This window comes from Emys orbicularis, chromosome 1 (assembly GCF_028017835.1).
Source record: "Emys orbicularis isolate rEmyOrb1 chromosome 1, rEmyOrb1.hap1, whole genome shotgun sequence".
Taxonomy (NCBI): domain Eukaryota; kingdom Metazoa; phylum Chordata; order Testudines; family Emydidae; genus Emys; species Emys orbicularis.
Genome location: NC_088683.1, coordinates 89221092 through 89284364, shown reverse-complemented (window position 1 = coordinate 89284364; position 63273 = coordinate 89221092). Strand labels below are relative to the sequence as shown.

Sequence of the window (63273 nt, the reverse complement as noted above, 5' to 3'; positions counted from 1 at the left end):
TCCTGCAGCTCAACCATACGCTGGAGCATATCAGTTTGATGCTCCAGCAGCCGGAGCATCGACTCTTGCCTTCTGTCTGCAAGCTGACGCCACCTATCATCTTCAGCCCGCAACTTGCTCTCTTCATCCCGCGATTCAGCATGCCACCTCTCCTCTCGTTCATATTGGGCTTTTCTATAATCAGTCATTGACTGCCTCCACGCATTCTGCTGTGCTCTGTCAGCGTGGGAGGACATCTGTAGTTCTGTAAACATGTCATCACGTGTTCTTCACTTTCTCCTTCTAATCTTCACTAGCCTCTGTGAAGGAGAAACATTTGCAGCTGGTGGAGGAGAAGGGAGAGGTGGTTAAAAAAGACACATTTTAGAGAACAATAGGTACACTCTTTCACGTTAAATTTTGCTGTTCACATTACACAGCACGTGCGCTTTCGTTACAAGGTCGCATTTTTCCTCTTATATTGAGGGCCTGCCAGTTTGGTGTGAGAGATCACTCACGCGGTGCCAGGCCACAGATTTCAGCTTGCAGGCAGCCATGGTAAGACACAGTCTTTTGGCTTTTTTAACCTTCTTAGCATGTGGGAATGGTTTCAAACAGTAGTGCTCTCATTTCCCATACCAAGCACCCGTTGGGTTGGCCATTTAAAATGGGTTTGCAATGTAAAAGGAGGGGCTGCGGTTTCAGGGTTAACATGCAGCACAAACCCAACTAATTCCCCTCCCCCACACCCAATTCTCTGGGATGATCACTTCACCCCTCCCCCCACCGCGTGGCTAACAGCGGGGAATATTTCTGTTCAGCAGAGCAGGAACGGGCACCTCTGAATGTCCCCTTAATAAAATTGCCCCATTTCAACCAGGTGAACGTGAATGATATCACTCTCCTGAGGATAACAAAGAGCGATCAGGAATGGATGTTGTCTGCATGCCAGCAAACACCGGGACCATACGCTGCCATGCTTTGTTATGCAATGATTCCAGACTACGTGCTACTGGCCTGGCGTGGTAAAGTGTCCTACCATGGCGGACGGGATAAGGCAGCCCTCCCCAGAAACCTTTTGCAAAGGCTTTGGGAGTACATGAAGGAGAGCTTTCTGGAGATGTCCCTGGAGGATTTCCGCTCCATCCCCATACACGTTAACAGACTTTTCCAGTAGCTGTACTGGCCGCGATTGCCAGGGCAAATTAATCATTAATCATTAAACACGCTTGCTTTTAAACCATGTGTAATATTTACAAAGGTACACTCACCAGAGGTCCCCTGTGTGCCCTCAGGGTCTTCGGTGAGTTCGGGGGTTACTGGTTCCAGGTCCAGGGTGACAAACATATCCTGGCTGTTGGGGAAACAGGTTTCTCCGCTTCCTTGCGGCTGTGAGCTATCTCCTCCATCCTCCTCTTCCGAACCCTCTTCCCTGTGTGTTTCTCCAGTGAGGGAGTCATAGCACACGGTTGGGGTAGTGGGGCTGCACCCCCTAGAATGGCATGCAGCTCCGCGTAGAAGCGGCATGTTTGCGGCTCAGCCCCGGTCCTTCCGTTTGCTTCTCTGGCTTTGTGGTAGGCTTGCCGTAGCTCCTTAATTTTCACGCGGCACTGCTGTGCATCCCTGTTATGGCCTCTTTCCTTCATGGCCTTGGAGACCTTTTCTAATATTTTGCCATTTAGTTTACTGCTTCGGAGTTCGGCCAGCACTGATTCATCTCCCCATATGGCGAGCAGATCCCGTACCTCCCGTTCTGTCCATGCTGGAGCTCTTTTGCGATCCTGGGACTCCATCACGGTTACCTGTGCTGATGAGCTCTGTGTGGTCACCTGTGCTCTCCACGCTGAGCAAACAGGAAATGAAATTCAAACGTTCGCGGGGCTTTTCCTGTCTACCTGGCCAGTGCATCTGAGTTGAGAGTGCTGTCCAGAGCGGTCACAATGAAGCACTGTGGGATAGCTCCCGGAGGCCAATAACGTTGAATTCCATCCACACTACCCCAATTCCGACCCCCTAAAGCCGATTTTATCGCTAATCCCCTCATCGGAGGTGGAGTACAGAAACCGGTTTAAAGGGCCCTTTAAGTCGAAAGAAAGGGCTTCGTCGTGTGAACGTGTCCAGGCTTAATTCGATTTAACGCGGCTAAAGTCGACCTAAACTCGTAGTGTAGATCAGGCCTTAGACAAGTCCTAAGTTATACCTTTACTGTGTTTATGCATCTGTGAAGACTTGCTGTTGCATAGGCAAAAAGCAACCCTAGCTTTCTTCCTACCGATAAAATACAAAGTTGTAGCAGAAAGGAGAAATATGTAACATTTACTGGACTGATCAATCCTTTTGCTTATTAAGAAATAGCATAACAGGGCTTGTTTGTGATTGTTTTAAGTCATGTCATTAAATCAGGATGGTAACCAATATTAACTAATAGTGGACTCACATTATGGAATTGAAGTTTCAGCAATGTAGGTGTTATCCAACCTCCCATGGAGAATTAAAACCAGAAACAAATTGCCAAACACCAGTTTTGACCTGCCCTAAAAATTGCTCTGATTATACCTAGGTTTTTGGCCTACCTAGTGTGCAATGTTTTGAGAAATCACATGGCTTTTATCTATCTACAGGGTTTTTGTTGTTTGTAAAAATCTGCTCTCAATTTTACAAGGTGTTTCCTCCCTGAAATGACCTCTGAGGGAAGATTGAAGAAAATTGGGTTTGTTTCGTCCGGAAAAGAGAAGACTGAGAGGGGACATGATAACAGTCTTCAAGTACATAAAAGGTTGTTACATGGAGGGAGAATTGTTGTTCTTAACCTCTGAGGATAGGACAAGAAGCAATGGGCTTAAATTGCAGCAAGGGAGGCTTAGGTTGGACATTAGTAAAAACGTCCTGTCGGGGTAGTTAAGCACTGGAACAAATTGCTTAGGGAGGTTGTGGAATATCAGTCATTGGAGATTTTTAAGAATAAGTTAGACAAACACCTGTCAGGAATGGTCTTGTTATTACTTAGTCCTGCCTTGAGTGCAGGGGACTGGACTAACTGACCTATTGAGGTCCCTTCCAGTCCTGCACTTCTGTGATTCTGTACTTGTCCTAAATATGCTTTTGGAAGGAAAGTGCCCTACTAGTGAGCAACAAGTTAGCACGTAGGTGATTGTTCACTCTTCATACAAAAATTATCCCACTTTTGGATGATCAGATCGTATAGCTATCCGAGCCCTTATAGTGCATGTGGAAAGTTGCAATATATGTTACTCTTATGCCCTGAAATCTGGAAGACAAAAGTGAAAGATATTAAAGTGTTCTGCAAAACATAGATGTACAGGCATTTTTTGTGTGGATTAGATTGAAAGAAGAAACCTCACGTATTAGTATTTTTCTTAAATCATTGACTATTATTTCTGTTTTGTAGAAATAAAAAATCCATGAAGAACCTCTCCCGTTTGGTTGTCCGTCCCTATACAGATGCAGTTTACCATGCCTGCTTTTCCAAGGATGGACAGAGAATAGCTTCTTGTGGCGCTGATAAAACCTTACAGGTAAAATACATAAATGTAAGCAAAACTAAAATATGTAAGACAATCCAGACAAAATAGTACTTAGTTTTTTCTATTTTTGTTTTACTATACAGGGATGCCAAGAAACTAGAGTACTTCAGAGGGGAAATAATTCAAAAAGATATAGACAACGGTGCCTAAATTATTTTAACTGTATAACTTATATTGAGTCATCTTTTTATTCAGAAGGATACAGGATTATATGGTTCAAGGGTTTTTATCCCCTAAATGTATCTATAACCAGTGTAATATAGCGATGTCTAGACTAGATTGTTTGTTTGTTTTTCTTTAAGTACACCCCTGGATCATGTTGCCTAAGGGCACGTCTGCAATACAGCGTCTGTAGCAGCAGAGTTATGGTGCTGCAGCTGTGTCTCTGTAGTAAAGATGCTTCCACCATCAAAGGACAGGATTTTTCCATTGATGTAGTTAATCCACCTCTGCGAGAGGCAGTAGCTAGGCTGATAGAAGAATTCTTCCATCAACCTAGCCACGGCTACACAGAGGGTTAGGTCCACCTAACTATGGTGGCCAGGAGATTCAATTTTTCACAGCCCTGAGTGACTTAGAGGTGGAATTATTAATAATAGCAATTATTATTAATGTGATTATGGAATAGATAATACTTAGTCCTGCTATTAGTACAGGGGACTGGACTCTTGAGGTCCCTTCCAGTCCTATGATTCCCCCATCATACATGCTGAAGACTAAATGAAAGAACCTCCAGTGGGCAACTCCTTATCTTAGGCAGTCACTTTATTCTATGCTTGACATTTTCATTCCAGTTTTATTTGACTTTCATTTGAATACCTCTGTTTGCCAGAAGCTGGGAATGTGCAACAGGGGATAGATCACTTGATGATTACCTGTTCTGTTCATTCCCTCTGGGGCACCTGGCATTGGCCACTGTTGGACACAGGATACTGGGCTAGATGGACTTTTGGTCTGACCCAGTAGGGCCCAGAATAGTACATTCTTATGTACTATTATGCAATGAGTTTTGCTGCTCTATTGAGTGTTTCTTCATAGGTTTCTTTATAGAAGAGTCAGTCTAGTATATGCTAATTGTCAGAAATTTACATTTTAGTACCCTAAACATTTTTGTGGTACATTACCCACTCGATCAAACAGATCAAGGCAGGAAATGAGGGTGTCCTGTATGACAATACAGCATACTAACAAGTAGCCTAAGGAACTAATCTCCCACCCTGCAATTGACAAATACCTTCAAGGCTTCAGGACCAGAATGGGATTTGATCGGAGACCTCTTGGAATAGTAGAGTACTGATCACTAGGCAAATCTCCACACCCCTAAGGTTATTAGCCACCCTATATCAAATGTAGCAGTCCACAAAGTAGTTAGGCTTCAATACAAGTCTGAATATAACTTTTCAGGCTGGGAGCTGTGGGATCTAGCCAATCATTAGTGACCAACACCGTCATGCATGAATGAATGCCACACCTTAAAGTGGTGGACTCCCAAGAAAGATGCCCTATTCAATTCCTTTCATATATATTTTTTGCAATAGATTTAGGAGCCTAGTCAATTAGCTGCTTTGGAAAATTTTACCCTAAGCCACTTTTGAAAATGGCACTTGGGCACCTAATACCTCTTGGAAGTCAATAGGTCTGAGGAGCCTAAATCACATAGTTGCTTCTGAAAATTTTACTGGCATAAAGACTTTCCCTAAAAGCTTGTAATTTAAGAAGTCTAAGGGCTAGATCTACCAAGAAAAATGTAGGCACCTGCCACTTTAGGTGACACCAAGATCCTCAAAACACCCTCCCAGCTACTAACTCTGTAGGCAGCTAGAGTTCTATGGCACTAAAGTTTCTGCCAGTGAGCATGCACACAGCTACTGCAGTTTAGGTGCCCATCTCATGCATACATCCCAGCAGAATCCTCAAATTCAGTGTTTCCCCTGCCTAGGTAGTAGGCAAGCATGCCCATTCCCATACAAAACAGCCAGAGGTTGTGCCTCCCTTATAGCTCAGTGGTTAGAACAGGGGTTCTCAAACTTTTGTACTGGTGACCCCTTTCACAAAACAAGCCTCTAAGTGCGACCCCCCGCCCCTTTAAATTAAAATCATTTTTATATATTTAACACAATTATAAATGCTGGAGGTGAAGCGGGGTTTGGGGTGGAGGCTGACAGTTCGTGAACCTCCCCCCCATGTAATAACCTCACAACCCCCTAAGGGGTCCCGACCCCCAGTCTGAGAACCCCTGGGTTAGAACATGCATGCTGGTGGGATACCAGATTCAATTGTTCCACTGTCTGATATGGATAAAGGATTTGAATTTGGGTCTCCTCCCTTCCCCCTCAGGAAAGTGCCCTAATCACTGAGCTAGAGGGTATAATGGAGCAGGCCTCACTCTTTCCTGTTCCACAGTGTATTAAATAATTAGAGCATGGGGATTGGAACCTGAGTCTTCCACATCACTCTAACCACTGGCTAAAAGTTTCTTTAAAAAAATAAAAATAAAATAAAAACATGTTGGTTTAGTGTATGGGTACTGGGCAGTGTTGGTGGCCTGTACTATACAGGCCAGATTACATGCTTCAGTGGCCTTAACTCTATGACTAAGGCATTCCAAGATGTAGTAAGTGCTTAACTTCCTCAGGGATGGGGTCCAAGCCCTTTCCTACTAGCTACCTTAGGTGACTTCCCAATCAGTGTTCTGGCTTTTATGAATCTCATTCTTGGGTGCCTAAATCTCTCCTTACATTGGGCAAGGAGGTCTGTGTATTCTACTGGAGAGTAAGGCTCCTACAAGCTAGGCATTGCAGCTCAACATTGCAGCACTTTAGGCCCTTTATGGATCTAGCCAATAGCCCACTCCTGAATGTTGGACAAATAAGATAAAGGAGTAACACCTATACTGGTCAACTTCGACAGCTGATGGCTTATTTTCCCGTAAGTGCTCAGGGACCCTAACTTCTCTGCAATCCTTTGAAAGTGCACATGGTCAGCACCTTTAGAAAGGTTCCATGCTAAAGTTATCAGATAAAGGGTGACTCCTCGCTGTAGGTGAAAGTGAGTATACTTAAGAATTGTTTGCCTTCTGTAAATACTGAATACTTGAAAGGATTCATTCATAATGCCATAAATGAGTGCCATTAATCCAATAAAATGTACAGTTATGCTGTTTCACAATAAAATGTACAGTTATGCTGTTTCTGCTGTAGCTTTAGAAGGTAAATATAAATCTCTAAAGCAAGCACAGCTGAATGAAACAAAAAGACATTCACTGAAAGTACAATTCAATTGTAAACAAATTAACAGTTTGGAGACAGGTCAATACACAGTATTTCTTTTTGTAAAACTATACCGATCCGTAATAGGTTTTCTATGCCACAGCAAGTGAAGTTAGTTTAACCTCTCGGTTCAGTAAAAGCAAAATGGAGCAAAGACCATCTTGGTACATATAGGTAGAGAAAAATAGGCTCAATTAAGAATTACTGTAAACAAGACATTTTCCCAAAACAAAGAGGGAACTGGAATCTCTGTTAATGATTATTACACAGTGAAATTTTATTTTGGGAATGTTTAAAATTTTTTACTTCAGTGGCAGAGAACTTTAGAACGTTATATATTTCTACACATTTTAGATTAGAAGCAAAAGCAAAGCCCTTCATATAGAATACGTTCTAGCAATACCACAAGACAGCACATTAAAAGTAATTGATTTCAGTTCTTATGAAAATAAGCACTGAAGTACACATTACATCTTTATTTTTCCACAGTTTGACACCAAAAAATTAATGTTTTCCATTACAATTTTCTAGAGGATGAACACAAGTTTTACTATTTGATTAAAAACAGAAATTAAAAGAATTAAAGCATTTATTTTAGACAAAAAACTATTGCTTTGCTACCAAATATAAGTAAAAGTTGCCTCAAGTACATAGCAAGTAAGAGTTTCCATAAGAGCAACTATGAACTAATTATTATTACATTGTATCTAGTTACAGTAAAAAAGATACGACTATATTAATTTATATCCTAAGCTTTTTTTTTTTTAAAAAAGTACCACTTTTATAAGGTTACAATTGTAATTTTGAATAGAATATGCAATATGTTGCAGACTTAAGTGCACCAATTTTATACATTCACTTTATATTCTATTTTTATTTCAGACTTCACTGGTTGTGGAAAAATCTGTTGCCTGTAACTAAGTTACGGAATTGAGAATGTTTAGACATTTCCACTGAAAAAAGAAAATAATCAACTGAATCCAAGATGAGTAATTTTAACCTAAATTAAGTCAAAGCATAACAATGCCCTCTTCACATCAAACATGAAACTTCATGATATAGGGAGTATCCAAGATGATTATAGAAGCAACGCATTTTTACGTGAACATCTGCAAGGAGTATCATCTTAAGCCGTGGGAAAGACTTGACAAATTTTGTTTGAAGAACCTAGCCCTGCAGTAATTTTATCTGCAGTCTGAATCATGCTGGTGAAAGATTTAAGATGTAGCACAGTGCTTTAGACTTTGAGTCCTTCAATAAACAAAAAACAGATTAAAAGAATATTTTGGTAGCAAATTATATTTGATGCAAATTTTATTTTCACACAGATTACTAATAAATAAGTTCCTCTATAAAGACAGATCTGTTGCCAATTAGATCTGTAATTATTAGGTTCCTACAACAGTATTAAGCACTAAAATTAAGAGCTACAATTAAAAAACGATGTTATTCTTAAGTGGAGTTACTAAAGTTACTTAGACCTTACAGAAATGAATACAGCAGGGTTACAGTTACATTTACTAAAAAGTTACAGTATTACAGAAGAGTTTATTGCCAGACTTTCCCTACAAGCTACAATATATCAAATTCAGCTGAACAGTTACAATAAAATGCATCCAAGGATGCATTTCCCTTTGTCAGGTTAATAATATCTCCTCCCTCCTTACCCCCACATTGTGTAGTAGAGAAAAAAAGTACAACCTCTTTTCTGTACGTAGTCAAAGCATTTAAACACAGCTTCACATTTTACTACATTTTTGCCCTTCTCAGCTTCCAAGTTTGCAAAAACAATATACAGTTTCTCAAAAATGAATTTAAAGATGTCCACATTAAAAAAATAAAGACTACAAAAAGTCCCAGAGATCTAAAAAAATGTTACTCATATGGCACAAAGTTATCTCCTACTAGTCCAGAAAAAGTTACTGATGTCCATTTATACTGTCTTGTTTATTTATGCTTCGTTATTCAATTTGTCAAGTTGCAATCACAGTTGTAAGCAGTCCTTGTGACAACAGTAGGGAAGAAGAGTTCTTTTTTTCTACAATTAAAAAAAACACAGATCAAGTTGGGTGTGCCATAGGAGATGATCAATCAGCTTGGATCTTTGCCTCAGGGACACCAAGATATTTAGAAAAAGGATTTCCTTGGTTGGTTTCCATAGATTGATAAACCACAAATAAGAAGACTGACACAACAACAAACAGCAGAATCTTTATCCACATGGGAATGGAGCGTTTTTTTGTTACTGGTTTCTCTGGTTTGTCATCTGCTAAAGGAACATATTTTGAAACATATTTAGATGAAAAGCTTTCCTCCATTCTGAAGTCACTGAGCTCTATAGGTCGGCCAGCAGCTCCTTTGATTGGTCTGCGGCAGCTAGCACTGTTAATTAAAAAGAATAATTAGTCACATGATTAAGTGGCAATCTAAAGTATATAAAAGTTTTAGTTTAAACAGATTAAGGATCTGTTAAGGATCAGAATGCACATCAGATATTCTGTTTTAAAATGTTAAGGACAGATTTCTCTACTGCCCATGGGTAAGCTTTCAGGCATACAGTTCACCAGTGATGGGAAAGAGAAAGTAAAATGTGAAGAGTGTCTTTCAACCCTATATGCAGAAAGATTGATAGGATACCTAAGTCTGGCTATTTGTGTATCAAGCAGGGCTGTCAAACAATGAAAAAAAAATTAATTGCGATTAATCGCTGTTTTAATGGCATGGTTAAACAATAGAATATTATTTAAATATTTTTGGATGTTTTCTACATTTTCAAATATATTGATTTCAATTACACAGAATGCTTGCCAAGGTGGACTGGATGAGGCTCCAGGGGTTGGCAAAAAGATTTGTTAGTGATTAGTGTCCCCTCTACTTAAGGAGCAAAGAACTTTGGTAGAGATCTTAGCTCTCATCACTGTCGTCCCTCGGGGAAGGAAGAGTAAAGGGGTGGAGTTAGTCAAACCAGCAGTCCAAAAAACAAGAAAAGCTGCGTTGGGCAGGACTACTCTCCTTGCCCTACAATGGTACCACAGCAAGCAGACGATTCCATACTCATAAAGAGGAAGTCCCTGATTTTAGGGACATGGGTGCAGACATTCACGGATATCATTTCTTAACTATTAGAACGTATGTGCTTCTGAGGCATGCAAAGTCAAATTGTCTCTGTTGGGACATTTTAAATTCCAATAACAATGTCAATGCTTTCTGCAAACCAGCAGTGAATACTCAACACTTCATTTCAATGAACTACAGTAAAAGTTGTGTTATCAGGCACTTCACCAACCGTAAAGTTCTAGAAACTGGCATGTCTGATATCTCCATTAAAAGTCCAGTTGGTGGGGGGCCAGCAGGCTCCCTACCTGGCTCCTCGCAAGCGGCAACATGTCCCTGCTGCTCCTAGGTGGAGGAACGGCCATGGGGGCTTCGTGTGCTGCCCGTCCCGCCCCACGCACTGGCTCCGCAGCTCCCATTGGCCAGGAACTGCGGCCAACGAGAACTGCGGGGACAGCATCTGTGGGTAGAGGCAGTGTGCAGATCTGCCTGGCCACGCCTCCACCTAGGAGCTGCAAGGACATGTCGCTGCTTGCAGGGAGCCGCCTGAGATGAGCCCCGCCAGATTTGGCACCCGTGCCCTCTCCCGTGCCCTCTCCCTCCCCGAAACTCCCTCCCCCATCCTTGAGCCCCCTCCCACACCTAAGCTCCCTCCTGCCATTGAAAAATATAACTTAGTTAACTGGGATTTTTGACTAACCGGGACCCCCCCCCCATTCCCCCAACATGCCAGATAAAGAATGGTTGTACAGGAAAAGCTTTGTTAAGGAAAAGACATGGGCACCAATGCAGGTAGCTCAATGAAAGTCTGTTACTATGATCTCATTATCATCTTACACTTCCAGTTTGTGCAGTTGCCAGTGTTGTCTATTTATAAGAGCTCCTGGGCACAGACCACCTTTGTTATGTGTTTGTAAGATTACTACCACAATAGGGCTCTGGCCTTTAGGTGTTACTGTTGAACCTTTGGTCTGACCCAGTACGGCCTTTCTTATGTTCTAACAAGCAGAGATCAAAAACAAAGCGTTTGGATGCACAAGAATGAGAGAAAGAGTATATAAATAAGTGATGGAAATCAGGAAGCATACCAAAGACTTGGTATGTTGAACCTCAAAAGAGACTGGAGTTACTTAGTTTATAAGATAAATATGATACAAGAATGCAAAATAATGAATGGTATGGAGAAGTCAAGTCAGACATTTCTTTTTACCTTCCTACATTATACAAGAAGGAAATTTTCTATACTTTTTTTGGCGCTTTCCTTTGAAGCAGCTGGTACTGACCAATGTCAGTCCAGTGTCTGGTCTCTATATGGAGCAGTAAGCGGATTATGGCTACAGAATTCAGTGCTCTGCTGAAGCAGTACTTTTAAAAAATGTGCATATCTTTCTGCCTGGAATACAAGCTAACAGGATATTTTTAGCCTCAAAAGTTTTACCATTTTTATTATTTAAAATCCCATGGTGGAATACTGGACTTCATTTCAGAAGAAATTAAACTGGTTTAATCTGTGTCATTTTAAAAAGAAGATTCCTTATCTGAAGTAATTCTGTTTATAAAAGGCTTATTTACTTTTAGTATCTGAAGCCTAAATCACACCACATTTCAATAATGTTTGTGATACTAGAGCAAACTCTTGTTAGCCCAGGTAAATTCAGTTTTAGATCTAATGGGATAAGTTAATTTTAACAGTTATATGCAGAAAGGCGTGCCATCTAGCTCTATGGTGTGCTCCGAGGTTGAGCCACAAAGTACTGATTAATTCTTAGAGATTTCTTAGCAATACAACCTAATTAAACCCGGGGGGGGGGGGGGGGGGGGGAAGTCTTTTTCTCTCATGATTGAGTAAAACATAAGATACTTTAATTGTACCTAATTCCTGTAGGTGTTGATACTTCATATGGGAACATTTCCTTAAGAATATCTCTTTCTACTCTTCGTTCTTCTGCTAGTGTTTTCTCCACCACCTACGGGAACAAATAGAAGAATTATAAACCTTACCAAACTCAATAGCTTTTTTCCCTCTAGTATAGATATTTAGAGTGACCATAACCCTAGGTGATTTGAAAGGGAGAATTTGGTTCACCCAGTGAATTTTAAGAAGTCTTTCCTGGATTTTAATTGTTGGTTTAAGCTTTGTTACTGGCAGCTGTCTAGTGATTTTTGGTGTCCAGATGTATTCAGCGTTGTCCTCAGTTTCCTTCAAACATGAAGAATACTTTGTTGTTACTTATGCAGTACTTATACACCAATCAGACAACAATACAGATGATCAAAAGGGACTAGTCATCACCTCTATCATGGCTGTGTTGAGCAGATCACTGGATTGTGTGTGACCAATGTTAACAGTATGTTTATGAGGACGACCTGTTTCCTCTTGCTGTGGTAAGCGAAAGTGCTGCAATATAGCAAAACACTGACTGCAAAGGCTTATTGGGTTTGAGACAGTAAAGCACTTGTTTTTAATAAATTTAATGGGTATCAGCTCAGTGCTCAGTTACCAACATAACGTCAGATCATCTCTGTAAGCAAATGAGGTAGCCCATTTCACATACTACATGAAGACGTGGACACACATCTGAAAGCAGAGGCACTAGTTTTTAATTAAAGATTTCTTATCTATTTTTAAGACTGAGTTGTACTCAAAATGAGTAATGCAAAAGTGATAAATCCTATTGATTTCTAATAGGAAAATAGTAATGCTGCAGAACAGCATACAATATCAGGTCTAAAATTTTTAGCATAAAAAAGGGTTTCCAGAGATAATATAGTCAAACACTCTAGAAGCAGGGGCATTTTAGCTATTAAAAGAAGAGGCAGATCTACTCCAGTAATGTTACTGGAGTAGGCTTTTGGTTTAAAATAATCCTGCTATTTGATGCTCTAAATTAAGCCACAGACGTGATCAATTTTTCAAAATTCAAGAGCCATGTACTCTCTCTATTCAACTAACTTGACAAGGAATTGTACAAAAAACCAACATGCTACATTGATGACAGAAGCAGCACAAAAACTGCAAACATGACCCCAGAAATGCAGAATGGCTCAAAACTAAGCAGGTATTTTATTGGCCAAACTTTTAAACCTTACATTCATCAGTCAAGCCATGATATAATGCTAGTTTGATCTGAATATCCTCATGCCACCTGTTAGAGAACTACACCCTCATTCCCACTTCTGCAGGAATGAATAAATAAAATACAAGAACTCTGTCCAGAAATAATGATAATCTAAATTTTAATTCATTTACTTCAGCTGTCATCAATGGTTTCTTTGGTGTTCTTCTGGGCAAGTCTGAGAATTCACTGATTGACAGTGTAGGAGCTGCATGCTTGAAATTTCCAGGCACCCTATTGACAACCTGCTGAGATTCAAATTGTTCAGACTCAATTAACCAAAATACAAAAGAAAAACAAAAATAAGACAAAATCTGTGTTAAACATTTGGATACTAAAAGTTACCACTTGGGGAAAAAAAAAAAAAAAAAGATGATTTAAGAGAAGCTACGTTGGAAAAACATTCTAAATACATTAGCGACATAGTTTCAGTATTTTTTTCTTAAAGCTGTTTAGTGACAGAAGCTCACAAACCCTCAAGGCAGGTTTGTTGCACATATTAAATAAAATGGACCCTCCATGAAGGCTGTGGTACTGAAGTTCCCCAATCTTCCACTTTTAAGAAGATAGGAACTATCATACTGGCTCAGACCAGGCAAGCAGCAGGAGGCTTCAGGGTTTGGTGCAAGAACATATGCTCATATAAGACTGATAAAATGGAGAGGGAAGCATATCTGACAGAAAGTAAAAATACATTAAGTATTGGGGGCTATCAAGTGGAGTTAGATTTGTTTAAAGTAAAAACGCTTTCTAGTGTAAGTTAAAAGGTACATTACAGAAGGATACCACTTGTATAATTTATTAGATATATTTACTAGGGTCTCGTTGCTTGAAGCCACTATAGTTTCAGCTATGGGAGTACCCTCTGACATTACTGCATCATCTACAGGCAACTGTGCTGTAGTTTCCACCTGTTTGTTTAAAAAACAAAACAAAAACAGTGAGTGTAAAAAATAGTCTCTAGGGCCCTGACAATCTCAGGAAAAAGTAAAACGAGTCTAGATTGCAATAAGCCTCTCATCACCCTTTTCCTTGGTGTTCTTCTTGATACTCTTGTAGACTCCCTAGAAACTGCCTGAAGAGGTCCACTTTTTGACGATCCACTTGTCCAGATAGCCTCAGTAACTCCATCTTGAGAATAGTTCTATTCAAGCATCAAATACATTAGCAAGCATATAAAAGCCATGTCCCAACACTGAAGTGTCCATAACTAAAAGCCATAGAAGCATGCATATTCCAGATGTAGGTGTGTAGCACACTTGCTTTCCAAATATCTTGCCTTCTAGAATACCTGCATTAATATTGGATATCAAGTATTATACACAACACTATCCTTAAGAGGATTCCTATTTATATGGAGTTGAACAGACAATGTATTATTATTATCAGAACAAAGTGACAGCTACCATCTCCAGTAAGTGTAGAGTATAAATGGTTTACATCATCACTGGCTAAAACCTCATCTCTGTCTTGAACCTGGATAACCACTGATGAGCCGATATGCCATTTAACCCAGATATCTCATCTGCATAGATAAAAAACAAACCTCTTGTGCATCTGTGGAAACAGGTGTTACCAAAACCCTTTACTCAGATGCAGTTTTATCTCCTCTGAACACAAGATAGGGAGGTTTCCAAAGATACATACAGCAGTTTGAAATTCATCAGAAATTGTTTGCCTAAATACCATTTGTGCCTTTGAAAGTCTCCCCCATAATTGTAACAAGTTTTATATCCATAAATTAAGCTTTGCCCATTCCTTATGGCCAAGACTTGAGACATAATTAATTAGTCAAACCTAAACCAGTCCATTAGATACTAAAAACAAGTGTCATACTAGTATTAGAATAAGATTTAACTTAGGAGTTTTCCAATGGCTTTATATCCATTGGAGGAATGAGGTCATTCACCACAGTAATAATAGTATTGTGGGTTTAAGTAAGTGGGACCATCCTTTTCAGGTTAAGTCTCAAAGAGTGAGGAAAGACCCCAAATCTACAGAAGCAGCATAAAAAGCTGCAGTTTTACACTAGCAACTTGAAACACAATTAAAAATCCCAAATCCATAAAATAGCCAATATTAAACAGTTAAAAACTAGAGAGTTACCACTGTATTTAAAAAACAAACTATTTTTGAGGAAAAGAAGTTTACACTAGTAAAAAAAAGTGAGCAATAATCTGAAGCGAGTAGCAAAACAAATGTAATGTGCATGTTTTCCTTTTAATAAATTCAGGAAGTTTGGTAGTTTGTTGTTATTTATAAGATAGCTCTTCCTAACACATCAGAGAGAGAGAGAGAGAGAGAGAAAGAGAAAGAGAGAGAGAGAGAGGGGAAAAAAAGATTGCTTGTTTATTGTTGCTACAAATCCAGTAGAAGGAGTACAAGTTTTTATGTAGGTAAGACAAGTTATAGTCTCCTAAACTTTTCAATTACTAAGTGGTGAACTTTTAAATTGGATTTTGAGAAAAACATCACTTCCCACTAGATCCTAAATTTCATGGAGTAGGCTAAATCTGAGCCTAAACTGTTGGCAATATTTCTTTAAATTGTAAGAAAAAACTCTTCTCAAATTAAACAATTCTTTCCTTCCAAATCTAACCCCATCTCCTCTCCCCCCACAAATTTTGGATTATTTCCTTTCCTAAAAAGCAAGGATAATTTTGGAAGTTTACTGTACTTTACTGAAGTTCATTCATAAATCTTTGCCTGTTACAGATTTTAGATTATATTGTTTGCAGCTTTAACCACTCAAAGTACTTTCAGCTTCTATTGTAGTCATTTAGCATTTCCATTTACTAGATTTTAAAGAATATTAATGGGTCCAGGTCAGCCTAGCTAAAGAGAGGGTTATTATGGTTTAAACCAGTAAATATTCATCATTTTGAAAGATTTGTATGAAGAGTTTTACTATTCTCTTTGAGTCAACCCGGTGAATTGGATAAGATACCAGCTGAATTAGCACTGGGTCATATAGGTGCAGATTTCAGACTCAGTGGAGTACTATTTTGGCAGACCATATACATTTGAAATACTTAGTTTGAGGTCCTAGATACCTCAAGAGATCAGGCGAGAAAGTCAAATTAACGTCTGTTTGTTTAATCTAGGAGGTTGTGAAAGCAGGTTGTTTTCTGAGGGTGTTCTTTCACATATATTTCTCCTGTTGGTTTGACAAACTGCTAAGATAAAAGACTTCAGGTGACACTGCAAGGTCTATTTGATCTCTTGGGGTCCTGGGAGAGAAGGGGTTTGTTCAGAGTACAGGTATGTTTATTTTGCCAAGTGGGTCCATTCAAAGGGCACATTTTAATAAAATGGACATTAAAGCAATGACTTCACAACACTGTCTTAACTTTGTTTCCCATTATGGTTCTAAGACAGGATGCTACGGATTTCAACAAGACAGAGATGTTGGTGTGCTCTCTCTTGAAAAATATATGCACACTCCAGGATAGAGGCCTGATTTTTCAAGAGATTTGGACACGCCAACATCTCTGTCACATTGAAATCAGTGGGAGCTGCTGGAAGAGCATCAATTTTTTGGGGGGGGGGGGGGAAATCAGGCAACTTGTTTAGGAATCTAATTTGAAGTATTCATTTTAAAAGGATTCTTGGCTGATTAAGTGTTTAAATATCCTTTAAAATAATATTGTGCAGTCAACAATTTTGAATTTTTGCTTCAACTGGAAAGAGCAGAAGTGTTTCAGTATGACTCCTTGATTTTGATTCCCATCAAAGTGAACTGGAACAGTTTGACAATAAGTTACATTAGCATATGTCTATATATGCCCCAGCCCAGACAAAATTAAGTGGTACTTGGATGTCTGTTTCAAAACAGACAAAATTAGTAAGAGTTCACCATTTCTGAAACAGCCATTGGTGACAAATTCCAGAGAAAGGAAAGATTCAGAGCAGCGTGCACTAGTATCAGTGGCTGAAACACCATTTTAAAAGAAATTTTTCTATTCTGTTCCCTCATACTGCCAGCCCACCCTCATCAACATAGCACAGATCATTGCAAAGTTCTGCAAAAGCCAGTTACTCAAATAGTTGCTCCACAAGGATTCCACTACCTTTCTTCAGCAAAAAGAAATGTTAGTCAGGGCACTACACTACTACTAGCCAAAACTGGATCATCTGATGAAATACACTAATCTGGACAAAAGGATATTCACATTGATATGCTAACTTCACAAGGGTTGATTAGCTACAGGTATTTGATAAATCAAACTCCTGAAGTCCACATGATCAACTCATTTTTTAAGGAATGAATCTACACACCCTAAAACCCAAACACAAAAAGCCTTCATTAAGCAAGCTAGAGTGTATTAGCATTTCAAAGTGAGGCACTCAAAAGTTAATAAGTGCCCATATGTGTATGCATTGATAGTATTTGACCCTACAACTGAAGACTGTTTTCCCCCACATAATATGTTCTTCTCTTAGGATAAAATTGGTGGGGAGGTTAAGTCCTCACTCTAAAAGCACAGAGGCACTAAAGCCTCTCCAACAGATACCAGGATATTTTAATTAAGCAAACAATTATTTTCCCTAACTTTGTTCTGAGAGAACTTTACAGAGCTGGTTTTGCTGAAGGTTCCAAAAATGTTTCTTGGAGACATTCAACAAGGAAATTTCAATAATTTGGCAAATTTATAAGTCACTGAAAATGGTTTTATAATAGAAAGTGTTATGCAACCTTAACTACAGCAGTGCTGCCTACAATATCCTAGAAAAAAGCAAAAGCTAAGATTAGCAGCTATATTCTGCTAAAGTTAAGTGTTACTGAGTAGGCAAAATATTAAAAAATAGCTCCAGGATTAGCTAAGACTTGGGTTGTGTTTAATTTCTGCATGATTCCTGGAAAACTTGTGATAAACAGTTTAGCCCACTTAAAATATTAACCATATGTGAATATTAGTCAAGTGCAATATGAAAAATTCAGCTACTGCAAGTATACTCACAATTACAAGTTGGTAAGAAAATGCCATTAAAATAACAATACCTGATTATGTTCAGCAACTCTTCTTTGTTTGAGTGTTACCGGAGTCTTTGTCTTGGCTTTCAGTGGTTCTCTCTTCTCAAGTCTGAACTCTACCTTGGGATCTGAGAATAAAATCAGTCACCATTACTCTTTGGCAACGGAAAGAGCCAAAATCAAACATTCTACCTAGAATATTAAAAAAAAAAAAAAAAGTGGTCACCTTAAGTAACTGTCAAGACCATAACAACCCAATAAAGACTATAACAATATATTTTAATTGTACTGCTAACACCCCTTTGTTTCATGTGTGATACTCGTTTGAAAAGTGAGTGAAAAAGAACTGCTCCCTGATCGGATTCAAGTTTCACTTATGTCAGTTTTACCCTGAATCTATAGAAAGTCCATAGCTGCTCATTTTAGTGTGAACAAAAAGTTTCTATTTTGTCAGTATTCTGAAAGATAATGGAGCAAATAAATAAGCAATCAATTTGCAACCGCCTAGAAGATAATAAGGTGATAAGTAACAGTCAGCATGGCTTTGTCAAGAACAAAATTTTGTCAAACCAACCTAATAGCTTTATTTGACAGGGTAATGAGCCTTGTGGATTGGGAGGAGGGGGGGAGTGGTAGATGTGGTATATCTTGACTTTAGTAAGGCTTTTGATACCATCTCGCATGACCTTCTCAAACTAGGGAAATACAACCTAGATGGAGCTACTATAAGGGTACGTTTATACTTACTTCCGGGTCCGGCGGTAAGCAATCGATCTTCTGGGATCGATTTATCACGTCTTGTCTAGACGCGATAAATCGATCCCGGAAGTGCTCGCCGTCGACGCCGGTACTCCTGCTCCGCGAGAGGAGTACGCGGAGTCGACGGGGGAGCCTGCCTGCCACGTGTGGACCTGCGGTAAGTTCGAACTAAGATAGTTCGACTTCAGCTACGTGAATAACGTAGCTGAAGTTGCGTATCTTAGTTCAGAGTGGGGGGTTAGTGTGGACCAGCCCTAAGGTGGGTGCACAACTGGTTGGAAAATCGTTCCGAGAGTAGTTATCAATGGTTCACAGTCAAGCTGGAAGGGCATATCAAGTGGGGTACCGCAGGGAATATCTTCATCAATGATTTAGATAATGGCACCGAGTACACTCAAAAAGTTTGTGGATGATACCAAGCAGGGAGGGCTTGCAAGTGCTTCAGAGGATAGGATTAAAATTAAAAATGATCTGGATAAACTGGAGAACTGGTCTGAAGTAAACAGGATGAAATTCAATAAGGACAAATGCACAGTACTTCACTTAGGAAAGAACAATCAGTGGCACACATATAAAATGGGAAATGACTACCTAGAAAGGAGTATTGCGGAAAGGGATTGGAGGATCATAGTGAATCACAAGCTAAATAAGAGTCAACAGTGTAACAGTTACACACACAAAACCACACAAGCAAACATCATTCTGAGATGTTTTAGCAGAAGTGTTGCAAGCAAGACACGAGAAGTAATTCTTCTGCTCTACTCCACACTGATTAGGCCTCAACTGGAGTAGTGTGTCCAGTTCCGGGGAGCATATTTCTCCACATCTTTCCTGAAAGTCCAGAGAAGAGTAACAAAAATGATAAAAGGTCTAGAAGACATGACCTATGAGGGAAGATTGAAAAAACAACAGTACACAACCTGGGTTGGTTTAGTCTGGAGAAAAGACTGAGGGGGTGGGGTTCGGGGGACAACATGATAACAGTTTTCAAGTACATTAATGGTTGTCACAAGGAGGATGGAGAAAAATTGTTCTCCTTAACCTCTGAGGATAGTACAAGCAATGGGCTTAAATTGCAGCAAGGGTGGTTTAGGTTGGACATTAAGAAAAACTTCCTAACTCTCAGGGTACTTAAACACGGAAATAAATTGCCTAGAGAGGTTGTGTGATCTCCATCGTCTAACCTGCTCTTAATCTCCAAACACCTGTCAGGGATGGTCTACAGTAACTCCTTGTTTAACATTGTAGTTATGTTCCTGAAAAATGCTACTTTAAGTGAAACGATGTTAAGTGAATCCAATTTCCCCATAAGAATTAATGTAAATGCGGCGGGAGAAAAAAAAAATTATTTTATTATATATACACATACACACACATTATATATATATATATATATATATATATATATATATATATACATATATATATATATATATATATATATATATATATATATATATATATACACACACACACCAACCACAAGTTTTAAACAAAATTTAATACTGTACACAGCAATGATTGTGAATCTTGGTTGAAGTGATGGAGTCAGATGGTGGAAGAGAGTGGGATATTTCCCAGGGAATGCCTTACTGCTAAATGATGAACTAGCACTCGGCTGAGCCCTCAAGGCTTAACACATTGTTGTTAATGTAGCCTCACACTCTGCAAGGCAGCAAAAACGGAGGGAGGAGACAGACACATGGCAGTGGCTGCAAACATTCCCTGCGGAAACTGAACGTGATGATGAACCCACACTATCCCACTCGAGTGCACCACTCTCTCCACTTTCCAAAGTGCCGGGGGGGGGGGGGGGGGGGAGAAGGAGGAATGCATGCGTGTGTGTGAGACACACACAGACAGACACACATCATGTATGTGTGTGTCGCATTGCCCCTTTAAGTACACTGACCCCACTCTAAGTACACTGCCTTTTTAAGTAGATCAGCAAGTTAAGACAGCAGCTGCTGCCAGCAAGCTCCCTCTGTCCTGAGCACTGTCATGCCACCACCCCACCCTGTGGAGATGGGATACAGGAGCGGGGGGAGGGGGACACCCTGACATCAGCACCCCTCTCCTCTCTTCCCCCCCACCCTTCCGGACAGCAAGCAGGAGGCTCCCAGGAGCAGCTCCAAGGCAGAGGGCAGGAGCAGCACACGGCAGTGGGGGGAGGGACACCTGAATTGTCCAGCCATTGATATCCTGCTGGATGGCAGCCGCACAGGGAACTTAGGGGAGCGGATAGGGGGCTGCTGGCCCACCCTGGTTCCAAGCCCCCACCAGCTAGCTCCAACAGGCTGCTCTTCCTACAAGCAGTGGACAAAGCAGGCGGCTGCCAAACGACATAAGGGAGCATTGTGCAACTTTAAATGAGCATGTTCTCTAATTGATCAGCGACCTAACAACGTTAACCGGGACGACGTTAAGTGAGGAATCACTGTACTTAGTCCTGCCTTGAGTGCAGGGGATTGGATGGCTTCTCAAGGTCCCTTCCAGTATTACAATTCTATGATTCTAGATCTCTTTACAACAACCTGTAACCCACTAGCCTGCTTTAAGTACAGTGGTGTTAATGGACACTTCATTTTGCAACATGTTAAATCCTACACTTAACCAGCCCCACCTTGTGTTTAGCTGTGACTGATTACCTCTCCCAAACCTGAAGAGGAGCACAGTGGAGCTTGAAAGCTTGTCTGTCTCTTTCCCCAACATAACTTGGTCCAATAGAAGATATTCTCACCCACCTAGTCTCTCAAACAACTTAGGCTACATCTACACTACGCAGCTTTTAGTGACACGGTTGCGCTGCTACAGCTGTGGTGCTAAAAGGCGTGCAGTTCGGCAGGAGAGGGTTCTCCTGCTGACTAAAAACTTCCACCCCCAATGAGCGGCATTAGTGTTGTCGGTAGGACAGCGCTCCTGCTGACAAAGCGCTGTTCGCACCAGCGCCTGTCATCGACAAAACTTCGGCCTTTCGGGGGGGAGGGGCAGGAAGAGGGTGGTTTTAACACCTCTGAATGACAAAATTTTGTCTTTCACTTGCCAGTGTAGACAAAGCCTTAGTAATTTTTATCATATGTTGCCTTCTTACTCCAGCTCCCATACATCATTACACTGAGCTGTTCTGAATGCCAAAGAGCTATAAAAACCTCATGTGTATGAGCCCAACTTTCATTTCTCCTTCCACATTTGAGCATTTCTTAGTTAGAAGAAACACTAGGTAGGAAGAAACGATGAGTATAGATACCAGTAGGTGATTTCATTTTGTCCTCCAACCCACCTTTCACAGTTAGTCATTACTTTGGTTAGACCAGTAAAAGTGTACACACATTAAGTTATTAAGGAAAACCACTATAACTGTACACCCTACCTTAATCCACGTTAGTTTTCAAGTGTGGACAAGCCCTAACACCTATTGCAGTGAACAGGAGAGGGTTTTTCACACTGAATGAAAAAATAAATAACTTTTTTATTTTTATTTAATAGCTATCCATCCACAGAGAGGTACTCTGCTTACAAACTGCAGGAAAAGTTCTCTGTTGTAAACGCATCCTTCCACTTGAGAAGTGGGTTTTAGTTGTATAAAGGGAACTGGTCTCTAATGCAGGAGTTATGGGCAGAAAAGCTTCCATACAGGATTGTTGCTCCACTAAGTGACTGGAGGGAGTGTCACTCGTCTTGAAATTAAGCAGCACTACAATAGGAAAATTTCACTGTGTCTGACTTTGAGAAGTGACTGAGCAGAGAATGAAAGGAAGGAAAGCATACCTTAAAGCGGTGTTTCTCAAATGCAGCCACCAGGGTCTTTTCTTGTGACCACAGCCTCCTGGGCTATGATTGGGGGGAGGGGGAAGCAGGCAAAATAGCAGCCCCTCCCTGTTGGTCCTGGATGCACCACCTTGGTTGCTGGGGCTGCCAGCAGGGGGTGGGCCCTGCCCTCCTCGGGAGACACCTGGGACACAATGCTGGAGGAGATGGCAGCCAGTGAGTTCCCCACCTTCCCAGGGGCGGTGGGGCTCAGGCTTTGGGCTTCAGCCCTGGGGTGACAGGCTCTGGCTTCCTGCTGCCTTCCCTTGCCCCACATCCAGGGCTTCCTCAGTCCTGCCATGCCTGGGGACAAGTTAAATCTGCTGTGAAATGTAATACTTGTATGTTTGTTAATATCATATTTCACAACAGACTTACTAGCTAGCAATAAATAAATTACGATGATTTGGACATGTACATGTGCATATTTATTTGTTTTTCCTAAAGCTAATTAAGTATTTTAGGAAAAAGTGTGAGAGTGGCCACCAAAAACTGTCCTCAGAACCCCTACCTTAGAAGTCACAATCCTGAAGAAAAGCATTGTTAGTCAAACACAAATCAATCTAGGCCAGCCTGCAGGCTGCTTGCCCAGTCATTGAAAATCCATTGGAAGATTACGGTTTAGAGAATTTAGGCTCCAAACCCCCATAACTGCAACCCAGAAAATACACCAGTTTGCTTATGTGTTGAAGCTTTTGTAGTTAATGCTGCCCTCAACGACATGAATCATGAAATGGTTCAGGACAAAGTCCAATGACCTCCATAAACACTTGGGACTTTGGATGCCCCCTTATTGATAAACAGTGCACAACTGTACAAGATGATAGAATGATTAGTGAAGAGGTGTGCCTATTTCTACAGTTACCAGGCCAAATTACTGAAATGTATGCTAACTAACAATGCAGGTGGATGGTCATTAGTAAAGCAAGGAGTCCCTCTTCCTGCGCTGACGTAGGTGTTTAGCAGAGGTAGGGAGTGGGCAAGACTGAAGGCATATGTTAATATTGCTGATAAACACATATGAGCTAAGCAGTATCTATGCTTTTTTTTTTTTTTTTTTTTTTTTTAAAAAGCAGCTTGAAGCTTTATATTTTCCTAGAAAAAAAGTGAGTTTATATGAATGTTAGAATAAGAAACCACCACCCAGTGAAGTCAACAGTGAAGACAGAAAGAAATACTTTGAGGTAGCAAGCTTTCTGTAGAAAGATTTTATTACAGGCGAGATTCTAGCAAAGTAAGTTTCCCCTTACCCATCCTAGAGCCCACAAGACTCCATTCTAATTGTACCCAGGTTAGTAGTGATTCCAAAACAGTGCATAAATTACTGACTCAAAAAAACCTTAAGTTGAGGTGGTAGAAAACTATTCAACTAAATGAAGCGGTTAGAACTAAATTCTTCTGAAATGTAAATATTGTCAAGGGTTAAGCAGCAAACTAAAGAGATCTATGCACATCCCAAGAATACAAGAACTTCATAAATTCTTTCACAGCCCTCAGCAACTTCAGGTTTGTTTGACTGAGAAGGGAGGATGGATGCCATAGCTTCCTAGTGACAATTTTTCTGGGAGTTTCAGATGTAATCACTACATCTGTATCCAGTTGACGTAAGCAAACTGAAGTTTGCACTGAGCTTGAGGACTGTGATCAAAAACATAACATACACTTTACAACAGGATTCTACCAGAGGTCCTGAATTTATATAAACAACTGAAGGTAATGTTGGAGAAGTGACAGTGACACTACGACTGAGATGCTGACAGAAGTTTAGCTTGATAGCGGATTACAAATATAAAAGGTCATAAGCTGAGCCCAGAAAGGGAAGAATTCACAGAAAGAAAAGAAAGGAACAGCTCTGATTTAAGACTATAAAATCAAAAATCTGAATTTTCTATCCCTAACCTATGCTTGTAAAATCATGACAATTCATTGGATCAAAGTGATAGAAAAATTGTGGGAGAGCCACAGAAGATAGTTCAATTTAAATGGATAGAATTCTGAATTAAAGAGACACCCTGCTTCCCGTCCAACAACGTCAGTATAAATATTTTTAGCAGGTCTGGACTGTTCTGGCAAGACTTTAATGGGTTAGGTGCTTTAAATAAAAACGAGTACGTCTATCAGTGTGTATCTATCCAAGGCTAGATACAAAAGTGGGCGTGGCAATACTGTTCAGGAGTTCAGAGATGGGCATTCTATTCCTGACTTTGCAGCTGACTGGTAATGTGACCTGTTTCCCCAAGTCTAAGATGGGTATATTTAAACTTCCCTTTCTTTGTAAGATGCTCTGAGAGCTAGAACTGAAAAGCAATAAGTATTAACTACTTAATAGACTGGAAGCTTTTATTGTGTTCTACTTACAGAACTGCAATCTCTTCATTCTGGACAATGTGTGTCTTTATGTCTAAAGAATAAATATACTTGACAAACAACATAACTGCTATTCATCTTTATCCTTTGTGGAGTTTTTCCACCAATCAACTCCAAGAGAAAGCATGTTTCTACCAGGCTTAAGGGGGGCGGGGGGAAGACTCTCTACATTGCATTTTTCCTAACATCTCACTTATCTTTTCCAGCTCTCCTTTTCCCACAGATTTCAAGACTGGATGAGACTATTCAGATCAAGTTTAAGCTCCTGCATTTCAGTAATTACAGCAATGAGCCTAATAACTTGTGGTTGAACCAGATCATCTTTTAAAAAAAATCAGTATCTCAGTGACGAAAAATTTACCATCTTGCTTGGTAATTTATTCCAGTGGTTAGTTCTCCTCACAGTTAGAGGTTTGCACACTTTCCTCTGACAAATCTCTCTTTTCCTCCTCCTCCACCCATCAACACACAGGCTCACTCCTGTTGTCCCCCCTTACTCCTGCAGGGAAGCAGACATGGTATCTGGCTTGCTTAGATTCCTAGCTCACCTTATCCACGGAAAGTAACAGTGCCAGCTGTTCTATTTTCTGGCTCTCCTCCTTCCTCATGAAGAAGTGGTAGTGTCTGAGATACTGTGTTCACAGCTAGTACTCAAAGGAGCAGTTCCTGGGCTACTCTGTTGCCTGGCTTGATAACTTCCCGAAGAGGAAAGAGCCAGCAACTCTGCTCCCTAGCTTTAGTCAGCCCACTCGCATGTCCAAACTCCGACTTGCTCCATACACCAAGTTTTTTCTAAACCCTGATACAGTGGTCAATATTGGTGAGCTCAAGTTCAGAGCCCATCCCAATTGTGAGAAATGTTAATTCTGTCTCCAACACATCATTAGTGTGAAAGAATGCTATGTTTTGTTCTTGCTCATAAGGATATAGAGAGGGAGAGGTGGGACACAGCCCCTCCCCCCAGAGGGAGCAAGGAGAGGCAGCACAGCCAGAAGGGAAGAGGCGGAGCCAGAGTCTCTCCGCTTCTGGCCACACTGCTCTCCCCCCAGCCTCCGAAGCAGCTGCAGCTCCGGGGCTGGCAGGCTGCAGCCGTGGCACTCAGCCCCGCCCCCCAGAGCAGGCTGCGGCCATGCCACCCGGCCCAGCCCGCTGGAACATGCTGCGGCCGCACCGGAGCAGGCTGCGGCTGCGCTGCCCAGCCTGCTGGAGCAGCTCCAGCCAGGTCAGAGACATCCTCCCCTAGCCCTCCCCAGATAAGGTGGGAAGGGATGGGATGGGAAGTGTGTGGGGATCCCAAAGGGATGGGATGGGGAGAGTGAGGGAGTCCCGGGCTAGGGGTGGGGTCATGTGGAGGGTGGTCACAGGGGTTACTCCCGATTTCCAGCTTCTCCCCCCCTGTTCAGGGTAAGTAGCTGGTGCGCCGGGACACTTTGTTTACTTACGTTTACCTCCGTGCCTGCCGACGCTCGAGGTAAACAAACCATCTCGGCCCACCAGCGACTTAGTTTGCTGTCCCCTGAATTATAGAGTCAGTTTATGAATGGGTTATAAAAATTTTCCATTTTTACTTATCCATCTTTGGGGGGTGGTGGGGAGGCTTATAAACGAACCGGCTTATGATCGAGTATATATGGTACTCATTCTTAACTTAACTCAAGCAATTTATATTTATTTTGAGTTTCCACTTTAGTTTTACCTTCTTCATTGTCACTGTACTGGTCAGAATCATTATTTCCATTCTGTTTGGTGTTCTCAGCTGATGAAGAAACTGTTGGTAGAGGTGTCGATGACCCCAACTCTGGGCCCTGTTCCTTCAGTTTCTGCAATTTCTTCTCATAGATCTTTCTTGTAGTAGCTGTAACAAGGCAGAAAATATATTCAAAGAATTAAGATAGATTGTGCACCTTTACTTGACTCCAATGTTGGACCTTCCTGATTTACAGACCCTTAGCAGTCTTACTGGCTACTTCTCTTAGGACTTGCCTCTGTCTGTTTGGCCAAACAGGTTTAGAAAGTAAAAAGCTACTCAACACAGGATGTGCCTGCTTAAAACAATTAAAAATAAATAATAAATAATAAATAATAAATAATAATAAAAAAGTCAGAGCATTCTACTCACCTGTTTTATTCTTATAATATGAAGAGAGCATGCTGGATCTTTGCTTGAGCCATAAGTGTCCCTTCCCCAATCAATCATGCAAGTGACAAGTTAGTTTCATTGTTTAGTTGTTGGTGGGTTAAAAGGAAGATGTATTAATGCTGAGCTAAGAATATCTTTTCTTCAACTAGTAAGGCACACAGATCTGCCTGTCAGTCTTCAGCTCAACTGTCAGTTCAATCTTTGGTGTTTTAAAGAGACTACTGGCACCATCTCACTGCAGTCACATTCTGCGATTACTAGTCTTGGGGATACATACTAAAAGTGATTTTTCGGGGAGAGGGAAGAAAAACAAACTTATAACAGGGAATTGCAGTGAGAAAGCATTTATATTTGCGTTTCCACCTCTGCTTTCCCAACAGCTCCCTAACATTACTGTGCATCATGTTTCTTCAAGTCAGCTTGCTGAGTAATGCAAATTCTCTCCTGACTGATCAGTCTGCTGTGCAGGTGACCTATGAAAGTCATGAGCTACAGAAAGGTATATAAATTATTGGCTATATGGAGGTCTAATGCCCAGTTTCTCAAACCTACTCCATGAATTGTATTTGTTCAGACTATAGAAAAAACGGTTACCTTCTGTAACTGTTGTTCTTCGAGATGTGTTGTTCACGTCCATTACACATTAGGTGCGCGCGCACCGCGTGCACGAACGTCGGAAACTTTTCCCCTCAGCGGCTCCCGTCGGGCCTGCAGGGTCTCCCCTCCCGCCAGAGCGGCGCCCCGCTCTAGCGTATATATATATCCCTGCCGGCCCGACCCTCCCTCGGTTCCTTCTTGCCGGTGACTCCGACAGAGGGGAAGGAGGGTGGGAAGTGTAATGGACGTGAACAACACATCTCGAAGAACAACAGTTACAGAAGGTAAGTAACCGTTTTTTCTTCTTCGAGTGATTGTTCACATCCATTACGCATTAGGTGACTCACAAGCTTACCATTGGAGGAGGGTAGGAGTCAAGGAATAATCGACTGAAGCACAGCTCTACCGACCGCCGCGTCCTCTCTGGTCTGATGATGGATCGCGTAGTGGGCTGTGAACGTATGCACCGACGACCAGGTGGCCGCTTTACAGATTTCCTGGAGTGGAACCTGCGCCAAGAACGCCGCCGAGGACGCTTGGGCCCTAGTAGAGTGAGCCCTGATCTTCGGGGCTGGTACGTTAGCGAGCTCATAGCACGTGCGTATGCAAAGCACAATCCATGCCGACAAGCGTTGCGTCGAGATAGGTTGGCCTCTCATTCGCTCCGCAATGGCAACGAACAGTTGAGTCGACTTGCGGAATGGCCTGGTCCGTTCTAGATAAAAAGCCAATGCCCTACGGACATCGAGGGTATGCAAGCTGCGTTGGCTTGGGTCAGAGTGTGGCTTAGGGAAGAACACCGGTAAACAAACCTCCTGTCCCGTATGAAACTGTGTGACCACTTTCGGGAGGAATTTCGGGTGCGGTCTGAGCTGCACCTTATCTTTATAAAAAACTGTAAAGGGAGGTTCCGAATTGAGGGCCCTTAACTCCGAGACCCTCCTAGCCGATGTGATGGCCACGAGAAACGCTACCTTCCATGAGAGGTGCATGAGGGAGCAAGAGACCAGGGGTTCGAAGGGCGGCCCCATGAGCTTAGTGAGGACCAGGTTGAGATTCCACGCAGGGACCGGCGGGCGCGAGTAGGGAAACACCTTGTCCAGCCCCTTGAGGAATCGGGCTACTGTGGGGTTAGAGAACACCGAAGCCCCCAACTCCCCAGGGTGGAACGCCGATATGGCAGCCAGATGCACCTTAATTGAGGCGGGGGCGAGCCCCTGATGCTTGAGGTGCAGCAAGTAGTCCAGAATCGATGGGACTGAGGCCTGCAGAGGCTGGATGTGATGAGGCTCACACCAGTGGGAGAACCGTTTCCATTTGGCGAGGTAGGTCGCTCTTGTGGAGGGCTTCCTACTACCAAAGAGGACCTGCTGGACCTGATGGGAGCACCTGTGCTCCATATCATTTAGCCAGAGAGAAACCATGCCGTGAGATGTAGCGACGGTAGGTTCGGGTGGAGTAGGCGACCTCGGTCTTGCGTGATGAGGTCGTGATGGAGGGGGAGGGTGATCGGAGTGGTCACGGACAGTTCCAACAGGGTCGTGAACCAGTGTTGGCGTGGCCACGCCGGGGCGATGAGGATGACTGTCACCTTGTCCCTGCGGGTTTTGAGGAGAACCCTGTGGATGAGCGGGAATGGGGGGAAGGCATACATCAGGCTCCCGCCCCACGGAATTGCGAAGGCATCTGCCAATGAGCCCGGACTGAGGTTCTGGAATGAACAAAATTGAGGGCATTGGCTGTTGTCCTTGGTGGCAAAGAGATCCACCTGGGGAAACCCCCACCTCCGGAAGATTAAATGCAGGACGTCCTGTCTCAACGTCCACTCGTGCATGTGATAGGACCGGCTGAGGCGGTCCGCTAACCCGTTTTGGGCCCCCGGGAGATATGTCACTAGTAGGTGGACTGAATGGGCTATGCAGAAGTCCCAGAGGAGGAGCACCTCACGACAGAGGGGAGAGGACCGGGACCCGCCCTGCTTGTTTATGTAGAACATGGCGGTAGTGTTGTCCGTCAGAACTGACACGCTGTGGCCTTCTATGGTAGCGTGAAAGGTCTGGCAGGCGAGGCGAACCGCCCTCAACTCCTTCAGGTTGATATGAAGCAACTTTTCTTCCCTGGACCATAAGCCCTGAGTCCGCAGGTCCCCCAGGTGCGCCCCCCAACCCAGGTCCGACGCGTCTGTTACTAACGTCAGAACGGGTTGCGGGGTGGCGAAAGGGACCCCTGCGCAAACTTGCTGCCGATCGAGCCACCAACGGAGAGAGTTCGACACCCGAGCCGGGATCGTCACGACCAGGTCTAAGGGGTCTCTGTTGGGGCGATATGTTTGGGCCAGCCACAACTGCAATGGCCCGAGTCTTAGGCGGGCGTGTCCGACTACATGAGTGCAGGCCGCCATGTGCCCCAAAAGCTGCAAGCAGCATCTGGCCGTGGTCGTGGGGAATTGCTGGATGGAGCTCGCGACCTTCTGAATGGCCAAGAACCGCGATACGGGAAGACTCGCCCGTGCCGCCACTGAGTCCAGGACTGCCCCTATGAAGTCCAGTCTCTGCGTGGGGACCAGCAATGACTTGGGTACATTGACCAGTAGACCGAGCTCGCGGAACACCTGTAGTGCCAACGTCACATGGGAGCGAACCTCGGCCTCCGACCGGCCCGCAAGGAGCCAGTCATCCAAGTATGGGTAGACGCGCATCCGTCTTTTTCGAAGAAAAGCTGCCACCATGGACATGCATTTTGTGAATACGCGCGGGGCCGTTGCCAGGCCGAAGGGCAAGACCGTAAATTGAAAATGGCACTGGTTGATAGTGAAGCGCAGGAACCGCCGGTGGGCCGGGCGGATGGCGATGTGAAAGTAGGCATCTTTCATATCGAAGGCAGCGTACCAATCTCCCGGATCTAGGGACGGGATCATAGCACCAAGGGAGACCATACGAAAACGTGTTTTGAGCAAGTATTTGTTTAGTTTGCGTAGGTCCAAAATAGGACGGAGGCCCCCTTTTGCTTTGGGAATGAGGAAGTATCTGGAATAGAACCCTTTCCCCCTGAGGTCCGGAGGAACCTCTTCCACCACTCCTACTGTGAGGAGGGTCTGTACCTCCTGCATGAGGAGTTGCTCGTGAGAGGGGTCCCTGAAGAGGGACGGGGATGGGGGGTGGAAGGGAGGGGGCGAGGAGAACTGAAGGGTGTAGCCCGCCTCCACCGTGCGCAGGACCCAGCGGTCCGATGTTATATGTGACCAAGCACGGTAAAAATGGGACAGGCGGTCCCTGAAACACAGAGGGGGATCCGGAATAGAGGTTGATACTCTGTCCTCGATCGCAGCTTCAAAACCCTTGCTTGTTTCCCAGCTGCGGCTTGCTTTGGCCATGATTCTGGCCCTGGTTAGGCGTGTTGTTGCGTCTACGCCTGTTATCCCTGCCCCTCCTGCGGTATGGTTCCTGTCTAGGACGAGGGTGGTACTGCCTCTGCGGAGGTTGGGGCTTAAAGGGCTTCCTCTGCGTCACTGGGGTGTGCATCCCCAACGACTTGAGGGTAGCTCGAGAGTCTTTGAGGCTATGCAGTCTGGCGTCGGTCTGGTCCGAGAACAAGCCTGATCCCTCGAACGGAAGGTCTTGGAGGGTGTTTTGCACCTCTGGGGGAAGGCCGGAAGCCTGTAGCCACGCCGAGCGCCTCATTACCACTCCTGACGCAATTGTCCTGGCGGCTGCGTCCGCGGAGTCAAGGGAGACCTGTAGAGAGGTCTTGGCTACTGCCTTCCCTTCGTCTACTATGGCCGCAAATTCGGGTTGCGAGCCCTGAGGCAAGGCTTCCTTGAACTTGGAGACCGATGCCCAGGAATTGAAGTTGTGTCTGTTCAGAATCGCTTGTTGGTTTGCGATCCTCAACTGGAGGCCTCTGGATGAGTAGACCTTTCTCCCAAATAAGTCCAAGCGTTTTGCCTCCTTGGCCTTGGGGGCCAGGGCTTGCTGGCCATGTCGCTCCCGTTCGTTGACCGCAGAGACTACCAGCAAACATGGTGTTGGATGAGAGAATAGGAAATCAAACCCTTTAGATAGGGCGAAGTATTTCCTCTCTACGCCCTTTGCAGTAGGCACACTGGAGGCTGGTGTTTGCCATACTGTCTTATAATTAGACTGGACCGTTTTTATGAGCGGGAGCGCGATCCTGGAGGGGCCCTCCGGGCTTAGAATGTCGACCATAGGGTCCTCCTGCTCAACAGTCTCCTCTGCCTGCAACCCCAAATTGAGGGCTACTCGGCGGAGCAGGTCCTGGTGTGCCCGATGGTCAATCGGGGGAGGACCGGACACGGTTGTGCCCGCCACGGCTTCGTCTGGCGAGGAGGAGGAGGACATGGCCTTTTGCGCTTCTTCCTCCTCCTGCAACTCCTCATCGGCTGGGTGCTCCTCCGGAGTGCGTTCCCTGACGTGGGTCTGGGACGGTGCCGGGCTCGGTGCCGAGTCAGCCCTTTCCCTCTCTGGCGGCCTGGAGACCGTGGCCTCTTTGCGAGAGGGTGGGTGCCACTGTGGAGAGCGGGACCGGTGTCCCGAGGGGCCAGATCTCGAGGTCCTGGACGGGGGGCCTTGTTGGTGGTAGGCCCAAGGGGTCCAGAATGGCCATTGTCCTGGATGGCCCCACTGTGGGTGCCAAGTGGCTTCGTGCTCCCTACTGGACTGTGCTCTGTGGGCATATCTGGTGGAATGGCCCGAGTCTACCTCCGAAACTACGGACGGTGATCTAGAGGACCACGGCGGTGCCGTGGAACAATGCCGGTCCGGGGTCGGAGAGCGGTGCTTTCGTGACCGGGAGTAGCGCCTTGCTGACCTGGACCTGGATCGGTACCGGTGACCCCGGGACCGGGAACGACTGCGGGAGGACGGTCTCGGGGATCGCGCAACCGATACGTCCCGGTGCCTACTCGAGCAGGGCTGCTGGGCCGGTGCCTTGCGCTTGTTGGGGCCCCGACGGTTGTGCGGCCCTCTGCGCGGAGGGAAGCCGGGAGTCCACCGAGGCGGAGCTCGACCGGGACCCGCGCCGTGAACGGTGCCGAGATGGCGACCGTGATGGGCGCATCATCGCCGGCTTGCCTTTGGATGGCAGTCTCGGCGGAATGTCCTTAGCGCGGAGGGTGCCCTCAGCGGACAATTCAATGAGGTCCTTTGCTGTCTCAAATGTGTCCGGGGTGGAGGGCTGTTCCAAAAGTTCCTCCAGCCCTTCCTCCTCACTCGATGCGCCTATCCCGGGGCTCGACGGGCCTTTCGGCGCCGGAGCCACTAGCACCGGGATCTGTGCTGGGGCCGCAACGGCCTTAGGAGCACTTGCGGTCTTCGCGGGCGCTACCCTCCTGTGCGGGGAACGTCCTCGGGCCTTGGGTTGGCCCTTCGATTTAGCCGGTGAAGACGACCGGTGCCGGAGGTGTTCCCGCTGATTCGGTGCCGTGGGCTTAGGTTGCCCTGCCGGCGTCGGATCACGAACCGATGCCGGGGCACTCCGCACCGAGGTTGACGGTGTCGTTGAAGTGGAGGGCTGTAACGCCGTCTCCATGAGCAGCTGCTTCAAGCGAAAGTCTCTCTTTTTCAGGCTTGAAAGCCTTGCAGATCTTGCAGCGCTCCTTTTGATGTGCTTCCCCCAGACAACGGAGACACGAGTCGTGTGGGTCGCTTACTGGCATGGGCTTGCGGCACGTGGCACAAGCCTTAAAGCCTTGGGCGTGCGGCATGCCCCGCTGCCCAGGGCCGATGCCGGGGTTGGTCAAACACCTGACACAAAAGAAGTTTAAGTCTTTCTAAATAGCCAGGGGCTTAACACTAACTACTGAAGAACTGATAACTGAAGATAACACTGAGTACTATGCTAAGGGACACTCTGAGACGAGAGATAGAGTTGTTCCAACGTCGCCACGGGCGGTAAGAAGGAACTGAGGGAGGGTCGGGCCGGCAGGGATATATATACGCTAGAGCGGGGCACCGCTCTGGTGGGAGGGGAGACCCTGCAGGCCCGACGGGAGCCGCTGAGGGAAAAAGTTTCCGACGTTCGTGCACGCGGTGTGCGCACACCTAATGTGTAATGGACGTGAACAATCACTCAAAGAAGAAAAAAGTGTTCTGAACAAGGTAGATTAAAGTAATTTTTAAAAATCAGATGATTTAAATATTTTTATAAAAATAAGCCTATTTAAAATTAAATTTGAAGGTATGACAACCTATGTTTAGGCCTAAACTTAAAATTTTATCTAAGTTAATTATAGTATCTAATGTAAATTAAGTTTTAATATTATTTAAGTTTGTAGATGATACTAAGCTGCTCAAGATAGTCTGCTTTGGTCTTAACTGTGAAGAACTTCAAAAAGATCTCACAAAACTAAGTGATTGGGCAACAAAATGGCAAATGAAATTTAATGTGGATAAATGTAAAGTAATGCACATTGGAAAAAATAACCCCAACTATACATACAATATAATTTAGCTACAACGAGTCGGGAAAAAGATCTTGGAGCCATCGTGGATAGTTCTCTGAAGATGTCCACGCAGTGTGCAGAGGCGGTCAAAAAAGCAAACAGGATGTTAGGAATCATTAAAAAGGGGATAGAGAATAAGACTGAGAATATATTATTGCCCTTATATAAATCAATGGTATGCCCACATCTCGAATACTGCGTACAGATGTGGTCTCATCTCAAAAAAGATATACTGGCACTAGAAAAGGTTCAGAAAAGGGCAACTAAAATGATTAGGGGTTTGGAACGGGTCCCATATGAGGAGAGATTAAAGAAGATAGGACTCTTCAGCTTGGAAAAGAGAAGACTAAGGGGTGATATGATAGAGGTATATAAAATCATGAGTGATGTGGAGAAAGTGGATAAGGAAAAGTTATTTACTTATTCCCATAATACAAGAACTAGGGGGTCACCAACTGAAATTAATAGGCAGCAGGTTTAAAACAAATAAAAGGAAGTTCTTCTTCACGCAGCGCAGTGTCAACTTGTGGAACTCTTTACCTGAGGAGGTTGTGAAGGCTAGGACTATAACAGTGTTTAAAAGAGAACTGGATAAATTCATGGTGGTTAAGTCCATTAATGGCCATTAGCCAGGATGGGTAAGGAATGGTGTCCCTAGCCTCTGTTTGTCAGAGGATGGAGATGGATGGCAGGAGAGAGATCACTTGATCATTGCCTGTTAGGTTCATGCCCTCTGGGGCACCTGGCATTGGCCACTGCCGGTAGACAGGATACTGGGCTAGATGGACCTTTGGTCTGACCCGGTACGGCCGTTCTTATGTTTATGTTCTTCTTATTATGCAGTATATGTTTGAAGCTGAAGTTTTCAAGGTAGTCAGACGACTGACCTGGTGGAAGTCACTGGCTAAGCACTTGGAACCAGAGTTTGTTGAAGTACTGAACTATCTTTTGACAGCAATAGCCTCTTCTGCACATGCTCTCTTCATGAATGTGTCAGCTTTGAAGTAGTAATTGAACTGAATAAACTGAAATGGAGTTGAAACAGCAGGAAAGTTTATCTTCCTCTTCCAAACTAAAAACATGAACTAGGTGGGAAAGGATGAGAGCTACAGTTCTAAAAATCTTGGAAGGATGTGATGACCAGAAACAAATCAATTCACGTAACTACAGTCAGTTAGTTTTAAATGTAAGACACGTTTTGATAAACTTGTTTTACCTTGTGTATCCAGCACATTTAAAGTAGCTTTATTTTTAACAAAAAAAGTAAATACTGTGGTTTTGTGCATTTTTAATTGCATTCCAGTTTTCATCCAAACAGAGCTTGACACAAATCACAAGTAAAAAATTAATCTAGTAAATAACGCATCAGTCACCAAAAGATGGATAGAGTCTGACCGGGAAATGAAAGGAAATGAAACAATATCGGTCAGCATGAGAGGCAGCACACCAGGAGCCTAACCATTGTCAATTTTTTTGACTAGGCCCCTTGGCAATGTAGATCATGTTTTAATGATTACAACCAATTAGCCTCTTTTTAGGGAAGTAACTAAAGTACAAAAGCAAAACAAGATTAAAATAGATTTAAATCAAGGTATGCTAATTGTTGATTTAAAATCAATCCACTAATTCTAAGGTTGTACAATTAGTCTTCTCATTAATGTAAATTGTTTAATTTCACATGTATGGATATTTGTAAGTTAAATTACCTGTTTGGAGTACAAACTCTGTTTAGCAATGGTTGTTGCAATTACGTTCTGTTAAAGAACCAGAAGTGTATTTTATTTTACTTAAATCATACTTCTCACAGAAAATTTAGACTACCGTATTAGCTCTTTACACTGTAAGCTCTGCAGCACAGACCATATATTACTTATGTGATGCAAAAGTTGTACGTAATTATACATAGTAAATCAGTAGTATTTGATATATTTTACCTACCTAAAATTGGACCAGGGGTCACTCCATATTTTACAAGTTGCTCTTGAAGGTCTTCATTACTGAGCTCTGTTACATCTAGGTCATCTTTCTCCTCCAGCCTGGGCTTGTCTGTTTTCTTTGTGGCTTTCTGTAAAGGGAAAAGAAAGAAAGAAAAAAAATTACACCATTTCTCCACGCATTACAAAACCAAAGTCTTTGTCCCTATTGAAGGAGTAGAGAGAATGCATGTGGGCTGTACTGAAGCAATAGAGGACAGCAGTTTTGATATTCACTCATTTTTGTTTAGTAGTGTTACCTTTATCAATACCAGATAAAAATACTTCACCCAGCATGGAAGTCTTAACTGAACATAGGCCAGTTGTCGTGAAAGAACAATGTGTTTTAAGAGCCTCGGAGATCAGATCCTACACATTTTTCTTATCTTCTATGCTGATTGAGACTAGCACAGGCCATCACAAGTCTTATCTTTCCTACAATGGATAGATCAGGTTTGAAAACTTCCCCAACACCTATTTGCCTGAAGACTACACCTACTAGCCCACCAAGCTGAAAAATACCTTTGCCATCACACCCCACAAGCTGTGGGTGTGTGTATTTAGTTTCCAGTGGCATATCTCCACTACCCTTGTGGACACACAGGAAGTCTTGGGCCTTCGAGCACCTCTTTCCTCCTAAGGTAGTAATGGGCTCATGAGCTCCTCTGCTCCTCACCATTCTCTGGAGAGTTGCATACATTTTAGTAAAAAAAAAAAAAAAAAAAAAAAAAAAAAAACCCCAAATCCTATCTACATTATTGCTGCCACTATTGCTACCACTGGTGAAATTCTAAGTTGGTCATTGCAGACAAAGCCAGGCGCAATCAGCAAACAAACAGTCACGGTCTACAACTTCTATAACTCTCTGCCAAGCTGCACTATTCCTCAATAGGAAACGTATTCATGTCTCACCTGAAAATTTCCTTTCTTGGAGTAACGAAGCCTGCAGATCCATAACATTGGGTACTCTGCTCTCTGCAGCCTTGGAGACCGACCAAACCTGTCAGAGGCAGGAGAGGTGTGGCTTCACCTCTGAGAAACTGCCAGTTGTTACACTTCCATAGCCTAGGAAAAGCTAATTTTCCTCTATATCTGAGAGGAAAATTAAGTATTAAGACTAAACAGAAAAAGCCTCCTGCAAAGCAAGGATTTCAGTGAATAACTAACTGAATGCCAATTAATAATTCACTATCCTTTTCCAATGAATAGCCCATTCAGGGTGGGTGGGATGTGCGGACCTCTTTACTCCAAGAAAGAAAGTTTTCAAGTAAGATACAGATAAATTTTCCTATTCTTGCTTGAATGAATATAATGCAATGAAGTACATGGCAGATCAGTGAAACAAGGATTTTATAGTGGTGTCCACTCAGATGGGGGGAAAGAGGACCATATACTGTTATGTACAGATGTTAGAGGGGATAACCCTTTCCTGATAGTTTTTGTGACATTACAGTGAGGAGCACCTATCTACCAAACCAGCATCCAATGACTGGATGTCCAGCTTGTAGAATTCAAAGGTGATATGAACAAGATGACCAGATAGCAGTTTTACAGATTTTCTTGTATGAGGCAAATGATATTTCTGCCCATGAAGGTGCCACAGCTCTGGTGGAGTGAGCTCTGATATTGGAAAATAGAATTAGGCTTTTTGACTTTTATGGTATGCGTCTGAGATGCAGCATCTCAGCCACCGGGGGGACCCCAAAAAAACAAAAAAAACCCAAAAAACCTCTTTCCCTTGGACACTGGATAATAAAGTACAAGAGCATTTGTCTTTCTGACCTGACCTGTGTGATGAATATGCACTTGAGAGGTCTGGAGACATCCAAATACCAAAATTTGTCTTTGGAGTACAACGGAGCTGGACGGAGTTCCTAAGTCAGCTATCCTGTGCTCAGACAAGACTATCATCAAAAAAAAAAAAAAAAAAAAAAAAAGGGCCACTTTAATGGTTAGATAGTAATGAGACACCCTGCATTTGAACCACTCATTAAGGTCTATAATGGCACTGAGATCACCACGTAAGATTCAGTAAGAGAACTTTATGCATATTGGGAAGATGTTGCTCTCGTAAAAAAAAAAGAAAAAAAAAGTGCTAAAATGCTGGACATTTGGGGAAGATGAAATTCACTACTTATCTACTACACTAAGGATTCTAGACAAAGCAGCAACCTGACCTCTGAGAGCCTGAAGTGCCAGGCCTAATCCAAGTACATTTTGAAGAAATCTGAGAAAATGTGGTATTGATGCAGATATGGGGGACAACGCTGTTGTCCTAGCATCAGTGGTTTAAACCTCAAATGGGTCCATAAATATGCTGAATTAGTATATTTCTTTCTGGAAGCTAAAGTTGTGGATATTGGCACACTAAATAATCTCTTTGGCCTCAGAGGCTCTGTTCAAGAACCAGGCAGCTAGGCTAGGACTGTCTGGATGCTGATCCAGACCTCTCAAAGTGCATATTCATCACACAGGTCAGGTTAGAAAGACAAATGCTCTTGTACTTTATTATCCAGTAGCCCTTGTAAGATCATCTCTCTTCTGAATGGAAAGCACATGGGAGGTATTTATACCTTGTCAAGGAGATCAGAGAACCAGCCCTCCATGGCCAGACTGGGGATACCAGAATTACCAGTGCTACTTTCTCTCCTTAAGCATTCTGGTGAGGAGAGGAAGTGGGGCAAAGGCATAAAAAGGAACTTTTTGATCATCTTTGCAACAAGGTATCTGTTGCCTTGGTTGTGAACCAACCAGAAAGAGAACAATACTAAAACTTTGTGATTCCAGTCAGAGACAAATAGAGCTACTGCTGAGAAACAATTTCTTTACCAGGAGAGTGCAATAGTTCCCATTCTCAATTATCTAATTTTGCCTTCGGAGCAGTCAGCCGCAACATTCCATTTGACTTTGATGTTTAGGGAGCAAATGGGCAAAAGGAATGCACAGTCAAAGCATCAGGTAGTGAGCTTCTCTCTGGAGGACTGTATCTGCCATTATACTCCGTGGACGTGAGCAGGGGAACCAGGTGCTGAGTATTATTTGCCCTGCTACGCTCTGCAGAATTATGCAGCTTGAGGGAAACTGATTTCACTGTGTGCCAACTAGAGGAATCCCATGAATCAGACTCTTCAGAAGATGGGATAAGAGAACATTTTCTTTTTTTGGAATGTTTTATGTTGGGGCAACTAGGGGGGTCTGAACATCTGAGAGACCACTTTCTTATGCCTCCCCTTGATCCTCCTCCTCAGGAGAGAGAAACTTCAGACTTCTGGTTCCTGGGGGTTGGGGAGGGGAGCGGGTGGTCCTTGTGGTTACTCTTTTGCACAGCTGTCTTTTCCTGAAAAAGAGGAGGTTTGTGCTGGACTGGGTCAGAAAGGGGGCTTCCCAGGGTCTCATGCTTTGTTCAAGTCAGATTCCTGCATGTGGCCTGGAGATGTGATGGGTACCAGGCTCCGACTGTGGACGTTCAAAGGGAGTCCTTGGTCCATTTGCTGCAATGGACTTACACTGCTGGTAGGAATGGAGGAAGGGGTTGGGCTCAGGGGCCCCATATGAGGCTCACCTTGTCCTTGGATCCGTCAGTAGCTCTCTGCCACTGCAGCAGCAGTGTGCAGCTGCTCCGCAGCCAGACAAGGTGTCTGAGAATGTGGACTTTGGTGATTGGGTGGGAAGCTTTGCTGACTCTTTGATACCATGCTTCAGCCTACCGTGGGGGAGGGGAGAGGAGAAAGGGAGCCACTGCTTTCTGATCCCAGGCTGATGTGGTCATCTGTGCCAGGCCTCGGGGATTTTGCTACTGAGATACTGCCACTGCTTTCTGGGAGCTGCCCCACTCAGGGAGGAAGGCTGCAGAAACCCTGCCCCTGCCTTAGCACTTCAGAGGCCTGGGTCTCCACAGAACAGGCACAGATCCCATGTAAGCACTTAATCAGCAGAGGAGATGCAGGAGACAATATCTAGTTTTCCCACTTAGGCCTGGTCTACACTACACCTTTAATTCGGATTTAGTGGCTTTAATTCGAATTAACTCTGGAACCGTCCACACAACGAAGCCATTTAATTCGAATTAAAGGGCCCTTTAATTCGATTTCTGTACTCCACCCCGACGAGCGGAGTAGCGCCAAAATCGAATTTGTCAATTCGAATTAGCGTTAGTGTGGCCGCAATTCGATGTTATTGGCCTCCAGGAGCTATCCCACAGTGCACCATTGTGACCGCTCTGGCCAGCAATCTGAACTCGCATGCACTGGCCAGGTGGACAGGAAAAGCCCCGGGAACATTTGAATTTCATTTCCTGTTTGCACAGCGTGGAGAGCACAGGTGACCACAGAGAGCTCATCAGCACAGGTAACCATGCAGGCTGATAATCGAAAAAGAGCACCAGCATGGACCGTACAGGAGGTACTGGATTTGATCTCTATATGGGGAGAGGATTCAGTGCTAGCTGAACTGCGTTCGAAAAGACGAAATGCCAAAACTTATGAAAAAATTTCCAAGGGCATGATGGAGAGAGGCCACAATAGGGACACAGATCAGTGCCGCGTGAAAGTCAAGGAGCTCAGACAAGCCTATCAAAAAGCAAAGGAGGCAAACGGTCGCTCCGGGTCAGAGCCGCGGACATGCCGCTTCTACGCTGAGCTAAATGCATTTCTAGGGGGGGCCGCCACCACTACCCCACCTCTGACTGTGGATTCCGAGCTGGGGATAATCTCATCAGGGACACCTGATGATTCCGCGGAAGGGGAAGAGGAGGAGGAGGAGGAGGACGAGCTGGCAGAGAGCACCCAGCTCTCCGTTCTCCCCAACAGCCAGGAACTGTTTCTCACCCTGACTGAAGTACCCTCCCAAGCCTCCCAAGCCAGCACCCAAGACCATGACCCCATGGAAGGGACCTCAGGTGAGTTTACCTTTTAAAATATAAAACATGGTTTAAAAGCAAGCATTTTTAATGATTAATTTGCCCTGAGCACTTGGGATGCATTCGCAGCCAGTACAGCTACTGGAAAAGTCTGTTAACATGTCTGGGGATGGAGCGGAAATCCTCCAGGGACATCTCCATGAAGCTCTCCTGGAGGTACTCCAAAAGCCTTGCCACAAGGTTTCTGGGCAGTGCAGCCTTATTCCGTCCTCCATGGTAGGACACTTGACCACGCCATGCTAGTAGCAAGTAATCTGGTATCATTGCCTGACAGAGCCTGGCAGCGTATGGTCCCGGTGTTTGCTGGCATTCAAGCAACATCCGTTCTTTATCTTGCTGTGTAATCCTCAGGAGAGTGATATCGCTTAGGGTAACCTGGTTGAAATAAGGGAATTTAATTAAGGGGACTGAGGTGGCCGTTCCTACTGGGCTGTTTGCCTGTGGCTGAAAAGAAATCCTTCCCTGCATTTAGCCAAGTGCAAGGGGGGGGGGAGGATTGGCCCAGAGCTTTTCGCGTTTTGCTAGCAGGGATCTTCCCTGATACCAGCCAGGCGGTGGGGGGAGGGATAAAGCACTCATCCCAGAGAATTCATGGCGGGTGGGGGGGGGGGTGTTAGTTTGGTTCCTGCAGGGATCTTCCCTGATACCAGCCACGCGGTGGGGGGAGGGATAAAGCACTCATCCCAGAGAATTCATGGCGGGTGGGGTGGTGGTGTTAGTTTGGTTCCTGCAGGGATCTTCCCTGATACCAGCCACGCGGTGGGGGGAGGGATAAAGCACTCATCCCAGAGAATTCATGGCGGGTGGGGGGGGGGGTGTTAGTTTGGTTCCTGCAGGGATCTTCCCTGATACCAGCCACGCGGTGGGGGGAGGGATAAAGCACTCATCCCAGAGAATTCATGGCGGGTGGGGGGGGGGTGTTAGTTTGGTTCCTGCAGGGATCTTCCCTGATACCAGCCACGCGGTGGGGGGAGGGATAAAGCACTCATCCCAGAGAATTCATGGCGGGTGGGGTGGTGGTGTTAGTTTGGTTCCTGCAGGGATCTTCCCTGATACCAGCCACGCGGTGGGGGGAGGGATAAAGCACTCATCCCAGAGAATTCATGGCGGGTGGGGGGGGGGTGTTAGTTTGGTTCCTGCAGGGATCTTCCCTGATACCAGCCACGCGGTGGGGGGAGGGATAAAGCACTCATCCCAGACAATTGGATGGGGGGGGGGTGTTAACCTTCAGCAGCAGAAAACAAGCTAACAGGAAAACTGCAGCACAACGGGCTTTGCTTGGTATGTGGGAAAGCAGGGCGCAGAAGCCTAAAGACAGTGGCTTACCATGGCAGCATGCAAGGTGAATTCTGTTTCCCCGACCTGCGTCTGTGATCTCTAGCAGCAAAGCCACAGGCACTCAATATTAAGAGGCAAAATGCGACCTTGCACAGAAATCACATGTGCTATGTAATGTGAATAGTATACACCGTGAAAGAGTATAAGCATTGTTCTGAAAAATGTATCTTTTAAAAAAATTCTCTCCTTTTTTCACTCCCTCCAGCAGGTGCAAATGTTTCAAGCCTCCCTCCTCCTTCCCGAAGGCTATCCCAGATAAGGCGTCGTAAAAAAAAAACGAGAGAAGAGATGTTTTCCGAAATCATGCAATCCACCAGGAATGAAAGAGCTCATCTGAATGAGTGGAAGGAGACGGTTTGCAAGTATAGGAAAGAAGCCAGTGACCGTGAGGACAGGAGGGACCAACGTGAGGACATGAGGGACCAACGTGAGGACAGGAGGGACCAACGTGAGGAGAGGAGAGACGCTCGAGATGAGAGGTGGCGGCAGGAAGATCAGAGGAGTCGGGAAGCAACGCTGGGGCTGCTGCGTGAGCAAACAGACATGCTCCGGCGTCTGGTGGAGCTTCAGGAACGGCTGCTGGAGAACCGAGTGCCGCTACAGCCCCTGTATAACCCCCCTACCTCCTCACCATGTTCCATAGCCTCCACACCCAGACGTGTAAGAACACGGGGGGGGAGGCTCCGTACACCCTCCCATTCCACCCCAGTGGACAGCCCAAGCAAAAGGCTGCCATTTTTTTAACCTTTTTTTACTGGGCTTTTCCTTCCCGCAGATCCTCCTCCCAAACCCCACTCAGGTTCTGTGCCGCTACAGCCCCTGTATAACCCCCCTACCTCCTCACCATTTTCCATAGCCTCCACACCCAGATGTGTAAGAACACGGGGGGGGGGAGGCTCCGTACACCCTCCCATTCCACCCCAGTGGACAGCCCAAGCAAAAGGCTGCCATTTTCTTAACCTTTTTTTACTGGGCTTTTCCTTCCCGCTGATCCTCCTCCCAAACCCCACTCAGGTTCTCTCCCTCTTTTTATAATCAATTCATAAAGAATAAATGATTTTTAAACAATGGTGACTTTATTTCCTTTGAAAGCAAGCTGGGGGAAGGGGGAGGGTGGGTTCCTTACAGAGAATGAGTCAATAAAGGGGGCGGGTTTTCAGGAAGGATAAACAAACATAAATTTCACACTGTAGCCTGGCCAGTCATGAAACTGGTTTTCAAAGCTTCCCTAATGCGCAGCGCTTCATCGTGTGCTCTTCTAATCGCCCTGGTGTCTGGCTGCGAGTAATCAGCAGCCAGGCGATTTGCCTCAGCCTCCCACCCTGCCATAAAGGTCTCCCCCTTGCTCTCACAGAGATTGTGAAGCACACAGCAAGCAGTAATAACAATGGGGATATTGGTTTGGCTGAGGTCTGAGCGAGTCAATAAGGATCGCCAGCGACCTTTTAAACGGCCAAATGCACATTCTACCACCATTCTGCACTTGCTCAGCCTGTAGTTGAACAACTCCTGACTCCTGTCCAGGCTGCCTGTGTATGGCTTCATGAGCCATGGCATTAAGGGGTAGGCTGGGTCCCCAAGAATAACAATTGGCATTTCAACATCCCCCACGGTTATTTTCTGGTCCGGAAAGTAAGTCCCTTGCTGCAGCCGTTTAAACAGATTGGTGTTCCTGAAGACGCGAGCGTCATGAACCCTTCCCGGCCAGCCCACATGGATGTTGGTGAAACGTCCCTTGTGATCCACAAGTGCTTGCAGCACCATTGAGAAGTACCCCTTGCGGTTTATGTACTGGGTACCCTGGTGCTCCGGTGCCAAGATAGGAATATGGGTTCCATCTATTGCCCCACCACAGTTAGGGAATCCCATTGCAGCAAAGCCATCCACTATGACCTGCACATTTCCCAGAGTCACTACCTTTCGTAGCAGCACCTCCGTGATTGCTTTGGCTACTTGCATCACAGCAGCCCCCACAGTAGATTTGCCCACTCCAAATTGATTCCCGACTGACCGGTAGCTGTCTGGCGTTGCAAGCTTCCACAGGGCTATCGCCACTCGCTTCTCAACTGTGAGGGCTGCTCTCATCTTGGTATTCTGGCGCTTCAGGGCAGGGGAAAGCAAGTCACAAAGTTCCATGAAAGTGCCCTTACGCATGCGAAAGTTTCTCAGCCACTGGGAATCGTCCCACACCTGCAACACTATGCGGTCCCACCAGTCTGTGCTTGTTTCCCGGGCCCAGAATCGGCGTTCAAAGCCTATAACCTGGCCCATTAACATCATAATCTCCAAAGCACCGGGGCCCGCGGTCTCAGAGAATTCTGTGTCCGTGTCCATGTCCTCATCACGCTGGTCGCTGCGCTGCAATCGCCGCCTCCTCCTCCTCCTCGCCTCTTGTTTCTGGTCCTGTGTAAGCATAAACTCCACGAGAAAGCGCGAGGTGTTTATAATGTTCAAGACTGCGTTCTGGAGCACAACGGGATCCATGCTTGATGCAGAATGGAGTCTGCAGAGTTCACTCAGGAAAAAAGGCGCAAAATGGTTGTCTGCCGTTGCTTTCAGGGAGGGAGGGGGAGGCTGTACCCAGAACTACCTGCGACAATGTTTTTTGCCCCATCATGCACTGGGGTCTCAACCCAGAATTCCAAGGGGGGTGGAGACTGCGGGAACTATGGGATAGCTATGTAAAAGCTACCCACAATGCAACGCTCTGGAAATCGATGCTACTATGGTAGCTTGGACGCAAACCACCGAATTAATGGTGCCTAGTGTGGCCGAATACATTCGAATTTACAAAATCGGTTTCCTAAATTCGAATTATATAAATTCGAATTAATCCTGTAGTGTAGACATACCCTTAGCCTTCTCTGCCAGGCTGCCCTCTGCCAGAGTCCCAGCAACTGTCTAGCTGTCCATTCAGAGCAGCTTTGTATAAATTTGCAAGCAAATCTGCTCTTATTTTAGGGATCACACTACTTTAAATAAAATTAAAGGGGGCATTAGTGCCAGGGTTTGATAGTGCCAGCATCCCAACTGAAACTGGCTGGTTATCAGTTGCTCTGGATTTTCCACAAAGTAATATGTATCTTCTTGGGCTCTGGAGCGGAGACTTGGATTCTTTTAGCCCATAAATTCCCATGGCATGTTGCTCTCTCTACTCATGCAAAAATGGAAGCTTCTCAATGTCTAATTTGAACCTGATCAAGCCCACAGCAAGAATGGTAAGGTATCTTCAGTAGAAACTATCACAACTCTTTACACTTTCAGGAATTAAGGGATTCCAAGCAATCTCAAGGAGACTAGATTAGTGTGCAAATGTAATCCAATTAGGGGATTAGTCATATCCCTAAACCACATGTACCCCATTTTGGTTTTCCATATAAACATTTTAATTGCCTCAATAACTAGTTCCAAAACAGTTGAAAACTATCAAACCTACAACATAATAGAAGAACTCAATTTATAAGAGAGGCCTTTTTAAAGTTTACTTATTGGTCTGTCAGCCACACTTAGTTTGTAACATTAAACATGGCATTTATCTTAACCAGTTTCACATTAGCTCAATTTTTCTTACTTATCCTTAGTGGTCAAAGCAATGAAATAATTAAAGACTCAAACTAGTCAGCATGTTAAAACTCATGCTGGATTCTCTAGTAAGCATCTGTTTAGGCTAGTACTGTATTGTAGTGGTGTTAAGGCACTGGCCACATCACTGACCAGACTGACATTACAAAACCAAATACCTCAGCATGCCAGAGGAGTACAGCTAGGTGTGAGGGAAACAATTACAGACATTTAATATTCAAAGAAAATTTTAGAATGTTACCAGCAACAAAACATGATTTACCATGATTTACTGTTTTTCTGGACAGATATCAATTCATCTAGGGCAAGTAGGAAACTTCCACAAGCAACTGCTATTAGTTTTTCCAAATTCAGAGCTTTCATTTTGGAAAAAGAAAAAAAAAAAAGTTTAAGATGTTAAGGATGCAAGGAAAACCTTCCAGCCACAGAGGTTAACCTGGTGCACAAATGTCCTAACTGTGCAGCCAGTTCTAGCGTCTCCGCAGCTATTCTGGAGATTCTACAAGCTGCAGCAGAGTGAAAACTGGCTACTCTTGCTAGTTTTCATTGCTGTTTATTCAGATCTCTGTGGGCAGCACTGAAATTGATAAGAATCAATTCAATTTCATCCTGCAGAAGCTTGGGAAGCTTCTGAGCAACAGCAATTCCATGGGAAGGGGCACTCAAATGAAGGTGTGGACAGGAAGAGGGAGTTAAATAGTGGAAACAATACCACCCTTTGACAAGCCAGAAGCTTTAGGGAGGAGAAATGTGAGAACTCTCTACCTACTTTCATGGCAACCAGAAGGCTCTGGGATAAGAGAACATTTTCTTCCTTCTCCCCCACTTCCAGCAACATGAGTGGGGAGTGGAAAGACTTCGAATTTATCAGATAACCAGAAGCAGAAGTTAAGCCCCCCCACTCTTCCTAAGCAAGGCTCAAAGGACAGCATCCCTGTAGGAAATCTCAGTCTTCTCCCAACAGCTAAAGGGTACAAGGATTGATTTCTCACATAAACTGTGCACCTGAACAGTCATCCTTCCCTATCTTTCATGTCCTCCATAGCACAATGCAAACATCCCTAAATTCTGAAGTGCTCATTTGCTCTATCATCCCCCTGCCTTTACAAAAACAAAACTATGGCTTATTGACCAAAAATAAATCAGTAATTGTTATAAAACTAGTCCAACAACCATCATTTTTTCCCTGTGTTCTCAGTTGAACCATCTCCAAAGGCATCATTAGCTTCTGTGATCCAAGAAAGGAGGGGGATCAGGCAGATGAGACACTGGAAATCTGACTCTTCAAGCCTTGGCTACTGGCCTCTTGTATATGCAATCCAGCTGCATTTCTGGTTCTTTCCCCTAACTGCAAACTGGATACCATCTTTCGCTCCCTAAGCCCCTGCTACCCTCCTCCACAGAACAGTGCAGACATCATGCACTATAATCCAGTTAACTCCCCTCATGGAGAAAGCTGAAGAGCAAGAGGCAGCTGCAGGTAGATCAAAATAGTTGGGTGCCTGGTTGCAGCAAAATAGCAAATTCCACACGGACAGCAGAATTCTGTATTCTGTGGCATCTTGGAAACATACCAAATTCAATGGCTGTAGTCAAGACACCATTGGCCTCTCACCCAGATGAGAAGAGCATATCATAGGGCTGTTTAATGCTCTCTGCAGACCTCTTTCCATAATTTTGCACTTGGTTCACATTTTCAGAGTTATCTTTGAAATAGGGCTGTCAAGCGATTAAAAAAAATAATTGCACTGTTAAACAATAGAATACCAACTGAAATTTATTAAATATTTTGGATGTTCTTCTACATTTTCAAATATATTGATTTCAGTTACAACACAGAATACAAAGTGTACAGTGCTCACCTTGTTATTTTGAATTACATACATAGTATTTTTTAATTCACCTCATACAAGTACTGTAGTGCAATCTCTATCATGAAAATGCAACTTACAAATCAAGGTAGTTTTTGTTTGTTACATAACTGTACTCAAAAAACCAATGTAAAACTTTAAAGCCTACAAGTCCACTCAGTCCTACTTCTTGTTCAGCCAATAGCTCTTGTTTACATTTGCAGAAGATAATGTTGCCCACTTGTTTACAACGTCACCTGAAAGTGAGAACAGGCATTCACATGGCACTGTTGTAGCTGGTGTCACAAGATATTTATGTGCCAGATGTGCTAAAGATTCATATGTCCCTTCATGCTTCAACCACCATTCCAGAGGACGTGACCATGCTGATTAATAAATTTCAATTGGTATTCTATTTTTTTAACAGTGCAATTAAAACTCTGATTAATCAAGATTAGGTTTTTTTTTTTTTTTTTGAGTTAATCGTGTGAGTTAACTGCAATCAATTGCTAGCCCTACTCTGCAACCATCAATGCTAGAAACCTTAAAAAAAAAGAAAAAAAAAAGGGGGTGGGGGGGGAAGCTGGGATTCTGGGTCATAGTTCTGAAGCAAGAGAGTGAATTTCAAGGCTATAGACTTTATGGCAGGGGTTCTCAACCTTTTTCTTTCTGCCCCCCTCCCCGCCAACAGGCTATAAAAACTCCACAGCCGTGCCACAACTGTTTTTCTGCATATAAAAGCCAGGACTGGTATTAGGGGAGGGTAGCAAGCAGGACAATTGCCCAGGGCCCCATGCCACAAGGGGCCCCGCAAAGCTAAGTTACTTAGGCTTCAGCCTCGGGGCCCCAGGCTTCAGCCCCATGTAGTGGGGCTTTAGCTTTCTGCCCTGGCCCCAGCAAGTCTAATGCCAGCCCTGCTTGGCAGACCCCCTGAAACTTGCTCATGGGTTCCCAGGGGGCCCTGGGCCCCTGGTTGAGAACCACTGCTCTATGGCATGCTGCTAGTAGGCCCAGTTCTATGAAAACCAGGTGTAAGATCTCCAAGCCCAAGGAATAGGTGCACAGATGGGATTGGGGTGGGCAAAGGAGACTGACAAGTTAAAGAAACCTACTACAGAGGTGTTTTTGGGAGAGAAGTGGGGAAATGATAGGAAGCTGAACACAGAGAAAAAGAAAATAGACTGATAGCAGCTCAGGAGATAGATATGCCATGATTATGATTGGCAAGGGAGAGAAAAAAAAGTAGAATATGGCAGGAAGAGAAAGAAGCAAGAAAAATTAGGTTTAGGGATGTCAATTAATTGCAGTTTAACTCAAGTGATAAATGCAAAACAGATTAACTAGATTAAAAAAAATAGTTGCAATTAATTGCAGTTTTAATTGCACTGTTACTGACCAGTCTACTGGACAACAAGTAAAACCATAAGTAATCAAACAGCAGCACAGACAAAAAAAAAAAAAAAAACCACCCAGAATAAAAAAAACCGCAAATACCATACTGTGCCTGTATTATTGCATGTTAAATGTAGGCACATCGGGGCTGCCTGTCATGTGCTAGGGCTGCCAGCTCAAGGCAGCAGGAGCCAGCCAGCAGAGCAGAAGCAGTGCTGGGGTCTGCACTGCTTCCCCCCCCCGCAGGAGGGGCATGCGCTGTTCTTACCCCACTCCCCTGGGAGGGGGTCATGCTGTTTTCACAAGCTTGCAAACTCATGTCAGAGCTGAGTAGGGAGCTCAGCTGCTGCTGAAGCCTGGCCCGGGGTATCAGTTGCTGGATCTGGAGCCCAAACTGCACTTTGTTCACAGTTAGGAACATTTCAGAGTTACGGACAAGCTCCATTCCCGAGGTGTCCGTAACTCGGAGGTTCTACTGTAACAGAACACCAATTTAAATTTATTATAAAATATTTTTGGTTGTTTCTCTACATTTTTTTTTTTTTTTTAAAAACATAACTGCACTCAAAAACAAAACTATGTAAAACTTTAGAGCCCACAAGTCCACTCGGTCCTACTTCTTGTTTATCTTAGCAATTAGTTGAACAAGTTATTATTTATTTATGGGAGATAAGTGTTTACATCCCGAGTAGCATTAACTGGTAAGCATTAGGCTTACTGTTAAGGTCTGGTTAACTGCTAACCACGGTGGCAAGCCGACTGCACCCCAGCCCCGCTGGTGGGACCACAGCCCCATCAGGACCCAAGCCACTGCTGCCCTGGCCCGCGGAAGCAACCTCGGTTAACAGTTTACTGGTTAAACAATATCATTGTAATAGTTTAACTGGTTAACTGATATTTGCATCCCTAAATGCTGCCCGCTTCTTATTTACAATATTACCTGAAAGAGAGAACAAGCATTCTTGTATCCAGTGCCGCAAGATATTTACATGCCAGATATGCTAAATATTCACATGCCCCTTCATGCTTCCATTCCAGAGGACATGCTTCCAAGCTGAATTTTAATTGGTATTCATAGATTCTAGGACTGGAAGGGACCTCGAGAGGTCATCGAGTCCAGTCCCCTGCCCTCATGGCAGGACCAAATACTGTCTCGCCCATCCCTGACTGACATTTATCTAACCCTTAGGGGGAGAGGGATAGCTCAGTGGTTTGAACATTGGCCTGCTAAACCCAGGGTTGTAAATTCAATCCGAGGGGGCCACTTAGGGATCTGGGGCAAAAATCAGTACTTGGTCCTGCTAGTGAAGGCAGGGGGCTGGACTCAATGACCTTTCAAGGTCCCTTCCAGTTCTAGGAGATTGGATATCTCCATTTAAAAACAAAAACAAACAAACAAAAAAAACCCCTACTCTTAAATATCTCCAGAGATGGAGATTCCACAACCTCCCTATGCAATTTATTCCAGTGTTTAACCACCCTGACAGTTAGGAACTTTTTCCTAATGTCCAACCTAAACCTCCCTTGCTGCAGTTTAAGCCCATTGCTTCTTGTTCTATCCTTAGAGGCTAAGGTGAACAAGTTTTCTCCCTCCTCCTCCTGACATCCTTTTAGATACCTGAAAACTGCTATCATGTCCCCTCTCAGTCTTCTCTTTTCCAAACTAAACAAACCCAATTCTTTCAGCTTTCCTTCATGGGTCATGTTCTCAAGACCTTTAATCATTCTTGTTGCTCTTCTCTGGACCCTCTCCAATTTCTCCACATCTTTCTTGAAATGATGAAATTCTATTATTGTTTAACAGTGAAATTAATTGTGACTATTTTTTTAATCTCACAAGTGTGTTTTTTAATTGTTTGACAGCCTTAATTAGGTTTGAACATTACTCATATATTAGATAAACTTTCAGTATTTGTCACACTTCAATTATTACATTGGGTTATTTGACCAATCCTACAGCTGGGCAAATATTAACAACCAAATGAGATATTAATACAAGTGAAATTCAAATATATTCATAATCCCCCCCCCGACATTTGGCCAGCCCTAGTAGTAATACATTTAAGAGAATAGTTGATTGACCACACTGTAGTTCAATGCAGCATGTAACAGCACATACTGGTTTTAATTCCTTTACATTGCCTGGGACATGGGGTGGGGGTGATGGAAGGGAGAGGAGTTGTGGCACAGGCATGTTTCCACCCTTGCTAGTAGGCTTAGCCTTCTGGCTAACAGCGGTCAGAAAAACTTTTCAAGGGCCCCGTCCCCAGACCTCCCCCCCCCCCCCCCCCCCGACATGTACACCTAGACTAGAAAGTGAAGTTACCCACTGTGCATAACTTCAAAAGTTAAGCTTCATTTCCCAAAGTTTAGTGGCAGGACTATTCTTCACTGAGAGGTAGAAGTGTCTGAAGTTTAAGAATTCAAACACCTGCATTATGTAAATACAAAAAACAACATTAATAAGAGTATTTTATCCATACTAATGTAAACAGCTGACTGTTTTGCTCAAACCTACCACTCCTTGAATTTTCTTCTGTAAGGCTAAGTCAACAGCATTAGGGCTCAAAGAGGAGAAAGGTGAAAGTGAGTACTTGAAATGGGGTTAGACTAGAATTCCCACCTGATCCTTTGTTAGTGTTTAATATAGTGTTATTTATAAACCAAATTACTGTGTAGATATAAACTAAGTCCCATCTATACTTGGCTTATATAGTTTTAAAACTATGGTTAATTGATTGCAGTCAAAACAGTGTTTTGTCAAGGTAAGTTGACACAAAGTCCTGGTCTACCAAGTAGGATTTTTTTGGTATGTAAATCTAGTAGATTCCCTATGACTGATGCAGCTCCACCATTGTTAGTAATAAGAATATAAACAACAGGGTGGATACAAATCAATGATTTAAAAATATATATATATATATATTTATTTTTTTTTTTTTATAAAATGCTTCTTGATGATACATTATAGCTCAAAGATATCTCATCATGGAATAGGGATTACAAATTCTAATTCTATAGTATGAGACAAGATATTCATGTAATGTTTAAGAAGAGTTTTGTAAACGAGGGGCTTCTATATAGAAAGATTAACCTAAATAATTTATCTACCCAATGGGACTCAGTGCTCATTCTACAAGATACCATCAGAGATGCTTAGTTTTGTAGTTCTCAAACTGTGGATTTGTGTCTGCAGAGATAACATGCTGGTTAACAGCAAAAATGTTTTAAATAAATAAATAAAATCAATCAATAAATTAAAATAAATTAAAATAAAATGAGAGAGAGGTGAGAAATAACAGACCTCAACCCTATTGTACCTCTACAAATTCGTGTACACAGAGTCTATCCCTTACCTCTCTCTAAAAGTGCAAAGTTTCAAAACGTTCAATGAATAGAAGACTGTTGGGGGGCTGGAATAGATCTGGACAAGGAGAAGAAGTCTGGAGATAAATGTGAGAAGGGAGGGACAGGCAGTAGAAACAAAAGTGAAACTGTTTGAGCAGCATATTCCAGAAGTCTTGAGGTCTTTCTGAGTATAGCCTTCATTGATTTGAGATGTACCATACCATTCACCCACTAGAAGGGAAAACCTATAATGGCAGCAGGCTGTAAAAGAGACCCAGTTTGGGAATATTTTAATGAAGTTCCTCTACCTGTGGGTAAGACAGGCATGGGTGCAAAATGCAAACAGTGCAACAAAGAAATGCAAGGCCTGGTTGCCCGAATGAAACATCATGAGAAGTGTTCCTTCTCAGGAGGAAGCTGCGTTGAAAATTATTTAAGGAACATCACTTAAAAAAATATATAGTGTGTACCTTTTAAAAATGAAACCTACATCGATCTCTGAGTTGTAAAGAATACACTTTTATGTAGAAATCCATGATTAAATAGCGTCTTCCTGACTAGTGATTTTAAAAATGAAACCTACATCGATCTCTGAGTTGTAAAGAATACGTGTTAAGTTTATAATAACCAAGAATGCACTTTTATGTAGAAATCCATGATTAAATAGCGTCTTCCTGACTAGTGATTTAAATCAAATCCACCCTGATAAATGAGTTACAGTTATAAGCAGACTTTCTTGTAGATCCAGAAAATGTTAAAGAGCTGGATAGGATCAATGATTATCTCTAGCTCTGTATCACTGGAGTTTAGAATTTCCTGTGGCATTGGGAGATAAGGTAGGTAACTACTCCAGATTAGTTCCTTCAGGTTCTTTTGGATTACAAAGAATTTTGCTCATAGCAGGGCTAATTAAGTATTTGTTGTTAAAGTTGAAGCACTTTGTTTTCAGCGCATATAACTATACATAAATCCTGACAGCAGCTTGGTTAGCAGAGGTCCACTAAATAATTTCAAACATGTTTTAGAATTTTATTTATTTTTTAATATTTTACTAATTTACAGAGTGCATGAATGTAGATGTTCCCTTTCTGAAGTTAGAATGCATATCGGAAGGCTTTTCATCCAAGCTTATCTTAGACCTTTGAATGGATAAAAAAAGTTCTCTTAAATTAGAGATTTATAGGAAACAATAACAAAAAAACACCTCTCCATTCGATGGAAGTTGGTGATGAGGAAGAAAGGAGAGAGTTATTTAAGTTACTGTGTGTGTTGCTATCTGGTTGCATATAACTCATGACCAACACATACAACTACGTAATATTTCAGATCCACATCACAGAATTGCTTCTTAGCTAAGGACAAGGTTTCTCTTGTATTCTTCTATAGGACCTATCATGATGGGGGCCTGACACCTGACTGAGGTCTCTAGACTATATTGCAATATAAATAAGTGATAGCTTACAAATACCACAGTTTAAGAGGAGCGTTTCCACTTCACATGTCAAAACAATCAGTCTTTCTAGCTCTAGACAGATGTACAACACTAGTGTTCACTATACATTATCAGCTTGTATTAATGGACTAAATATAGGAGCATAACGTTTATCACAATCCACAGAATTGGTTACATCCTTAGTAGCGCATACTAAAACAGATAAGCTTAGCCTTTCACTGCGACCCTGACAGGAATTTTACCACTCAGTGCAGCTACTATTCCTCAGATTACTGTATATTTAGAAGAAACACAATCCAACATCTGATCATACTGACTCCATCACCCTTTCCAGAGCGATACCAGAAATACAAGCAGAGGGGCCCTCACATATATTATAGAGCACTAAAAATAGACTGTCAAGGAACTATTTAACAGGTGGAGAGAAAAATCAGTTGTTTGCAGGTAATGTTATTTTTATTTCATAAAGAGGGAGACAGATGCGCTGAAGGTCCCAAGCAGCAAGTTGTATTCAATTTTTTTTGGGGGGGGTGGGGGTGGGAAGAAATACTACCTCTCCTAAAGTAGTGTGGACTGACTTTATCTGTGCAAACACAAAGCTATTATGTCACAGCTGTTATTAAACTTGACAAAGTATGGCAGTATGGCGATTCTTAGACGCACAGGTACAAGATGTGCTGTGTTACAAGATGCCGTTTTTACATTCAAAGAGACCTTTGACATTAGATTATATATATATGAACTGTAGAATTTTTATAACCTAGTAAGTGTATACAATATTGCAATAACATAATAGTAAAGCAAATCTTTGGCTTTAGGAGCAAGAGTACACACAGTGAAAATCCACTTCTTACCAATCTTCCATTAAGTAAGAAGTGGAAGTCTCTACCCTTAGCGGCAAGGCCCCATCACATGTTCGTTAGCTATTTGTGCAAAGGATCTGGAGAATTGGGCCCTAAATGTCCAAACAAGCAATTAAAATCAATGGTGGTTCCACATATTTTTTCCTAAGAGTGTTGTCTTAGCCTTACACCCACACTATAAACAAGTTACAGCTTATGACTTGCACTCTCTCTTCAGGTTTTTGAAGGATCTGTCGCTGCTCAATTTGAAGCCTTATCAGCTAGTCTCACTAAGATTGGGGTGGGGAGGGTGAAAGAATGCAAGAGAGAAAAATTCAGTTCTGCACGTTGTCCCACCACCTTTGCTGCTGAGAAAAGATCCAACACTGAGATTGCTGGTTACCAGGACCCTTGTTGAAAATAAAATGACTAGAAGAATTTTGCCAAGAGTTAAGATCTGTTGTATTAGGTCAGATCAGTTGTTCTACTACTCCAATGGCTTGTCTTCAACCATAGCTGGTACCACATGCTTTAATGAAAGGGGCCAGAAATCATTCGGACAACTATGAAATAACCTGCTAATAAGAGGTTTCTTCCTAAAATGAGGACAGCTACACTGCATTTACACAAGGATTTTCTAAAGCCTTAATCCCAAACAGGTGCAGCTTCACTACTGGTAGTGACAAGGCTCAGGAATCTTTACTACTACTCAGAACGGGGCTTTCTTAATACAAGTCTTGTCAACACCACATGTCTGCTGCCAAAAGTGAAACTATGTACACTGGGAATTATTAATACAAAAAATGTTAATATATGATGAGACAACCACTGAGGGCTGGTCTATGAAGCATGTGAATTTGTATTCCTCCTATATTTTTTTGTTTAATGTAACTAGGATGTTTTTATCCAAACGTGTCTAATCCTTTATGGAGTCTGACTAAGCTCTTGATCTCAAATACCTTGCAGCAATGATTATTCTAGGTTACATTTGCACTTGGTGTAATTATTTCCTTGCCATTACTTATTTGTCAGGGTGGATAAAAATCAATGCTTTTTTTTTTTTAAACTTAAATTGCATTTTTGATTTAAAATCAGATTTTTTTGATAAAATGCTTTTTGAGGAAAAACTTATCTAAAGATGTATCTTAATTAAAACTATTATAGCTCAAAGGTATCTCATCATGGAATAGGGATTATAAATTCTATAGTACAAGACAATATAGTCATGTAAGGTTTAAGAAAAGTTTTGTAAATGAGTTCCAATAGTTCATGGATTAGGGATCCAATTTTATGGGGTTCCACATGCTTGTGTATAGATTTAGGTTAATCTTTCTATTTACCCAATGGGGCTCAGTCTACAAGATACCATCACAGATGCTTAGTTTTGCAGTTCTCAAACGGTGGATTTGTGTGTCCAGAGGTAACATGCTTGTTAACAGCAAAAATGTTTTTAAATAAATCAATATATAGAGGTGAGAAATAGCAATTATATTGTCCCTCTGCTTTATTCAGTGTAAAGAATGATCCTGCTCTGGAGATGAATCAGAGACTTGCCTGGAGGGCCCCTGCTTCATTTACTGCTGAAGTGTATAGTCAATGAGGTAGGGGACTGCAGGAAGAGAAACTATGACCTCACAGATAAGGGAGCTGAATACTACCCTGGAGACCTGGATTCTATCCCTGACTCCGCTGGAGAATTCCTACATGAGGCTAAGCAAGTCATTTAAAACTTTTCTTACTGCGGTACTCCAGCTCCGCGAGAGGAGTACCGCGAAGTCGACGGGGGAGCCTGCCTGCCGCGTGTGGACCGCGGTAAATTCGAAGTAAGGTATGTCGAATTCAGCTACGTTATTCACGTAGCTGAATTTGCGTACCTTACTTCGACTTGGGGGGTAAGTGTAGACCAGGCCTTAGATGGTCACTAGTTAGAGGTTCATTTTCTGGGTGTCTGACTTGCCCAAGTGCTGAGCACTTGCAGTTGCAAATGAAGTACACCTCTATCTCGATACAACGCTGTTCTCGGGAGCCAAAAAATCTTACCGCGTTATAGGTGAAACCGCGTTATATCGAACTTGCTTTGATCCACCGGAGTGCGCAGCCCCCCCGAGCACTGCTTTACCGCATTATATCCGCATTCGTGTTATATCGGGTCGGTTATATCGGGGTAGAGGTGTACTATATAATGCTAGGTTTCAGAGTGGTAGCCGTGTTGTTCTTTTTGCTGATACAGACTAAGTACTTGTGGCACCTTAGAGCCCCGAAGTGGGCTTATGTTCAAAGAAATCTGTTAGTCTCTAAGGTGCCACAAGTACTCCTCGTTCTTTATATAATGCTAGTCGCTCTGGAATCAAAAATAAGGATCTATACATCACAAATTGAGCACCCAAAGTTAGTGGATACTTTTGTGCTAGTCTTTGTGCCTCAGTTTTGCATCTGTAAAATGGGGATAACAACGTCCTCACCACACAGTGCATTGTGAAAATATCAGAGAACTTCAAGTTTAATGAAGTTCTCAGATACTATAGTGATAACCCCATAAGGAAATTAATAATTCTGTCTTCAGAAGCAGGGTTTGAGTAGTGTGCCATAAGCCATGGGGCCCATACACTGAACAAGTATTTAAAAAATTTGCTAAGTCGGGGGCCACTCCACGCGGCTCCTGGAAGCCACAGCATGGCCCGCTCCTCCAATGGGAGCTGCAGGTGCGGTGCCTGCAGATGGAGCAGCATGCAGAGCCACCTGGCTGCACCTCTGTGTAGGAGCCGGAGAAGGGACATGCCACTGCTTCTGGGAGCTGCTTGAGGTAAGTGGCGCTTAGAGACAACACCCCTGAGCCTTTCCCCACACCCCAACCCCCTGCCCTGATCCCTCTCCCGCTCTACAAACCTCTCAATCCCACCCCAGAGCACCATCCTGCACCCCAAACTCCTCATCCCCAGCCAGAACCTGAACCCCTTCCCCAGCTCTGATCCCTCTCCTGCCCTCCAAACCCAGCCAGAGCACCCTCCTAGACCCCAAACTCCTCAACCTCAGCCCCACCCCAGAGACCACCTCCCCAACCGGAGCCCTCACCCCCTCTCGCAGCCCAACCTCAATTTTGTGAGCATTCATGGTCTGTCATACAATTTCTAATCCCAGATGTGGCCCTCAGGCCAAAAAGTTTGCCCGCCCCTGATCTATCCTGTGCATGCCTCTCCCCCTCAATCTACAGTCACACCCTCCTCCTACCCACCTACATTCCCCTTCCCCACCAGCTCACAATCTCAGGTCTTGTCTACACTGGTAATTAACAGCGCTGCAACTTTCTCGCTCAGGGGTGTTAAAAAACAACCTCCTGAGCGGAGCAGTTGTAAAGCACCAGTGTAAACAGTGACCCAGTGCTGGGAGCTGCGCCCCTCGTTGAGGTGGTTTTTTTAGAGCGCTGGGAGTGACCACACAAGGCATGTTAAAGCGCTGCTGCGGCAGCACTTTAACACTTCCAGTGTAGACTAGCCCTAAGTGTGCCCACTCCCCAAGCTCCTTGTCCTAGTCTTTGTTCAATCGGTCTCAGTTCTCCCCCCATACCCTGACTCTTCGTAGAATTCTCTAACCTCCACTCCAATGGTTCCCAGTCTTTTCCCAAAATCCTCCAGGCTCTTCGTCTCAGTCTACTCCCCTCCCAACCCTCAGGCAGGCCTCCCTCTTGTCCCCTTTGCATTAGAATCACACCGTTTCTTCCACCAAACTGCCTGAGCCCAGAAGTTAGGGAAGGTTCACTGAGAACACAGGACACAGTTTCCTTGCTCTCAGCCTGAGGCAGACATCCAGCATGAAAAATTTCAGCCCAGCTGATTAAAGTTCAGCAAAGTTATAAGCAAATGAAAAAGTGGTCTGATCATGGGTAATGCTGAACCTTAACAAGCAGTGCTTACATGGCTGCCTGTGAAAAGAAAAAAATCCCTGCCCCAAACACCAAGATGAATTTGAAACAAAATGCAACAGTATGAGGGAAAAGGGGCAGAGGAGGAGTGTAATGAGATCACAGATAAGTTAACTGTATTCACAGCTTGATATTGTAAATCCTTGAAGATTTTTTTAAAAAAATCTACATTCTCAAGTGCTGCTCAACCAGCCATCATTAGTTGACAGTTCTCTTTTTCCTACATATTTTAAGTTTGTTGCCTTTCCACTTTGTGCCCCCCCCCCCTTCTTGTATTAAGAGAAAGTGAACAGGCACACCTGACTGATCATACACAAATCAAAACCCTTGAGAGCAACTCCTGCACCCAGAGCACATTAGAGATCCAGAAACTCACTATGTTAACTATGAACTGAAGTCTTGTATTGAAGTTTGAACAGGGAATACAGCAGAAGGCTTCCACACACTTAGTCTGCCCCTTATGGCTAAACAGAGCTCAAGTTATTGAGTTAATATTAGGGCTCTATGTTCTGCAACTATGTTAGTAAGGCTGCATGGCCCTAAGATGTTAATTTTTAACCAATGCTATTAAAAAGCAAAAAATTTTTGGATTGCCAAACTACAATTATTTATCTCTAGACAGTTAATATTTCAGTCATCTCCATGACGAATCCCCAACAGCAGGAGACTATTACTTAAATAGCTCCCCACTCCAAAATAAGGAAAGATTAGCATGCTATATCAGTTACCAAGCACTGTGGTGTCAATACTACTATGTAAGCCACAACCAACTGTACCATTTTCAAACGGGAACAAGCTCCCAGTAAGATAATTTATTGTAATTTTTATGCTAAAAGTACTTCACCATCAGACACACAATAAACCTCTAGTTTATTGTTCTTGCAACTGTTACATAACCCATGTAATAATATTCTTCACTGTAGTCACGGCAGCAGTGTGGGGTTTTTTGGTCTTTTAGGAAAAGTATTGGATCTGTGTGTTCAGTTTAGAACGTTGTTTTAAAAGGTCACCTGCAAAGGATTTTTTAAAAATTGGGTTTATACTGCATTTTTGTTTCCTTATGATGTACAAGAGAGGTCCAAAAAAAATCTGTCTACATTTGATATTTTCCTGCTGGGTTTTTTTGGTGCCTCAGAATTGTGAAGCACGTCAAATCCGGCTTTCCCTGGTTTTGCGGGAAATTTTCTTGAAGGAAGAAACAGTAAGCTTTAAAGAAAGACAGCCTCTCAGCTTCTACTCAGGCATTTGACTTCAGCATTAGAACAAAAAGTAAGTTTAATAGTCTGACAAAAATCCCTTCCTCTTTCAATGGCTCAACTTTCAGTTTCTTGACCCAAGCTGTGCTAGTTTCACCCAAGATGTACTAGTGTACTCACTATACTATTTGTCTGAATTTCTAGTGTTAAAAAAGAAGAAGAAGAGGGCAGATTTGTTCTGGACACTCTCTCGTTTCCCCTTTCACAAGTCACCTTTAAAAGGTACAGGATTTTAGTCACCTGGATTATAAACATCAAAGGAACTACAACTCAAAACTCAACCTAGCAATGATTATTTATTACAAGTCTTTTATATGAGGCCCATCCCCATGGTATTTGGATGTATTTTAGATTACAAGCAAAATTATTTCCTCTCAAATAATGTTTAAATAAAGTTTACCCAGTATAGGCAAGGCCTGCATGTCCATCACCCCACTTTCTCCTTGCACGCATACTTGGGGGGTTGAACCGGCTTTCTTAGATTGTTGGTTGTTACCCAAACACGTGCACTGAACAAGGTACTTCCCTATAGCATATCCACTCAGATACAGGTAAGTACAGTCACACTTAAAGCATTCCTTAGATCAAATCATTAAGTATTTTTTTTCCTTCAAAAAGAAAGAAAAGAAAATAGTTAGTAACAATCCACCAATGTGAACAGAAACGTTCACACTTGTCGGAGTTATTTCAATGCAACTGAAACTCTCTAGGAGAGCTGTAGGTTTGTTTAGATCACAAAGACAGTCTTGTGGATAGAAGCCTGACTCTCTCTTTCTTTGATGAAGTTTAAGTTTCAGGACATTCAAGTCATGGGCAAATTGGTCTAAAGATTAGTAACTTACTTACTTAATTCCATTTTTTTAAATACCACACACACACCCACACCTTCTTTAGCCAACTTGAGTTACAGCTTAAGAACCTGGCATGCTATAAACACGAAAGGTGTTATTACCATATTATTTTATTCTGCATATTATAAATAAGCATCCTTCAGATGATTTGCCATCCAGCAACTTCACTACTAAAGTTTACAGAGGCATCAACAAGACACCTCGATCTATCAGCCTAGCCAAACATCTTAGTCCCGCAGATGCTCCTTGCGCTGGCAGCCGACACTCAGCGAGCCCCCGAGCTGCAGGGCGAAGTGGGCTGTGCCAGACAACGGAGTACGCTCTAGTTTGAAGTTACTGGGAAAGGAAATCCCTCTGGCAGAGCGCCCCTCTCCCTGAGCACGGGGCAGAGACCCGAGCGCCCCGCCGAGTGAAGACCCCCCGGGGGAAGAGGTCTGCGCCGAGGAGCTCGTATCGGCCACCGAGAGCCGCTGTTGCCCCACGCGGGGGCCGCCAGGAACTCTGGGTGAGGGGAAAGCACCGAGCTCTCTCCTAATCCGAGTTAAACCTCCGCAGACAGGCCGGGGCCGCCAGGGCGCGCTCCGCACCTCCGATAGAGCGGGAGGCGGCGCACGCCGCCTGCCTACGGCCAGCTCCCCGGGGACGGGTCTGCATGCGCGGGAAGGGAAGGGCTGAGGAGCGGGAGCACGGGCGGTGGTCAGTGTCCGCCCCAGCCCTTTGTACTGCAGCGCTGGGGTCACCCGAGCGGCAGGGGGATGGTCTCCTACCCGGCCGGGGGCGGCTCCTCCTCTGCTTCTAGCGCCGAGCGGGGTGGGCTCCCTCTCCTCGTCGCTGGAGAAGTCGGGCTGGGCGAGCGCGGCGGGCGCGTTGCGGGCGGTGAGGTGTTGCAGGTAGAGCTGCACATACACGTCCTTGCGCTGCTCGCCGCCCGGCAGGCTCACATTGTTGGCGATCAGCTCACTCTTCAGCTTCTCCTTGGTCAGCACCGACGGGTCCGCCAGGAACTCGGGCATCGCCGGCCTCTGCCGCCCTCCCGGGAGAGACACCAACAAAGGGGGGGGGGGAAATCGCCTCCCCTGCCCAGCGAAATGAACTCAACAACTCGCGGCGCGCTCAGCAAGAGCTTCGCCGACCTCCAATAAAGCGTGTCCGGATTGGCCGGGAGAGTCACGAAGTTGGGCTGCTATTGGCTGCGGGCTTGAGTGGGGAGCGGCGCAAGGGCTCGACCAGCATTAGTGCTTTGCGCGAAGAGTAGTAACGCAGTTTAAATTCGGCTCAGGCGGGAGAGGCGCTGGCGTTATGCCGTCTCCCTCCCCCAGGCGGGGAGGTGCCATGGTCCAGACACCTCCCCCAGGAGAGGAGCTCCCGCCGCCGCTAAGCCCCCGCCCATACAAAGAGGAGGTCGAGGCCTTTGCAGCTGCAGAAGGGCAGGGGCGAGACCCTCTGGCTGGGGAGGAATTGCCCGACTCTTCTGTAGTCGCTCTCTGGGAGAGGAGCACAGAGGGTTTTGCTGCCGGTGTTTCAGTGAGACATTTAAGAACCTCCTAGAGCCCGGCGTGAAGTCTCCTATTGGTCGTGGGCCCGCGGCAGGTCTTCTGAAGCCAGCCCCAGTGGCGCGATCAGCCCTACACAGCACCGCTTGTCCCATGTGTGTCCTTTGCTTTTCAAAACTGTCACTTTCAGAGGCATTGTGAAGTGCCTCCTCACACGCGGGCCTGGCCTTCCTGGATTCTTCAGGAAACATCTTTGATCTGGGCACTGCTCGGGCGGAGGAGATAAAAATCCAGCCAAGACATTGCCCTTGCCATTAAAAGCTGTGAATAGTATATAAAAAGTAAAGAAAGAAATCCCTTCTAGTGTATTGCAAAGTTTGAAAGGGACATTGCCCATTACTCGAGTCCCAATACCACAACTTCCCCAGGAGCGCAGGAGCATGCCCATGGGGAATAGGTTGCAGGATTGGGACCTTAGATTGTAAGGTCCCTGGGGCAGTGAACCCTGAGCTCCATGCAGCTGGCCCTATATCAGACCCCACTGGCTTCAAGGGAATGAGGGTGGGGCCACAGCCTGGGCTAGGGGCGGCTGCCTGTGGTGAAAATTAAATTAGATTTTTTTACAGCTTTTTCCAAAATTGCACTTTCCAGAACTAGTGAGGGCTGCTGCACTCCGGTGGATTCATTCCCAAGGTGACAGGCAATTTTTATGCCCCCAATCTTCCTCTGGGGTTCCCCAGAGCAGTCAGTTTTAAATTGCAGTTGAGGCTCCTTAGAAACCTCTGTGTATAGATTTCTGAATCAGAAACTGTTCATGATTCCTCCCCACATAGCAACAGCTATTTCGGGGGCAGGGCTGACCAGCTAAGGGCTCCCTTTACAGAAGGAGTTTTGACTGCCCCATACACCATCACAGCTCCACCCCCGAACAGATTTTCTGCCATTGGTGAATCAGTGTTGTGCCAAATGAAATCAATGCTGAAGCTAGCT

At 44.0% G+C, this 63273-nt stretch overlaps 1 protein-coding gene across 5 annotated transcripts; it reads right to left on the bottom strand.

Moving 5' to 3' along the window:
- Positions 1 to 7051: 7051 nt before the first annotated feature.
- Positions 7052 to 61920, bottom strand: TMPO (thymopoietin). 5 transcript variants are annotated; one of them, XM_065402389.1, is made up of 9 exons: positions 61558 to 61920; positions 36007 to 36133; positions 26568 to 26726; positions 17966 to 18066; positions 13988 to 14107; positions 13779 to 13874; positions 13098 to 13211; positions 11720 to 11814; positions 7052 to 9175 (listed from the first exon to the last, which is right to left on the bottom strand). In XM_065402389.1, exons 1-9 carry the CDS (start codon positions 61801 to 61803, stop codon positions 8881 to 8883), a joined length of 1353 nt encoding a protein of 450 aa, XP_065258461.1. In that variant the 5' UTR covers positions 61804 to 61920; the 3' UTR covers positions 7052 to 8880. The 5 variants fall into 5 exon arrangements, with proteins under 5 accessions (XP_065258461.1, XP_065258469.1, XP_065258479.1 ...); XM_065402397.1 differs by lacking the exon at positions 13988 to 14107; XM_065402407.1 differs by lacking the exons at positions 13779 to 13874; positions 13988 to 14107.
- Positions 61921 to 63273: the final 1353 nt, after the last annotated feature.

Bases quoted from the DNA above. Each gene is read 5' to 3' on its own strand.
- TMPO (XM_065402389.1), bottom strand. From the start codon at position 61,803: ATGCCCGAGTTCCTGGCGGACCCGTCGGTGCTGACCAAGGAGAAGCTG. The intron at 13,875-13,987 runs GTGATGAGAGGC...TTAAACAAACAG, and splicing joins GAAGAACACCAAGGAAAAGG to GTGGAAACTACAGCACAGTT. The intron at 9,176-11,719 runs GTACAATTAAAG...TTTAATTAACAG, and splicing joins TCAACACCTACAGGAATTAG to TGCTAGCTGCCGCAGACCAA.